Here is a 72,089-nt window from a genome sequence, read left to right as displayed (position 1 = left end):
TGATGGGCTTTGAGAAATCTTTGATCTAAATGACTCATTGGACTTTAAAACCACAAAACGGCCGACTGAATGCACGACTGTGACTCATTACCTGACACTCAGCACCAATGTCTCAAACGTAAAAAATATATGAAAACAACAGGAGTATAACCCTGTACTTGTAAAATGCACTGTGGTAGGGTTCACAGTTGCAAAATAAAGGCTGTTTGTAATGACTTTGACATGCCTGATAAATGCTTTGATTGCCGTTACTTTCTTAAATATAAACTGTACATAAAGGCACTATATAGGCGCCTGTCCCGGCACAGATTTCACACAGGAGGCAGGTATAAACCAAAAGACTTTTATTTTTCTTCAGCTGGAGGGCACGTCTTCCCCACAATCCCTCCAGCCACAACACAGTCCCAAGCACCAATAAGTCACAACACCACTATCCCCTCTCTCCGAGCATCACTCCTCCACAAGCTTAGTCCTCCTCCTCCCGACTCTGGCCGTCAAGCAGTGGTTTCTGGCTCCCTTTTATCAAGCACCCGGAAGTGCTCCAGGTGGTTGATTGCTGGCCTCCAGCTGCAATTCCAGATGCGGCGAAACCAGTGCCCAAAAAGGGCCAGTCGCTCCTGTTGCAGCACCCCCTGGCGGCGCCTGCGGAACCCCACAGAGCTGCAAAGAACTCCAACCCCCATGAAGCCCTGATGGAGTCCGAGGCACCACTGCAACCCAAGGTTGCTGCCACCTAGTGTCTAGGGGGAGATACTGGGCTTCCCATCCTTGTTACCCTGGCAGATGTGGTGAAAGGGCGTCCCGGCCAGGCATGGGCTCTGGCCATCTGTCACAAAACTGACAGACACTCCCAACAAAAAATAAAGGAAATTAAATTATTGTGAAAGAATGTAATTCCTTGGCTGGTTAGCTGGAGATATATGAGGCTGAATGACAACAAAAGTAGCCAACATGGAAGCAGTCATTTGATCATATACGGAACCATGAACATGATAGGTGGTTTTTGACAAATGACAAATAACTTTTGTTTAATAATATGTGGATGAAATTAGTTTTTATAGTTGAAATGGAGCAGTAGTCTTTTTCTTCTTTCAGCTGTTTCAGTTAGGGGTTGCCACAGCGGATCATCTTTTTCAATATCTTCCTGTCCTCTGCATCTTGTTCTGTTACACCCATCACCTGCATGTCCTCTCTCAACACATCCATAAAGCTTCTCTTAGGCCTTCCTCTTTTTCTCTTGCCTGGCAGCTCTATCTTTAGCATCCTTCTCCCAATATACTGTACTCAGCATCTCTCCTCTGCACATGTCCAAACCAATGCAATCTCGCCTCTCTGACTGTGTCTCCCAACTGTCCAACCTGAGCTGACCCTCTAATGTACTCATTTCTAATCCTGCCCATCCTTGTCACACTCAATCTTTAGCATCAGCATCTTTAACTGCCACCTCCAGCTCCGTGTCCTGCTTTCTGGTCAGTGCCACCGTTTCCAACCCATATAACATAGCTGTACCACAATACAATACCATAACTCCTCTCGAGGCACCCTGTCATATGCTTTCTTCAGGTCCACAAAGACGCAATGCAACTCCTTTTGGCCTTCTGTATACTTCAGCATCTGAGATGCTCTTTCTTGGCATGAAACCATGCTGCTGCTCACTAATCATCACCTCAATTGTTAACCGAGTTTCCACTACTCTTTCCCATAACTTCATGCTGTGGCTCATCAATTTTATTCCCCTGTAGTTACTACAGTCCTGCACATCCCCCTTATACTTAACTATTGGCACCAGAACACTTCTCCACTCCTCAGGCATTCTCTCACTATCCAAGATTCCATTAAACAATCTGGTTAAAAACTCCACTGCCATCTCTCCTAGACACCTCCATGCTTCCACAGGTATGTCATCTGGACCAATGGCTTTTCCATTCTTCATCTTCTTCACAGCTGTCCTTACTTCCTCCTTGCTAATCCGTTGCACTTCCTGATTCACTATCTCCACATCATTCAACCTCTTCTTTCTCTCGTTCTCTTCATTCACAAGACTCTCAAAGTACTCTTTCCATCTATTCAACACACTCTCCTCACTTGTAAGTACGTTTCCATCTTTATCCTTTATTACTCTAACCTGCTGCACATCTTTCCCAGCTCGGCCCCTCTGTCTAGCCAATCTGTACAGGTCTTTTTCTCCCTCCTTAGTGTCCAACCTCTCATACAACTCATCATATGTTTTTTCTGTAGCCTTCACCATCTCTCTCTTCACCTTGCGCCTTAACTTCTTGTACTCTTGTCTACTTTCTATATCTCTTTGACTATCCCACTTCTACTTTGCCATTCTCTTCCTCTGTATACTCTCCTGTACTTCCCTATTCAACCACCAGGTTTCCTTTTCCTCTTTCCTCTGTCCAAAAGTCACACCAAGCACCCTCCCTCCGGTCACCCTTATTACATTTGCCCAACTGTCTGGTAACTCTTCACTACTACCCAGTGCCTGTCTCACCTTTTCCCTAAACTTAACCTTGCAGTCTTCCTTTTTCAACTTCCACCATTTGATCCTTGTCTCTGCCCTCACTCTCTTCTTCTTCTTGATCTGCAACGTCATCCTACAGACCATCATCCTATGCTGCTTAACTACACTTTCCCCTACCAACACTTTGCAGTCTTCAATCTCCTTCAGATTGACTCTTCTGCCTAGGATGTAATCTACCTGTGTGCATCTTCCTCCACTCTTGAAAGTCACCCTATGTTCCTCCCTCTTCTTAAAATATGTATTTACCACAGCCATGTCCATCCTTTTGTCAAAATCCACTATCCTCTGACCTTCTTCATTCCTCTCAACACCATACCTACACATAGCCTCCTCGTCTACTCTGTTCCCTTCACCAACATGTCCATTGAAATCCACTCCAATCACCACTTTCTGTTCCTTGGGTGCATTGTTCATCACTTCATCCAACTCACTCCAAAAATCTTCTTTCTCATCCATTGCACAGCCAAGTTGTGGGGCATATGCACTAACAACATTCATCATCACACCTCCAATTTCCATCTTCATAATCATTACTCTGTCTGACACTCTTTTCAACTCCAGAACACCCTTGACATATTGTTCCTTCAGAATAACCCCTACTCCATTTCACCTCCTATCCACACCATGACAGAACAATTTGAATCCACCTCCGATCCACCTGGCCTTACTCCCCTTTCATTTAGTCTCTTGCACACACAATATACGCGTATAAACCTTCCTTCTCTCCTTTATATCGGCTAACTCTCTCCCCTTACCAGTCATACTACCAACATTCAAAGTTCCTACTCTCAGTTCCACTCTCTTTACCTTCTTCCTCTCCTCCTGTCTCTGGACACATCTCCCCCCTGATCTTCTCCTTCTTCTTCTTCTTCGGCCAACAGTAGCCCAGTTTCTGGCAGCACCCTGTTGACTAACAGTACTGGTGGTGGTCGTTGTTAACCCTGGGCTCGACCGATCCAGTATGGAAAATTGTATTGTTGTCCACATATTGATTTGGCAAAATTTTACACCGCATGTCCTTCCTGACATAACCCTCCCCATTTATCCAGGCTTGGGACCGGCATGAAGAAACACACTGGTTTGTGCATCCCCTGTGGTTGGGTTTGAAATGGAGCAGTAGTACATAATTTTAATGAATACTGTTGAATCTGCAAATGGCTGAGCTAAGGGATTTGATAGGAATTTGTGGAAAATACTCTTTGTTAATTAAAATAAAGAAAAAAAAAAACTTCCCCAAATGAGATCTTCATGGTGAGACTCAGTTTATTCATTGCACTGGTCTACAAAAAATATTTTTTGTTTGCTACTGGGAACTTCAGAGAAGCTCTTTATGTTTTTTACACTGATTTCATATATGAAATCGGAATTAAGCTAGTACATCAGGTTTTAGAAATACACATTACTGACGTTTTGACACTTTTGACTATGTTTGGACTATGTCCCACCAAAATTGTTTTAATGTGTTTATTCTGAAAACAAACCAGAAGACGATGCTAGAGGCATGTTAAAGCATATTTATGTCAATTTACCTCAATATAAAAGTGAGGTCAGTGTGCCCAAAAATGTTGGAGGCACTCTCTTTTGTACTTGTACTGCGTCTCTCTTTGAAAGAACCAACAGTGGTCACCCATTATGTTCGGAGTGAATTTTCCTCGATATCAGTTTTCCATCACCTTTATATCTTGATGAAATCTTTCCCCATGCTCATCGCTGACATCACTCAGATTTGGTGGAAAAAACTCGAAAAGAGAATATAAAAAATGCATCTTCAGTTACATTCTGGCCTCCATAAGCTGATACACTTTCAGCAGGTTCTCCACAAGCTCAGCATTATTCTCTGCTCTGTGCCTGCTAAGAAAATTCTGGACATCCCGCTTGAATGCTTCCATGCTGCTGATTCAGTTGACTTCAGTTTCCTTTTGAACTCATTGTCAAGCATCAATTCACGGATTTCAGGAACAACAAAAACACCTTCCTTAATTTTGGCTTTACTTTTCTCGAGACCAAACTTATTTCTTAAATGCTGAAAAGCATCACCGTTTCTGTCCACTGCCTTGGCAAAGTTTTCAAATTAATGGTGAATCTAACAAACAAAATGTCCTGAAATGCAATGTTATGTTTAACAGTAAAACCACTACCTCTTGTATTGTCATGTCTGAGTTGTGTCATTATGCTTTAGAGTCATATAAGATATGGTAATCAGCAACAACGGTTTTTTTCTTCTATTTAAAAATTAATAATTTTTAAATAAAATTAATAATGACAAGGTAAACAGCTCACAGCTGTTAGTAACATGTGGCGAATTCTTTTATCTCAATCACATCCCTAGTGGAATTACCGGTATTTATCAAAATGGTTATCCTCCTTTACCGTCCACTCACCCTAGTTGTCCAAGACCTGGAACTTCATAACTAAAAATGGGACGTTCTGGATGAGAACGGTTTTCAGAATTGGAGTCAGCAAGTGAAACCTGTTAAAGTAAAGATGAAAGTTTCCCAGTAGCAAAATGCTTGTTGACCAGTGTTATAGATGTAACAAAGCGTGAAAATTGGAAAGTGAGTGTATTGTCTTTAGAATGAAAACAGTCTTAAAACTTTAAGTGGTTCTCTAGATTCTTGGTGCAAAATGGACAAAAAACTGTTATATTGTTGCTTCATATTTAAGTTTTTCTGATCGTTCCACATAGTGTTTCCTGGATTTTTGTCACACTATTTAGGTTTGTGATTTAAGGATTCCATTCATTAGGGTGTTTTTATTGTTTTGTTGTCATTTTGTTTATCTATGGCATTTGTTTACAGATTTCCTTGGTTATTGGCACAGCCAATGACGTCATTGAGATGGTGATAGAAAAGACTGTCAATAGGGTCTGAGATTGCAGAGAACAACCTTTGATCCTTGCAATGTATTTCGATTTGGTTTTGTTTGAGAATCACATCAGCCCCTGCTTGAATAGGCAAGTGAAAAATTTTTAGTAAGGACAACATAATGGTGTCACAAATGGGTAAGATTTGGAATGGATGGTTTAAGTGATGCTTCCAGTATGTAGTAGTGGCAAATTGGTTTATGAATATTCATGCCTTAACTTGCTTTAAATATATTTCTATATACTTCTATTTATATGAGTTAAACTTACAGAAAATTAACAAATCTGTTAACAGAAAACTAGCACAGCAGATAAGAAAAATCCCCTATCCTATTCTTTATTAACATTTACCTATTTAAACTTAACTACAAGATTTTACTATTTTATAGGGGATAAATCTAGTATAATAATAAAAGGCAAAGCCCTCACTGACTCACTGACTCACTCACTCACTCACTCACTGACTCATCACTAATTCTCCAACTTCCCATGTAGGTAGAAAGCTGGAATTTGGCAGGCTTATTCCTTACAGCTTACTTACAAAAGTTAAGCAGGTTTCATTTCGAAATTCTACACGTAACGGTCATAACGGTTGATAACGGTCGACAACGTCCGCCATGTTGAACTTTCTTTTTTATGGCCCCATCTTCATGAAATTTGGTAGGCGGCTTCCCTGCGCTAACCGAAACCGATGTACTTACTTATTTCGATGGTATGACGCCACTGTCAGCCGCCATATTGAACTTTCCAACGTCACCAATTTTCAAACTTTCCGTGTAGGTAGAAGGCTGACCCCATCTTCACGAAATTTGGTAGGTGGCTTCCCTGAGCTACCAAAAACCGATGTACGTACTATTTTTTGTTGGTATGATGCCACTGTCGGCCGCCATATTGAACTTTTCTACAGTCTTTGTTACTTATGGGCCCATCTTCAAGAAATTTGGTAAACGGGTTCCCAACGCTAACTGAATCCTACTTACGTACATATATACGTCCATAGCCTGCAGCTCGGTCACCGTGTGAGGCGGTGTTGGGTCCCCCATCCCAACGCCTCCCACGTTGTTGGCTGCCTGCCTATATAAGGCCATCCGTCACTCCAGTCTCTACATTCCCTTCCTTGCTTCGCCACGGGATTCACGTCTCCCTACTGATAACTACAGCCTTTTTGTTTAATCCACGGCTTCTCCGCTGTTTTATTGTTTGTTTATTATGATTATAGTTATTGTATAGGTATTTTACACTTACTTTACATTGCTCAGGTACCCATTTCCTTTATCATTCCAACCCCCATTACCATGTCTATTGAGATGATCACTATCGATCAAAGAACTATCACTTACCGAGTGGTTTCCATGCCCGGAGATACCACCTACCTTTTCCATTCTCTTTGTTACATATTGCACGGCCATATCAGGCTCACTCTTGATATCTGGAGAAACATTGTGTCTTATGTATTGAATGACTGGGATAGGTTCAAGGTGTGGACTGATGACAGTACAGAAGATAATTATACTACACAGGAGCACTAGAAGAGTGAAATGCTTAAGCCCTTCACCTATGGTTCTGCATGTGAGTTGATAGCTGCCGCTAATTGTTTGGTTGTCGCTTTCAAGTGTACCGAAATGGCCAAATATTTTACACCTTTCGACAACCGCCAATGCCTCTTAAACATCTTAGATTCACAGGTGACAATTTCAGTAGTGGACACTTTGATGTTTATGAATGTTTAAACTCTCAAAAGCTGGATGTGATTTTATCGCTGAAACCGGTTGTGTGCTTACAACGCTTGACAGATGCCGAATGTCACTTCAATACAACAAATCCTGCAAATACTGTCGTAATTGAAACAAACCATGAAACTCAAACCGATTATGACAGCAGCAATCCAAGCTGTGAGATTTGAGACAAGATTACTGTTCACATGGCCAACTGTAAGTTGCATGCTCAAGAGTAAACTCAGCGCACAGCTTCGTCATATTACAACCAGAGAGCCGAACTGACAACGTGGTATACAAAGAGATCCTTAACAAATAATTATTGGCATATTTTCCCTCAGTTTAAAAAGGTTAAATTTTCTTCTTAATAAAAATTTTAATGCAGTACTTCGCCGCTGCGAAGCGCGGGTATTTTACTAGTTTATAATATAATGTTCATGACATTATATGAATAATTGCACTATATTAAGTGAAATTATGGCACAAGAAAAACATATGTTGTTTGCTATAATGTAATGATAACAAAGCACGACACACATATTGGTATTTCTAATTCTAAAATATGTTAACATGTTCAATTTTTTAAAATTACAAAAATACTTATTTAATTATTTCCATAATAATCATGATCTGATATGCCTTTCACCTACTTTTGCATTTATTATTTATTTTAAATAGATTTCTTAGAAGAGTATAAAGAAGTAACCAGATTAATTATCTGTACCATGCTTGAACGCTGTACAAAAGTTCACAGTTAGTTGTGAAAGCTGCAGCATGGTGAAGCCATATTGGCAATCAGTGCTAATTAGTGCGCCCAAATGAGCTTTTTTCCTCTTTAAACTGCGCATATAGGAGATACAAATGGATCAGTAATAGACAATAAGCTAATAAGAAATGGTAGCTGTTTTCACACCGAAAGGTACCAGAAATGGCAAGACATTCAAAGGACTTCTATTAATTACAGTGGAATATCAGAAGGAGTTCCCAAAAACAGTTTACCTAGTAATGTAGTTTTTCAAATAAGTCAAGAGCATTGCAATATCAACACTGAAGAAAGACACAAGACAAGTTGCTTCTTCAAACTCCAAATTCCCACCAATCCCATGAATTCCCACCTGGAAGTGACCCTCCCAGTATTAAACTCCCATTTCCAAAAACATTCAATTACATACAAAATGTGGTCACATAGTTCTGAGAATGGGCAGGTCAAGTTCACACTCAGACAGGCTGACTCACAGCCGCAGCAGTCCCTTGTGAATGCAGTGTTATATTAGTGAGCTCCAGGACAAACCTCCAAACATGAATGTGAAGAAGTAAAGGGAAATGAATCAAGAAGGTCGAAGCTCTAAGGCTTTATTTATCTCCATTCCTATTATTGAAAACTTCTGAACAGATGACTCAATTGCATTCCGAAACATTGACTCAGGAGGCTAGAAAACTTCCCTGAGGCAGCTAGCATGCCATCTTGAAAAATTCTACAGTAAGAAAGTTGTTGAAACTTGGTGTAGAATAACACAGAGTGGTGCAATCTAAAAAAGGGACAACATACTACATCATTTCTTGGTTGTCTTCTTTTACCAACCAATCATATAGCTTTATCTGTGGTCACTAAACCTAGCAAGTTCTGTCTTTCATCTTGGCCTGTTTCCTTTTAAATGAGTAATGTAGTGCTGAATTAACTTTAGTCATGCAAGAAGACTGCAGAGTGTTCAGATGAAAATACAACTCCCATATAAGCATCTGAGAAGGCGGGTAAATTCCTCTAACGGAGTGTCAGGTCACTCAGTTGCAGAGATTAGTATCAAGAATTAATAAATGTGTGAGAAACCCTTGGGTTAAAAAAGCAAGAGTATCATTCTTTAATGTCTACTCCCCCATTTTACAGTGGGTGGAAGAACTTAGTGTGAAAGTATTTTTATCCTTTCTTAAAATTAAATTACTGGAATTAATACGAAAGAAACCATGGCATATTGTCTGTATGACCACCAAATCAACACGATAATTAAAAAGGCAATCTCAGTTATAGGATGTGCTCTGAATCACTTGAAGGTAGTAGCAAAGGGATGAAATAAAACCAAATTGAGTGCCATTATAAATAATGCCGCACATCCTCTCTCAATATGACTGCATAATGCCTCACTGGGACTGACAACCAAGTCATAAGTTTTCTTTCTTTTAAATTTTCTTGCTTTATAGTTAATCCAGTGTGTGTTCACACCAAATTGTGTGTATGTTTATTTATTTATTTACTTACTTACCTTTCTGTAAAAAGCCAAATTTCCCCCTTGGAACAAATATCTATCTATCTATCTATCTATCTATCTATCTATCTATCTATCTATCTATGAATGGCACACATCAGTCCTTAAGGAGTGATTGCAATGAATTCATAAATAAATTCATGAACATATATAAATAAATAAATTAAAAAACACTACACTTACTTTATACAAGTTTGAAAAAAAAAGATTTAAAAGTGACCAAAGCTGGTGCTGACTCATTATAAAAGGTTAGATTATTCCAAAGCTTAGGGGCAGATACTGCAAAGGCACTCTAAGCTTAAATCTAGATCTCAGCATGACCAGTAACCTCTGGTCAGAGAACATAAGTGATCGCGAGGGCCTGTAGATAGATAGATAGATAGATAGATAGATAGATAGATAGATAGATAGATAGATAGATAGATAGATAGATAGATAGATAGATACTTTATTAATCCCAAGGGGAAATTCACATACTCCAGCAGCAGCATACTAATAAAAACAATATTAAATTAAAGAGTGATAAAAATGCAGGTAAAACAGACAATAACTTTGTATAATGTTAACGTTTACCCCCCCAGGTGGAATTGAAGAGTCGCATAGTGTGGGGGACGAACAATCTCCTCAGTCTGTCGCTGAAGCTGCTCCGCTGTCTGGAGATGATACCGTCCAGCTTCATGCCTGCAATAGAGCCTGCCTTCCTCACTAGTTTGTCCAGGTGTGAAGTGTCCTTCTTTATGCTGCCTCCCTAGCACACCACTGTGTAGAAGAGGGCGCTCACCACAACCATCTGATAGAACATCTGCAGCATCTTATTGCAGATGTTAAAAGACACCAGACTTCTAAGGAAGTATAGTCGTTTCTGTCGTCTCTTGCAGTAAGAGTAAGTATAGTAAGAGTGTAAGAGAGGCTAAACGATTCAGAGACTTGAAAACAAACCACCCCTCCTCGAAACAACACCTTATTGTGGTGGAGGGGTTTGCGTGTCCCAATGATCCTAGGAGCTCTGCTGTCCGGGGCTTTATGCCCCTGGTAGGGTCACCCAAGGCAAACTGGTCCTAGGTGAGGGATGAGACAAAGAGAAGTTCAATAGACCTCCTATGACGAAGAAAAAATTTGGATGCCGTTTTTCCTCGCCTGGACACGGGTCACCAGGGCCCCCCTCTGGAACCAGACCTGGAGGTGGGGCTCGATGGCGAGCGCCTGGTGGCTGGGCCTGCACCAATGGGGTTCGGCTGGGCACAGCCCGAAGAGGCAACGTGGGTCCCCCTTCTCATGGGCTCACCACCTATGGGAGGGGCCAAGGAGGTCGGGTGCAGTGTGAGTTGGGTGGTGGCCGAAGGTGGTAGGACTTTGGCAGTCCGATCCTCGGCTACAGAAGCTGGCTCTAGGGACGTGGAATGTCACCTCTCTGAAGGGGAAGAAGCCTGAGCTAGTGCATGAGGTCGAGAGGTACCGGCTAGATATAGTTGGGCTCATCTCAACGCACAACTTGGACTCTGGAACCAATCTCCTTGAGAGGAGCTGGACTCTCTACCACTCTGGAGTTGCCACCAGTGAGAGGCGCCGAGCGGGTGTGGGCATACTTATTGCCCCCCAACTTGTAGCCTGTACATTGGGGTTTACCCCGGTGGACGAGAGGGTAGCCTCCCTCCGGGTGGGGGGATGGGTCCTGACTGTTGTTTGTGCATATGCGCCGAACAGCAGTTTGGAGTACCCACCCTTTTTGGAGTCCCTGGAGGAGGTGCTAGAGGGCATACCTTCTCGGGACTCCCTCGTACTGCTGGGAGACTTCAATGCTCATGTGGGCAATGGCAGTGAGACCTGGAAGGGAGTGATTGGGAAGAATGGCCCCCCCCAATCTGAACATGAGCGGTGTTTTGTTATTGGACTTCTGTGCTTGTCACGGATTGTCCATAACGAACACCATGTTCAACCAATGGGTGTTCATATGTGCACTTGGCACCAGGACACCCTAGGCGTCAGTTCGATGATCGACTTTTTGGTCGTGTCGTCGGACTTGCGGCCACATGTCTTGGACGCTCAGGTGAAGAGAGGGGCGGAGCTGTCAACTGATCACCACCTGGTGGTGAGTTGGCTTCTGTGGTGGGGGAGGATGCCGGTTAGGCCTGGTAGACCCAAACGCATTGTGAGGGTCTGCTGGGAACGTCTGGTAGCTTCAACTCCCACCTCCAGCAGAACTTCGACCATGTCCTGAGGGAGGTGGGGGACATTGAGTCCGAACGGGCCATGTTCCATGTCTCTATTGTTGAGGCGGCTGACCAGAGCTGTGGCCATAAGGTGGTCGGTGCCTGTCGTGGCGGCAATCCCCGAACCTGTTGGTGGACACTGGCGGTGAAGGATACCGTCAAGCTGAAGAAGGAGTCCTATCGGACCCTTTTATCCTGTGGGTCTCTGGAGGCAGCTAATAGGTACCGACAGGCCAAGCGGAATGCGGCTTCGGTGGTTGCTGAGGCAAAAACTCGGGCATGGGAGGAATTTGGGGAGGCCATGGAGAATGACTTTCGGACGGCTTTGAGGAGATTCTGGTCCACCATCCGGCATCTCAGCAGGGGGAAGCAGTGCAGTGTCAACACTGTATATAGTGGGGATGGTGCGCTGCTAACCTCCATTTGGGACGTTGTGGGTCGGTGGGGGGAGTACTTCGAAGACCTCTTCAATTCCATTAACATGCCTTCCAATGAGGAAGCAGAGCCTAGGGACTCGGAGGTGGGCTCCCACATCTCTGGGGCTGAGGTCACCAAGGTGGTCGAAAAACTCTTTGGTAGCAGTGCCCCGGGGATGGATGAGATACGCCCAGAGTTCCTCAAAGCTCTGGATGTTGTAGGACTGTCTTGGTTGACACGTCACTGCAACATCGCATGGACATCGGGGACAGTGCCTCTGGATTGGCAGACCGGGGTGGTGGTCCCTCTTTAAAAAGGGGACCGGAGGGTGTGTTCCAACTACAGAGGGATCACACTCCTCAGCCTCCCTGGAAAAGTCTATTCGGGGGTCCTGGAGAGGAGGGTCTGTCGGATAGTCGAACCTCGGATTCAGGAAGAACAGTGTGGTTTTCGTCCTGGTCGCGGAACAGTGGACCAGCTGTACACTCTTGACAGGGTCCTGGAGGGTGCATGGGAGTTTGCCCAACCAGTCTACATGTGTTTTGTGGACTTGGAAAAGGCGTTCGACCGTTTCCCTCGGGGAATCTTGTGGGGGTGCTCCAGGAGTATGGGGTACCGGACTTCCTGATAAGAGCTGCTCGGTCCTTGTACAACTGGTATCAGAGCTTGGTCTGCATTGCCGGCAGTAAGTCGAGCCCGTTTCCAGGGAGAGTTGGACTCTGCCAGGGCTGCCCTATGTCACCGATTCTGTTCATAACTTTTATGGATAGAATTTCTAGGCGCAGCCAGGGTGTTGAGGGAGTCCGGTTTGGTGGACTCAGGATTGGGTCACTGCTTTTTGCAGATGATGTTGTCCTGTTTGCTTCATCAGGCTGTGATCTTCAGCTCTGTCTGAATCGGTTCGCAGCTGAGTGTGAAGCGGATGGGATGAGAATCAGCACCTCTAAATCCGAGACCATGGTCCTCAGCTGGAAAAGGATGGATTGCCCTCTCAGGTTTGGGGGAGAGATCCTGCCCCAAGTGGAGGAGTTTAAGTATTTCGGGGTCTTGTTCACAAGTGAGGGAAGAATGGAGCGTGAGGTCGACAGGCGGATCGGTGCGGCATCCGTAGTGATGCGAGCTCTGCTTCGGTCTGTCGTGGTGAAAAAGGAGCTGAGTCGTAAGGCAAAGCTCTCAATTTACCAGTCGATCTACGTTCCTACCCTCACCTATGGTCATGAGCTATGGGTAGTGACCGAAAGAACAAGATCGTAAATACAAGCAGCTAAAATGAGTTTCCTCCACAGGGTGTCCGGGCTTTCCCTTAAAGATAGGGTGAGAAGCTCGGTCATCCGGGAGGGGCTCAGAGTAGAGCTGCTGCTCCTCCGCATCGAGAGGAGTCAGATGAGGTGGCTCGGGCATCTGATCAGAATGCCTCCTTGATGTCTCCCTAGTGAGACCCTGGGGAAGACCCAGAACACACTGGAGGGACTATGTCTCCCGGCTGGCCTGGGAACGCCTTGGGATTCTCCGGAAAGAGCTAGAAGAAGTGAGAGGGAGAGGGAAGTCTGGGCCTCTCTGCTCAAGCTGCTGCCCCCGCAACTCGACCTCAGATAAGCGGAAGAGGATGGATGAATGGAAAACAAACCATTAAATTTTAGACTAAATCATGTACCGAACAGGAAGCCAGTGAAGATAGGCTAAAATTGGTGTAATGTGATTATGCTTTCTTGTACCTTGTAGAAGCTTTCTGGACTAGCTGAAAACAATCAAATGACGACTGATGATCTCCAGTGTATAGTGAGTTGCAATATTCAAGCTGAGAAGAGCCAAAAGCATTAATTAGTTTTTGAAAATCATCTGCAAAAATAAAAGCCCTGACTTTAGCTAATACCCTGAGCTAATAGAAGCAGGCTTTAACAATGGAGTTAATTTGCTTGTCAGATATTAGGGTTATATCAAAAATCATGGCAACATTTTTTGTGAATGGCTTACAGTATGTTGTCAGAGGGCCAAGGTTACTTGCAGGAGCACAGGTAAGATCAGAAGGTCAGAAACACACAATTTTTTTTTTGTCATTTACTCTAAGACAGTTTAGTGACATCTATATTTTAATGTCTTTCAGGCATTCCAATAAGGGTTTAAAATAATTTGTCTTGGTTTGTTTCAGTGGAAGATATATTTGTGTATTTTCTACATAGCAATGAAAAGATCTTTTTTTAAAAAATGGATCCTAAGTGCATTTACAGTGAAAACAAAATAGGTCCAAGGGCACATCCTTGATAGACCTTATAAGTGTGAGGAGCCAAAGAAAAGGAGAAATTACCCAGTCAGACTGAAAAACATCTGTGTGTTAGGTATGACCTGAGCCATTCCAAAGCAATACATTGGGTGCCCACATAGTGCTCAGGACGAGCAGATGATTAATTGTCAGATACTGCAGTTAGATCTAAAAGTGACAAGACAGTAGTGTCCCCAGAGTCACTTATTAATCAGAGATTGTTTAGAACCATTAAAAGTGCTGCCTCTGTACTGTGGTGTGCCTTAAAACCAGACTGGATTACTTCAAAAATGCCATTTTTATTCAAAATGATTAGTGTCACCATAATCATTACCTGAAAAATCTAAAGAGGATATTGGCCATTGCCTGTTGTGATGAATGAATGTTAAAGGGTAGTTGGTCAGTACAGAGTGTGAAAGAAATAGTAGTAGTATTATTATCATGTATACAGAGCAAATTGAAATTCTTTCTTGCATGTCCAACCATCAGGCATCATGTGTGAAGTTTGCCGCTAATATTGACATGTGCCCCATTTGTGATGTGTTTCTGGTTCACTGAACAAGCTGTATTTGACAACAAGGTGACCAATTCCAAGGTTTATCTAAGCAACCTTTACAGTGGTGCAGTCACGGCAGAGCAATTAGGCAGAGAGAGGAGGTAATATGCTGTCATTGCAAGGAAACTAATATAATACCCAAAATTTAAGCACAGCGTTTGACACTATTGACAATTTTATTTTATTACACAGGCTGGAAAATGACAGTGGGCTCACAGGCACTGTGCTTGCCTAATTTAGTTCTTATTAATCAAATTGTTACCAGTACATACACAAATGTGCTGACAGTACCCCATCATTATACTCAGAAGTTAAATATGGTGCCCTGCAGCGCTTTACTGTTTTCACTTTACATGCTTCCATTGGGAACTATCATTAGAAAACAGAACAGTAATATTCACTCATGTGCAGACAGTCAATTATATCTTTCTTTTAGGCCAAATGACATTTCTCTGATGCTGTCCTTAAATAATTGTGTCAAGGAGTTAAAGGAATGGATGGATGAGAACTATTTGTCTCTGAATACAGAAAAAAACATTATTGTTAGTCACTGGGGGGAATGATGCTGACTACAGCAACATTCTGTCACTCTTTAACTCAGCTTTAATCACCATTAGTTTAACTACATCAGCACAAGGTGTAGACGTTATCTTTGACACTAGCATGTCATTTTAAACACACATTACATTACCCAGAACGTGCTTTGTTTCCATTTTAAATGTTGGAAGAATAAGATGTTTTCTAAATATATAAGATACCAAGAAATTAGTTCATAAATTTATTTCTATTGGGATCGACTACTGCAATTTGGTATTCACTGGCTGTTCAAATTATTCTTTATGCAGCTTTCCATTAGATTTAAAATGCTACTGCAAAAACTGTTACAAGAGCTAGAAAATATGAACACATAATTCCAGTACTCAAATACTTGCACTGGTTTCCAGTTTGGCTTAGGGCTTATTTTAAAATCCTCCTTTTAACTTACAAAGCCTTAAATGACCAAGGTCTGGCTTACTTATCTGAACTTATTATTACTTACAAACCAGAGCAGATCTCAAGGTGCTGGTCTGCTTATGATTCCAAGGATTAATAAAATAACAGTGGGAGGTCGAGCTTTTAGTTACAGGGCCCAAAACTGTGGAATGGTCTGCCTGCTAATATGAGAGATACCTTTTCAGTCCCAGTTTTTAAATAAAGGCTGAAGACTTTAATGATTAATGTAATAATAAAAGCGCAAGGTAAATTTTTAAAGTATTTTTGTAAAGAAAAAATATATAGTCATTACATAAATTGAAATCTTGATCTGGGGTCTACAAAGAGATTTCCTTTTAAATTTCACAGATCAGCTCTTAAATGAAAGTAACATACAAACTGGGATTTATGAAATTAATGTGAAAAATATCTTTATATATATATATATACACCTATATATATATATATATATAGTAAAAGGCACTATATAGCGCCTGACACGACACAGATTGGACCCGGGAGGCACGTGTAAAATAAAAGGCTCTTTATTCTTCTTCAGCTGGAGGGCACTCTTCCCCGTACTCCCCCCAGCCACAACACAGTCCCAAACACCAGTATAGCACAAGCACAAACACTCTTCTCTGGCACCACCACTCCTCCCTCGCAACCTTGTCCTCCTCCACCCGACTCTGGCCGATGAGTGGTAGTTGCTGGCTCCCTTTTATAGGTCACCCGGAAGTGTTCCAGGTGTTTGATCACCAAGATCCGGCGGCACTTCCAGGTGTGATGAAGCTGTTGCCCACACGGGCTCAGTAGTCCCAAACACAGCACCCCCTGGCGGTACCTGCGGGACCCAACAGGGCTGCTCCCAACTCCAATTCCCAGGGGGCCCTGTGGGAAACTGAGGCACTACACCAGCCCAGGGGGGCGGCCATCTAGCGTCCAGGGGGAGGTATAGCACTGTCCAGGGCTGCTCCCCCGAATACAGTGTGCAGGGGCGTCCTGGCTGGGCATGGACGCCAGACGCCTGTCACAATATACATACCGTATGTCGATTGAAAAGCATGCATTCAAATTTTTCTTTGTGCGCATGCACTGGTAGTCTACTTCTACTGTTCACTTTTTTCCCTTGGGAGACTTTGCTAAGGATAGCATGAGACTTATATGAAATAAAAAATAACAAAGGAACAAAGAGAAAAAAACGTTACATTTAGCGAAGATAGTTTCACCTCGAGGATTAATGCAGTGTGCAAAATACCAAAAACTTAAAGCATGGGAACTTTATAACCTAAATACAAAATGGGCAGCCAAAATGGCGATGCCTTAACATACTAATAATATAGGTCAGCAGAAGGCGATGTGAGTGCAAGTATTAGTTTACATAGAAGTAATGACATTCATGGAAAACAAATACACTATATGGCAAGTAGCTTATGTAACTGTAATAACAATAAAAATAGGCAAACAAATATAAAATGTAAAAAGCATTATAACAATGAACAAATGCTAGTAACAATCTATCCTGACACTGCTTATGTCCTCTCCTAGTCTCACCTTACTCCTGCTTTACTTCCTCCTTGACAGCTTTAGTCTTTGCTTAATTGTAACTCCCAACTCTAGAATGGAAACGTTATACAGTAATCCGTCCTCGATCGCGGGGGTTGCGTTCCAGAACCCCTCGCGATAGGTGAAAATCCGTGAAGTAGAAATCATATGTTTGTATGGTTATTTTTATATATTGTAAGCCCTTATAAACTCTCCCACACTGTTTAGAAATATTCCCTGCACAGTTATACAGCATAAACCCTTTATATTATCTTAGTTATTAGGTAAGATTCATTGAAATTATGTATGTAAACCCACTGTTTATATACTACTCACAAACATATGTATCGTATATCATTGAGGAGTTTTATTTACTACATAATACAGTTTTAAACATATTGTTATTGATTGGGTAATATAAAAATAAGTGAAAAATCTATAACATGTGTCACAAGAATGAGACATGGACAGATAAAGGTTTGGGGCAGCCACCCGTATAATGTGGTATCCTGGCTGCAAAAGATCGTTTTTATCAAATAATCAGCACCGAAGTGCATTCAACTGAGTCCAGAACAAGACTGAGGAAACAAAGGAAAAGGGGCAGGTTTTAAAGGGGGAGACAGGAAGTGAGGTCATATGGATCCGGCACGTGGTCTTCCACCATGGGTTCATAGCTGGACGTGACATCAGAGGGACTGGAGCTGGTGTGGCCTTCCATTGGCTCAGTCCCGGAAGTGATGTCAGGAGATCCAGGTGAGATCCCCCGGGGATGGTCTACAGGCAAAGGAGAAAAAGAGTCAGTGCACTCTGCCACACCCCGGCATGCCTCCGAACTGCCTTCACTCAAGCCCTTTAGCTGCCTCCCATGCGCACGTGTGTGACACATGTAAATGCTGTACATAAAACCAAAATGTTATTTTAAAGATACTGTAGAGCGTCTCCGATATCACATATGTTACAGCCATTAAGATAGATAGGCCACTGGCAATAAATACCTACAATGCAAGAAAAATTATATAAAATGTGTGTACAGTTACAATAATTGTACGTACATGTACTAAGTATGTAGAAAATTAGTTATGGGTACTCACCAACAATGACACGACGACTTGTTCTATAACAATGAGTTTAATTTTACTGCACAACAAAGGAGAGCGTTACAGCTCTTCTAAAGGAGCCTCTTCAGGCGATTGTGTAGCACCGCCGTTGTTCTTCTTCCGGCAGTCTTTAATCCAAATCCCCAAGGCAGATTCTATCCAAACTACCGCCTTATTACATCCACTTACAACTCGTTTTGCACCCTGGTTAAAGGACACTGTGACCATAGATCTTATATTCTTTTCCTCCTTTTTAAATAAGAAGAATCGTGGACTCATTGATGCCGTATTGGCGTCTTGCAGCGGTGTAGCTGTTCCCTTACTTTAACATATCCAAAACTTTTACCTTTTCTGCAATCGTTAGCATCTTCCATTGGCGCCTGGGCACAGCCCCTGAAGCAGTAGCAGGAGCAGATCGTTTTGGAGCCATAACGAAGGGCTTGACTATGCACAAAGATAATCAACAGTAAACTCTTTACACAGCGAAACACGTTAATGCAGAATGAGACAAGACTTTCTGGTTAACGCAGCAGAATTTAATTCAGCGCTCTGTCGCTGAGCCAATCAGCACACAGGAACATAACTGCGTTCTCTGATTGGGTAACTTCTCAGCCATCCGCCAATAGCGTCCCTTGTATGAAATCAACTGGGCAAACCAACTGTGGAAGCATGTACCAGAAGTAAATTGTCCGGAGAAACCCGCAAAGCAGCAAAAAATCTGCGTTATATATTTAGATATGCTTACATATAAAATCTGTGATATAGTGAAGCCGCGAAAGTCGAAGAGCGATATAGCGAGGGATTACTGTACACTATTCTAGGGTAAGAAAATACAATGTGAAATTGTTTTTCATGGGCACCACAAGTTTCTGAATCTTGTTGCTATGATGGTGCATGGCATGCAATGCAAGTGTCATATCATCAGTGACATTATGATGGCCATGATATTATAAGATATCCGTGCACATCAAGCAAGCATCCAAATTTTAAGACCACTAAAGGAAAAATACTATTGCCTGGGCAACTAAAATAATTATTTAAGAAACTAGGGGGCTCTCCTCACTGTTCACTTCACTCGCCACTCACTGGGTGCCCGCTATCTCTCGGCTGAGCTGCTCTAAAGGCATTGGGATGCTCCTCCTAAAGGAGAAAGTGATTGTATTTAAAGAGATAGTATATGAAAGAGTATGTGAAGTGCAGGAGGAAGATGGTTTGGTCCTTAGTTATTATAGCTAGAAAGTCAGTTACTTGAGTATTTCACTACAACTGTCTATTTTAAATACCAATGAATAATAAAAGTAATAAAAATTAAAAGTAAATTATATTAGTGCCTCATCAAAAACAATACAGTATTATGATTTACTTTATTCTTTAACTTACATTCTATAAATGTTGTTTTTTTCATTTCTGTTCACATATTATTTGGGATATATTTCTCTTTTTCATGTACTGAACAATTCTCTTGTTCTTGACTTTTATTATATGCAGCTCCTTTTTGTTCATTTGTTCATTATAAGCTCTTGTCGCTCTTTATTGCAAGGTAAAATTCAACATTCTTGAATAGATCATTTGCTTTTCTGCCTTTCCATTATAGCAAACTGCGCTGAAGAGTGTCACAGGGTGGTATGGAGAGAGGATGTGTACAGTAGGAGTAATTATTGGGCGAGTGGTGTGGATGGGAGTGGTCAAAGCAGAATAATGTGGGCATGACGGAAAACTTTCTGAATATAATAGAGAGACAAAGTCTGATTTTGCATTTTATTTACAGTATGCAGATTGCTAGGTCCGACACTCTGAGACCATGAACTAGATAAAATGGCTATAGAAAACAGATTGATTGATGCGCAGCCACCACCTAATCAAAGCACAGTGATGTCCCTACATTGATGGATTAAACGCCAGAAGTCCACATGACTGTCATCATCAAATTCTTCCATGAGAACCCTGAATACAATGAGGACTGATTGAGGTCATTTATGTTAGGTAGAATGCCTAGAGGGGGCTGGGTAGTCTCATGGCCTCGGAACCCCTGCAGATTTTATTTTTGTCTCCAGCCATCTGAATTTTTTTTTTTGTTTTTTCTGTCCACCCTGGCCATCGGACCTTACTTTTATTCTTTGTTAATTAGTGTTCCCTAATTTTAATTCTTATTTATTTTGTCTTTTTTCTCTTTCTTCATCATGTAAAACACTTTGAGCTGCATTGTTTGTATGTGCTATATAAATAAATGTTGTTGATATTGATAATATTTTTAGGCTGTCTTTTTTATTGTAAATGCATCATACCATTTTAATCTGACTTAATCTAATTAAGGGTCATAGGGGGAAGGACACTATCCTATTAGCATCATACAAAAGGCAGGAAAACAACCCTGGATAGAATGCCTGTCCATCACAGGGGCCAATCATGCACGTCTTTGAGTATATGGTGGGAAAACTGGAAAAAACTATAATAAACAATGAGCAGAAATTTTGTTTGGAACCCAGGACGTTGTATCAATGAGGTGGCCAGGCTAACCACTGTTTCTTCCCACACCCCATTTATTTTATCAGAATCACAGCAAAAAAATGAAATCTAAGCAAGTGAAAACTTTTTACATAAAGCTATTAAATCTTGTTTTTATTAATTGACTTGTCAAAAAAAGTGTATTTCTTTTTATTTATTTTATTTTAAGAAATCTTGTCAAGTAAATTTTGCTTATCCCATTGGCAGAATTTTCTCGCTCAATAATAGCATCTTTTGCTGCTTAACTGTTAGAGCTATACTGGATTGAATGCAATTTTAAATGACTTATAACTTCCTCTGTGTGTACATGAACATACAGTATGTGGCATTTTTTACCTATTTAATACCAAACCAATCATTTCTAAAAATGAAATTCCTCACCTTGCTTATTTTATTCTAGCAGATGAAGGAGTGGCATTCCAATTTTGGAATAATTTCAACAACAATTACATCATTTCATATTTGATACAAAAATAACCATTTCCTGAATTTGCACCCATTTACTTAACTACATGCATACTGTAGATGCAACTCAGAGGGAGTAAAATGAAAAGTTGAAGAGACAATATACTTTGTGGATTAGTTTGTGATTGTTGACAGCCATGCCACCTTTGGCCATGAAATGCTGATGTCAGGACTATGACACCTTGTCAAGGTAGGTTGGTGTGGCTATGGAAAATACCTGTTTTTCCAACATCCCCATACCTGCTCAATAAATGAATTGATGAATTAATTACAAATGTCTCAGACATAAATGCAGAAAAAGAAAATGCATAAGGTGTATTGAAAATTTCCTCCTCCCTTTCCTGACAAAAGGTGAGCAAAATAAGTCCATGGAGAAACAGCTCATTTCATCTTCTAGGGAATAAAATTTGACTTCCTCAAGGACAGCAGCTGGAATTGGAGCCATTAATCTTCTGAAGACATTTTCAACCCTGCACAACTCAAAACATTCAGGTAGGTGTAAATGAAATGATAAATCTCTTCAAGTAGATCTTGCTTTTGTAATATGCTTCATTAGGATTCACTAAATCTTATCTGAAGTTCATAGAGAAATCATTTTTTATTCTATTTTGGATCCCCCTTTTAGTTTGGTCCTATTATTATGCCTGCTACCTTAAGTTATAATTTTGAAATTCTATTGGATTATTACAGAGATGCAACATTTTAGATCTTGAATTTCTGCAAATTCGCCACAAACAACACATGTGCTTTCCTAGTAAAAGAAAAATTAAAACACATGTGCCAGAATTAATTAGGCTTAAATTCAAAAGGAAATACCTAACCTTCAAAGAGTCTTTTATGGAAATAGCTGAACAAAATAAATACATGCACAATATTCGGACAAATATAGGAGTAAACATAACTCACACACTTCATTTAGTACCAATTTTCTGTACCATTAAGACATTTGGACACACTTCAAAAGACAAATGTTTAATTACAATATAACTGCATTGTTCTACCCAAGGATACACATTACAAGTACCACCTGCTGGAAGTCAATGCATTAACTTCTTAAAATGAATACAGTTAAGTTTCAATGGTGGATCAAGTTCTATATAAATGACAATATAAAAAGGTTTTGTTTGACGTACAGCATGTTTAATGTAATAACAATGAAATCATGTGTTGCCTTAAAGCGATGATGTGTAAAAGGGAGTGTTGAAGTAAACTGATATTTGAGCACAATAGGAATTCTGAGGTGCTATTTTATTATTATTCAAGTTTAGATTGTTAGATTGAATAAAGACTGGGAACTAACTGCCTGTTTTAATTGGGGAAATTTGCCTAATGTGCACCATAAGCCATCAATTGCTCATAATAGCAATGAAAAATACAAATAATTAAATTGTAATGGAAAATATTGTAAATGTATTTCCCAGAAAAGCTTCTTGCCTTTGTCACATTGAGGAATGGAGTATTAAAGTTGCACACCAACTTTGACTGATGAGTTGGTTTAATAACTTTACAGTGGTGGTTTTAGATAAGAAATGAAACATGTAGGTAATTCACAATCTTTTAAAAGCCTTAAGATTTGAAATTTGTTCTGGTCTTATTATGGTCTTAAGTATAGTCTATACTGATTTTTCTGCATGAATCCGAGAGAGCGGATGTGGGCCGTTTTGGTGCCTCCTCACTCACGTGCCAGCCTCCATTCGAAACGATCTACCTCTGGTCACATTTTGGAGCATACCTCGCCTTTGCTTAGCTAGCAATACCTGTTTGTTTATTGATTTTTAAAGTTTGTCCTGTTTCACTGCTACACGGGCGGAGCCATGGGGGAGATCTAGTAAATTAAATATACAATTTCAAGCAGGTACACTTTACCAAAGAAATTAATTAAATTAGCAAACATATGTATGTTGAAATGTTTAGTTTCTGTGGATTCCTTTAAACCTGAAATCCAGATCTTAATATCACTATGTCAATCATTGATGTTCCCTTATCTATACTAATAAAAGGCAAAGTCCTCACTCACTCACTCACTCACTCACTCACTCACTCACTCACTCACTCACTCACTCACTCATCACTAATTCTCCAACTTCCCGTGTAGGTAGAAGGCTGAAATTTGGCAGGTTCATTCCTTATAGCTTCCTTACAAAAGTTGGGCAGGTTTTATATCGAAATTCTACGCGTAATGGTCATAACTGGAAGCAGTTTTTCTCCATTTACTGTAATGGAGATGAGCTTGAACGCCGTGGGGGCGGAGTTTCGTGTGACATCATCACGCCTCCCACGTAATCACGCAGTACATAGAAAACCAGGAAGACCTCAAAAGCTGAAGAAAACATGCATTATATAATTGAGAAGGCAGCGAAACAATAAGAAGCGGAAAGTGACATATACTACCATATTCATGAGTTCTGCTACTGAAACAAAGCACGCATGTAAACCTACACTTTAAATTAAGTTCATAGACAGGCTGCTGCTGGCGTTTGTAATTTAGTGCCTGCCCATATAAGGCCGTCCGTCAGCGGCAATCCAATAGCAAACTGCCACTAAATATTCACGGGTGAAGGACTGTGTTTATGGAGAGGAAGATGAGATGGTCAGGGTGGTGTTTGACACAAACTCAGCGAAACTGCGAGAGAAAGTTTTAAGTGCCAGGACTAAGGTAACATTAAATACAGCCATGGACATAGCATCGAGATGGCACCAGCACAGCTGGGAACCTTCGATGCATGTACACCGAAAGTGGCTCACGTGAACTGGCGCGAGTGCACAGATAAAAAGCAACAGTTCCAAAGAGCGCTGAACCAAAACCGAATTACACAATTGAAAAGGCAGCAAAAAATATGAGGCGTCTGATAAGCATATTCATAAATCCAGCTACTGCGGAAACAAAGCACACGGTGGAAAAAGTCAATGTCCCGATAAAGGAAGACAGTGTAAAAAAACCCGTGCATGCAGTGTGTCAGGTCTCAGATAAAGAAGAAGACGAGCTGTTTATTGATGCAGTAAGAAACGAATCGATGAATGAAACCTGTCATCTTTACAACGATTGACAAACACGGAATGTAATTTGAACACAACACATCCTACAAATACGAACCTGATTGAAAGAAATAATGATAATCAAATCCTTGATGACAGCAACACTCAGTAACACTCACAAAACAAATACTGTATATTGACAGTCATGTTACGTTATTTTTAAAATGTTCCCTTTTCTTTTCTAGCTTTTTTAACACACTACTTCTCCGCTGCATGGGGAGGATGCAGGCTGTAGTCTTGGCGTCAACTCTATTTGAATTGCGATCACATTTGAAAAATATATCTTTTCAAGTTCTATTTAGTCCATATGTGTCAAACTCAAGGGCCTGGGCCACATCCGCCCGGCGTGTAATTATATCCGCCCGAGATCATTTTATATACTGTATTATTGTTATTAAAGCCCGGGTATATGAAGCGCTGGTAACACAATAAACTACAGATCCCATAATGCAGCGCTTCAGCCGCCTTGCCGAACAAGTTATTGCGAAGCTAGCTCACAAGATGCTGAAGAGAAAAGTTGATTCTGAAAATAGAGCCTTTAAAAACCGATGGGAGGCTGAGTATATGTTTACTGAACCCGTGTGTCTCATTTGTGGAGCTAATGTGGCTGTAATTACAGAATTTAATTTAAGACGGCACTATGAGACAAAACATCAGGGTAACCTGAATGCAATGCAGAAGATACAGAAAGCAGCATAATTAAATAAGAATCTGACACTTCAGCGGACGTTTTAACCCGTGCACAATCACAAAGTGATTTCAAGTGAAGCTGCTTTTATGGGAGACACAAATGCACCAGTTCACCTTGCCCCACTTTCCCTGTTGCCAAGTAATGTTGAACCAAGTCGTCACTACGGTGTTCCCAAATACGCACTTTGCTGATAAACTGAGCGCACTGCACACTGAGTTTGCACGGCACTTTGGTGACTTTGAAGAACAAAAAAAGTCCGTCTACATGCGGCTCGAACCTTGTGCATGTTTGGTAGCACATATCTGTGTGAGAAGCTCTTCTCAGTGATAAAGACTAACAAAACAGCACACAGGACTCGCCTCACTGATGAGCACCTGCAGTCCATCCTGAGAATCTCCACAACACAGAACCTCACACCAAACATAAACGAACCTGTTGCCAAAAAAAGATGCCAGGCGTCCAGCTCTAAAATGACATATGAGCAAAGACAACTGAATGATTTGATTTGTTATTGCTGAAAGGAACACATTTTATTTATATTTCCAGGTTTTGTTATGCAGCATGTTCATATTTGAATTTGTATAATTTTGACAGGATATATTTTTATGGAGAGCAAAATCTTTTGGGATATTTAAAATCTAAGTTTATTTTTTATATAAAATTACATAAGAGTAAAGAAATTTGAATGTTTGTTCTTTTAACGTTTACTTTATTTCTAACTTGTATAATTTAGACAGGATATATTTTTATGGAGAGCAAAATATTATAAGTTGTTTAAGGTTTGAGTTGATTTATTCACGAATAATATTCCTGTCTGTTTTTACCATTCCTACCAAAGATATTTCTGTCGACTAAATAAAAATTCCTTCTATTTAAAATTTAAATAGAACTTGAACAAATACGATAGTTCATAATATCCACACAGACTTGCACGTAAGAGCGGGAGCCATCCGTTTTAACAAATGCAGCGTATTGCACTGATACGAAATAGCTGTGTGTGTATATATGTAGATATGTATGTATATGTATATATGTTTATATATGTGTGTGTGTATGTATGTATATATGTATTTGTGTGTATATATGTATGTGTGTATGGATTTATGTGTGTGTGTATATGTATGTGTATATATGTAGATATATATGTATGTATATATGTGTATATGTATAGATATGTATATATATATATGTTTATGTGTGTGTGTGTAAATATATATATATATATATATATGACAACACTCATCACTCACAACAGTGACAAAACAATTACATTGACAATCATGTTACGTTATTTTCAAAATGTTTCCTTTTCTTTTTCATTGCTTCTTTAACACACTACTTCTCCGCTGCGAAGCGCGGGTATTTTGCTAGTTAACAATAAATTGGATTGGCTAATGCTCATCACAAAACACAAGAACATACAGAGAATAGTTAATAACTAAAACGCTCCATGGTCTGCATTGAGAGTATGACTTTGGAGTCCATCTTCTGCTACTACTGGACACTGGACTGTAACTACACACATGTACTCTCTATTCTGGGGCTGGATCAAAAATCCAGAAAATCCAAATAGAGAACATAATACTCTCTAGGTTCCACAAAGGTTCAACGCACCCCAACTCTACTCTTTCAGCTCTCACCTAAATCGTCAGAGGGAGGCTCAGGAGAGGTGATGTGAGGGTGACACCGCCTCCTGGGATACCACCCACAGAATACAAAGGACTTAAGAGAACATACTTTTACTTATAGAACCATAAAATTTATAGATGAAATAATTAAAGAAAGCAGAGTCTAAGTAAAATTATGTTATATGAAAGGGGAGAAAGAAACACAAAAATGTAATAAAAAACAACAAAAACATATCTTCCAACCCAAGTTGATTTTATGGAGTGTTCCTGAGCCTTGGCTGTATTACTGACCTTAAAAGGTGATGGCTACATATAAATTCCAAGAAGTATTATTTTGGTTTGTCACAAAATCAAAGAAGCCACAGAAAGGTTTGAAGCAGCCACCTGTATATTATTCCCAGGCTGCAAAATGGTTTAAGTCCAGAACAGAACTGGGGGGATGAAGGAAAGGTGGAGGTTTTAAAGGCCAGAACCATGAATCACATCATCAGGACCAGGTGAAATATTCTGTGAACGGTCTATGGAAAAATGAGTGAAAGAATCAGTGTACTCCGCCAGCTCTCATTCAAGCCTTTTAGCTGCCTTCCATGAGCATGTGTGTGACAAGGCCCCCCACTCAGCCCAGACTCATCAAGTCAGGCATTCCTGACCGAGAGGCTGTGAACCTGAGAAAAAGCATTGACATTGGCATGAAGAGCACCTTGACGATGAACAAGCGAAAACTTGTACGGCTGTAGGTCAAGAAACCACCAGGTGACCTGCATATTTGACTCCTTGTTCAGGGCCATCCGCTGTAAAGGTGTATGGTCTGTGACAAGGATGAATTCCCGGCCCAACAGGTAGTACCTCTTCTGTGTAATCGCCCATTTGATCACCAAAGCCTCCCTCTCCACCACTGCTTACCTGGTCTCTCGCTCCAACAGTTTCCAACTCAGGAACATGATGGGGTGTTCAACATCCTCAACGCTCTGGCTCAGCACAGCATCCAGGCCTCTGTTCAAAGCGTCCATCTGAACGATGAAAGGCAGAGAAAAGTTGGTGCGGATGTAAGGGCCTGCTTCAAGTCACTAAATGCAGCGCCTGTCTTATCAGTCCATACTACATCGTTTGGGGCCCTCTTCCTTGTCAAATCAGTCAAGGGCGCCACTCTCTCTGAGAATCGTGGCACAAACCGGCGGTAGTACCCTGCTAACCTGAGAAAGGCTTGGACCTGCTGCTTGGTTCGTGGACGGGGCCATTTCAAAATGGCATCTTCCTTGGAGCACTGTGGCTTCACGGTACCCCAATGAAGTCTCACCAAGTGTCCGTAATTCCGCTCACACATGCTTTAGGTGTTCCTTCTATGTGCTGGAATAGATGATAACGTCATCCAGGTAGGCAGCACTACATGCTTTATGGGGCCGGAGCACACTATCCACCAGACGCTGGAAAGTGGCAGGAGCCCCTTGTAACCCAAATGGAAGGACATGATACTGCCAGTGTTCACTGGGGGTACTAAACACAGTCTTGACCTTTGCAGAGTCCGTTAAAGTAACCTGCCAGTACCCTTTTGTCATGCCAAGCGTGGTCAAATATTTAGCCTGTTCTAGCCTCTCGAGGAGGTTGTCTACTTGTGGCATTGGATAGACGTCAAACTTCATTAAGTCGACGGAAGTCATTGCAAAACCTCCAACTCCAGTTAGTCTCACTGACCAAGATGATGGGACTGGACCAGGGACTATGACTTTCCTCTATTACTCCTAGTTCCAGCATGCGCTTGATCTCAAGTTCCACTTCAGCTCTTTTTGCCTCGGGATAATGACATGGGCGTTCCCGAACTATAACCGCAGGTTCTGTCACGATGTCATGCACAATCAGAGAGGTCCTTCCAGGTCTTTCACTCACTATCTCCAGGACAGACAGTATGACTGTTTCCAGCTCCCATTGCTGTCTGGCGCTTAAATCCGCACCAAAGTTAAGTTTGATCATGTGAGCAAAGAGTGAGCGGGGCTGACCAGAGGAGGGATCGGAGTCCCTGTCCTTCCACAGTTTGAGCAAATTTACATTAAAGACCCGCTTGCTCGGCCGACGATTGGGTTGTTTCACCAAATAATTGATGAGTCCTTTCCTCTTCTTAACTTCATATAGACCTTGCCAATGGGCTAGTGATTTAGAATGGGAGGTGGGGACAAGGACCAAGACTCAATCTCAGGGTGGAATTTCCGGGGAGACGTGCCTTGATCATAATATTGAACCTGTACTGCTTGCGCCTTTTCCATAGTGACTTTTAAGGAGGGGCCAAATTTTCCCAAATCTAACGTGTAATTGTGCGATATACTCTAATATGTTTGAAGAGGCAAGAGCCTCTTCTTTCTACCCTTCTTTTAAAATATCCTATATGCCCCGGGGTTGTCATCCATACAACAGTTCAAAAGGCGAGAACCCAGTGGAGGCTTGTGGGACTTCCCAATAAGCAAAAAGCACGAGGGAGAGGAGCTGATCCCAGTTCCTTCCATCCTCGTTGACCACCTTAGAAAGCATTTGTTTGAGAGTCTGATTAAATCTCCCTACTAGACCATCTGTTTGAGGATGATACACTGTGGTCTTTAAATGCTTTATCTTGAGTAATTTGTCTGTTTCCTTGAGCGTCTTTGTGGTAAAAGGCAGCCCTGGTCCGTCAGGACTTTCTTAGGGATGCCATCTCACGCAAAGACCCCTACCAATTCTCGTACGATGGCTTTAGAGGTAGCTGAGTGCAACGAAACATGTTCGGGATATTTGGTAACAGAATCCACGAGGACTAAAATATATTTGTGTCTTCGGGCTGAGGGTTCTAGGGGTTGGACCAAGTCGACCCCAATTCTTTGAAATGGGACATCAATAATGGGAATGGAAATGAGAGGAGCGAAGTCCCTCCTTTGAATTTGTCGAAATTGACACTCCGTGCAGGAAGTCAAAAGCGGCGAACCTCCTCATTGATTCCCGGCCAATAAAAGCAAAGTTTAATCCACTTCAGAGTTTTTTCGGTGCCCAAATGACCTCCTAGGAGGTAGGCATGTACCAACTCATAGACCTGCTGCTGGAAGGTTTGCGGGATTAGCAACAGCTTCTGCACCTCTCCCTCATGCTCTGCTACCCGATACAAAAGGTCGTTCCCTAGGACAAAGTGAGGACCCTGTGGCATGGACCAATGACTAGGACAACTGCATTTTTTGCATATTTAAAGGAATCGTCATTTCATTGTTCATACCACCCGTGTATGCGTAATAATCAAAGGATTTGTCAGAGCACACCAACCCTTCCTTCCACTCCACCTACATTCCTCCTCGTCCCCAAGCGGTTTGTACACCAATAAATACAGGGACATCGGCACAGGCTCCGGGTTGTAGCGGGGGAGGGTTAATTTTTGGAACGTACTCTGTTTGGGTTCGACTAAGAGTACGGTTCTGCTCCCTCAGATTGGGAGGCCGTCCTACACATTTCAGTGAGCACTATGAGCTCATTCATATTATGAAACTCTTTACCCCAGACCAGCTGGGTGAAACCGTGGGGTAAATTTTTTAGGAGTAGGTAGCAGGCCACCTGCTCCACTATTTGGAGGACACTGTTTTCATGTGGCCGTAATCACTGCCCTACCTTTGCCCATAATGAAAATTCTTGCTTGTGGGTTGGCCAGTCTGGGTTAATTCTCCACTTTCTTATTTTTCTTACCTGCCAGTCTGGGGCACCCCTAGGTGTATATACGGGCTCTTCTTTAGTGGGGAGGCGGACACTCTCTTCTGAGAGAGCATAATAAGCACCTTTCGCCTCCCCCCTCTGGAGCAGCCCAATCCTGTGCCCTCCCGCACAGTCCCTGTCTTGCTAAGTTTACCCAGTTAAGTGTAATGAGCGTGGAGCCTACACCGGGTCTCTCCGAAAAAAACGGGATGCCCTCCCCATTCAGAAACTCAGCCACAGTACTTTCCCACCATGGTATGTTTATGGTCCGGACTCCTGTTTCTTCAGGAAATCCATCATTCTGCCAACTATGCTACTGTCACAAAATCAAAGAAGCCACAGAAAGGTTTGAGGCAGCAACCCAAATATTACTCCCTCGCTGCAAAAATGGTCTAAAGGTTTGTACTGATGTGTACTGATTAGAGTCCAGAATAGAACTGACAGGATGGAGGAAAGGTGGCGGTTTTAAAGGTCAGTACAGGAAGTGACATCAGAGGGGCAGGAACCAGGAATGATGCCATCAGGGCACGGTGGAATTTCCTGTGAATGGTTTGCAGAAAAACAAGAGAAAGAGTCAGTGTACTCCGCTACCTCCCGGTCTGTCTCAGAATTACTCTCATTCAGGCCCTTTAGCTGCCTCCCATGCACATGTGTGTAACAGGTTTCACAGAAGCAAAATACCTTTAATATGCCATAGTTCAGGGTAAGGTTAAGCCACAGACATCTAGTTGATAACATTATAAATGTCATTTCTCAGTTTAGCCACATATTATCAGAGGTTCATATTCTGCTTTTTTGAGAAAGTTGAGCCATTAACAAATTTAACAAGCAAAAGAGTACCTGTTAATCTGGAATTATTGGCAGAAGCAGGAGAAATCATTACGACTTAAAATCAGCCCTGACAACTGTATTAGTCATGTCTAATTTCATCCCTCCCCTTTGACCCCAGACAGATCCTTGAGACACAGGCCTAGAGCCAGTGATGTTTCAGGTTGTCATTGGACAGGAACTACTGGTTATGTAAGTGAACTGGAAACTACTGGATCAGGAGACAAGGTACATAGCCGTGGCTATCAAATGGGAAGGAACTCAGCTAAGGTAATACTGTACTTTCTTGGACGAGAGAGCATTTTGATTACTAACTCATTTAATGAAAAAAGTAAACACTCATGTTAAAAGATTTTTTTAACCTATAGTATGAAACAGACACAGTATATTGTGACAAATGCAGAGGGCATAGCAGCCACTCAACTCAACATAGACAGACACAGGTGTCACACTGAAAAAAACAAATGTTTTTTATTTTCTTTCTTCACCTGTGGGTAATGTCTTCCCTGTTCCTAAAAGGCACAACACAGTCCCAAAGCAGAAGCTCAACACCTAAACATGATAATCTTTTCTTTTCTCTCTCTTCTTTCTCCTCCACTCTTCCTCGGCAAAATTTGTCTCCCTCCTCAGGACTCTGGCTCACAAGTACTGTCCGCTGGCCCCTTATAAAAGGCACCCGGAAGTGTTTCAGGTGCTTCTTGCCCCACTTACGGCAGCACCTCTTGGTGTGGTAGAAGAAATGCCTACATGGGCTCAGGAATAGCTGCAGCACTCCCTGGCGGTGCATCGGATCCCAAGAGGGCTGTGTCCAACTCCATCTCCCATGAAACCCTATTAGAGTCCGAGGCATTGCTGCCACCCAGTGTTCCGGGGGAGGTAATGCTCTGTCCACACTTGCTCCCCCGGTCCTTTCAAGGAAGAGGCATCCCAACTGGGCAAGGGCCCGGGCCATCCACAACAATATATATACTCTATATACAGTATAGTGTATATATATATATATTTATATATATAGTGGGGAACAGCCCTGACACAGACATCATTTTATCACCCAACACACGTTTATTTACAATCACTATATACAAAGATGATATACAGATGAAGGTCTTCTTTTCCCCAGCACCTCCAGGTGTGACGGAAGTGCTGAGAGCCAGAGGTCTTAAGCCATTCGGGCGCCCCCTGGTGGTGACCATGGGCCCCTATAGGGTTGAGCTTCCAAGCCCTGTTCCCGTGGTCCCCATATCATCCAGGGCGGCTGCCTCTCGTGGTCCGGAGGAGGCGTAGTCCCTCTTCCGGTCCTCCTGGTCATCCCGGCTGGGTACCGCCCCCAGCCACTTGCCACAATATATACAGTTAAGTCCATAAATATTTGGACAGAGACAACTTTTTTCTAATTTTGGTTCTGTACATTACCACAATGAATATTAAATGAAACAACTCAGATGCAGTTGAAGTGCAGACTTTCAGCTTTAATTCAGTGGGTTGAACAAAAAGATTGCATAAAAATGTGAGGCAACTAAAGCATTTGTTTACTGCAATCACTTCATTTCAGAGGCTCAAAAGTATTTGGACAATTAACTCAAAGGCTATTTCATGGGCAGGTGTGGGCAAGTCCGTCATTATGTCATTATCAGTTAAGCAGATAAAAGGCCTGGAGTTGATTTGAGGTGTGGTGCTTGCATGTGGAAGATTTTGCTGTGAACAGACAACATGCGCTCAAAGGAGCTCTCCATGCTGGTGAAAGAAGCCATCCTTAAACTGCGAAAACAGAAAAAACCCATCTGAGAAATTGCTACAATTTTAAGAGTGGCAAAATCTACAGTTTGGTACATCCTGAGAAAGAAAGCAAGCACTGGTGAACTCAGCAACGCAAAAAAACCTGGACATCCACGGAAGACAACAGTGGTGGATGATCGCAGAATCGTTTCCATGGTGATGAGAAACCCCTTCACAACAGCCAACCAAGTGAACAACACTCTCCAGTGGGTAGGCATATCGATATCCAAGTCTACCATAAAGAGAAGACTGCATGAAAGTAAATACAGAGGGTGCACTGCAAGGTGTAAGCCACTCATAAGCCTCAAGAATAGAAAGGCTAGACTGGACTTTGCTAAAGAAAATCTAAAAAAGCCAGCACAGTTCTGGAAAAACATTCTTTGGACAGATGAAACCAAGATCAACCTCTACCAGAATGATGGCAAGAAAAACGTATGGAGAAGGCGTGGAACAGCTCATAATCCAAAGCATACCACATCATCTGTAATACACGATGGAGGCAGTGTGATGGCTTGGGTGTGCATGGCTGCCAGTGGCACTGGGACACTAGTGTTTATTGATGATGTGACACAGGACAGAAGCAGCTGAATTAATTCTGAGGTGTTCAGAGACATACTGTCTGCTCAAATCCAGCTAAATGCAGTCAAATTAATTGGCCGGCGTTTCATGATACAGATGGACAATGACCCAAAACATACAGCCAAAGCAACCCAGGAGTTTATTAAAGCAAAGAAGTGTAAAATTCTTGAATGGCCAAGTCAGTCACCTTATCTTAACCCAATTGAGCATGCATTTCACTTGTTGAAGACTAAACTTCAGACAGAAATGCCCACAAACAAACAGCAACTGAAAGCTGCTGCAGTAAAAGCCTGGCAAAGCATTAAAAAGGAGGAAACCCAGCATCTGGTGATGTCCATGAGTTCAAGACTTCAGGCTGTCATTGCCAGCAAAGGGTTTTCAACCAAGTATTAGAAATGAACATTTTATTTCCAGTTATTTAATTTGTCCAATTACTTTTGAGCCCCTGAAATAAAGGGATTGTGTTAAAAAATGCTTTAGTTGCCTCACATTTTTATGCAATCTTTTTGTTCAACCCACTGAATTAAAGCTGAAAGTCTGCACTTCAACTGCATCTGAGTTGTTTCATTTAAAATTCATTGTGGTAATGTACAGAACCAAAATTAGAAAAAGTTGTCTCTGTGCAAATATTTATGGTCCTAACTGTATATCTATACTAATAAAAGGCAAAGCCCTCACTGACTGACTGACTGACTGACTGACTGACTGACTGACTGACTGACTCACTCACTCACTCACTCACTGACTCATCACTAATTCTCCAACTTCCCGTGTAGGTCGAAGGCTGAAATTTGGCAGGCTTATTCCTTACAGCTTACTTACAAAAGTTAAGCACATTTTATTTCGAAATTCTACGCGCAATGGTCATAACGGTCGATAACGGTCGACAACGTCCGCCATGTTGAACTTTCTTATTTATGGCCCCATCTTCACGAAATTTGGTAGGCGGCTTCCCTGCACTAACCGAAACCGATGTACGTACTTATTTCGATGGTATGACGCCACTGTCGGCCGCCATATTGAACTTTCCAACGTCACTAATTTTCCAACTTCCCGTGTAGGTAGAAAGCTGACCCCATCTTCACGAAATTTGGTAGGTGGCTTCCCTGCGCTAACCAAAACGGATGTACGTACTTATTTCGGTGGTATGACGCCACTGTTGGCCGCCATGTTGAATTTTCCAAACGTCACTAATTCTCCAACTTCCCATGTAGGTAGAAGGCTGAAATTTCGCAGGCTCATTCCTTACAGCTTACATACAAAAGTTAAGCAGGTTTCATTTCGAAATTCTACGCATAACGGTCAACAATGTCCACCATGTTGAACTTTCTTATTCATGGCACCATCTTCACGAAATTTGGTAGGCGGCTTCCCTGTGCTAACCAAAACCAATGTTCATACTTATTTCGGTGGTATGACGCCACTGTCAGCCGCCATATTGAACTTTCCAACGTCACTAATTCTCCAACTTCCCGTGTAGGTAGAAGGCTGAAATTTGGTACTTATTTCGTTGATATGATGCCACTGTCGGCCGACATATTGAACTTTTCAACGGTCTTTGTTACTTTTGGGCCCATCTTCAAGAAATTTGGTACGCGGGTTCCCAACGCTAACTGAATCCTACTTACGTACATATATATGTCCATAGCCTGCAGCTCAGTCACTGTGTGAGGTGGCGTTGGTTCCCCCATCCCAACGCCTCCCACATTGTTGGCTGCCTGCCTATATAAGGCCGTACGTCGCTCCAGTCTCTTCATTCCCTTCCTTGCCTCGCCACGGGATTCACGTCTCCTTGCTGATAACTACAGCCTTTTTATTCAATCCACGGCTTCTCCGCTGTTTTTTGTTCATTTATTACGATTATAGTTATTGTATAGGTATTTTAGACTTACTTTACATTGTTCAGGTACCCATTTCCTTTATCATTCCAGCCGTACCTGCATTAACATGTCTATCGAGGTGATCACCATCGATCAAAGAACTGTCACTTACTGAGTGGTTTCCATGCCTGGAGATGGCACCTATTTTTTCCATTCTCTGTGTTACATATTGCACGGCCATATCAGGCTCACTCTTATATATCTGGAGGAACATTGTGTCTTATGTATATAATGATTGGGACAGGTTCAAGGTGTGGACTGATGACGGTACAGGAGATAATTATACTACACAGGAGCACTATAAGAGTGAAATGCTTAAGCCCTTCACCTATGGTTCTGCATGTGAGTTGATGGCTGCCGCTGAATTGTTCGGTTGTCATTTTCAAGTGTACCGAAATGGCCAAATATTTTACACCTTTGGACAACCGCCAATGCCTCTTAAACATCTTAGATTCACAGGTGACGATTTCAGTAGTGGACACTTTGATGTTTATGAATGTTTAAACTCTCAAAAGCTGGATGTGAATTTATTGATGAAACTGGTTGTATACTTACAACGCTTGACAGATGCCGAATGTCACTTCAAACGAAAGTCCTACAAATACTGTCGTAATTGAAACAAACCATGAAACTTAAACCGATTATGACAGCAGCAATCCAAGCTGTGAGATTTGAAACAAGATTACTGTTCACGTGGCCAACTGTACGTTGCATGCTTAAGAGTAAGCTCCGCGCACAGCTTGGTCATATTACAACTGGAGGGCCGAACTCACAATGTAGTATACAAAGAGATCCTTAACAAATAATTAATGGTATATTTTCCCTCAGTTTAAAAAGGTTTAATTTTCTTAATAAAACTTGTAAGGCAGTACTTCACCGCTGCGAAGCACAGGTATTTTGCTATATATATATATATAGATATAGATATAATGTGTGTGTGTGTATGTATATATATATATATATATATATATATAGATATATAGTAAGATATGGCGGCTATGTACCCGCCAATACCTCCAGGTCGCCAGATGGAGCCCTCCTTGCAGCGTGAGGTGTCCTACTGGATACCATGGGGCCGCCAGGAGTCGCTGCAGGAGGCCCAGGGACTATTTTCCCTACACTGAAGTACGTCCCACTCACATGGACAGAAGAAATGACGTGCTTCGGGATGAAGAAAAGAGAGTTTTACCTGACGGAAGTGATAGAAAGTCACATGGACTGAGGGACAAACACTTCCGGGTCAAGGAGTATAAAGGACTATGGGAAATCCCAGACGGACGAGCTGAGTTGGGAGGCAGGGTGGCTAAGCGTCTGGGAGTGGAGGATTGTGATTAATTATTGTATTGTTTATTGTGCTTTGTGCACATTATTATTATAATAAATATCATTATTGGACTTTTACTTGGTGTCTGACGTATAGTCTGAGGGTACAAGGGTGCGAGCAAACCCTAATCTATTACAATATATATATAGATAGATATATAGATATAATGTGTGTGTGTGTATATATATAAATATATATATATATAGATAGATATAGATATATATATATATATAATGTACAGTATGTATGTGTATATATATATATATACTAGCAGAATACCAGCTTATGGAGAAGTAGTGTGTTAAAGAAGTTATGAAAAGAAAAGCAAACATTTTAATAATAACGTAACATGATTGACAATGTAATTGTTTTGTCATTGTCATGAGTGTTGCTGGCATATATATATATATATATATATACATACATATATACACATATATATACAGTTATATATATACATATACACACATACATATATATACATATACATATATATACACACACACATATATACATACTGTATATACAACATATACATATCTACATATATACTGTATATACACATATATATACAAATCTACATATATATATCTACATATATATATATTAGGGTGGGACTCGATTAAAAAATTAATCCAATTAATTAGAGGCTGTGTAAGAATTAATCTTGATTAATCGTATGGAATCAACACGTAAATTTGCCCCAAATCGCAAATGTTTTTTTTTTAATTTAAAACGGTTTTAGTGGGGCGACAGAATCAAATAATAGACATGGACATGAATATTGTAAACTGAAGCTGTTTTAATTTCTGAAAAAAGCTTTTAAACTGCATTTGAATTCAAAACAGAAACAAAAATATCATCCCTGGTTAAAATTGGGCAGACTTAAAAATAAAGTGGTAGTTTAAGTACTTTAAGTACATTTTCAGAATAGTATTGTCTTTAAATAATAATAACCAAAATTTCAACATAAAGTGCAGTTTTCTTCTTAAAAAATAAGTCAGAAACATAAAAGGTAATTTGACCAGCTTACTCTTTAAACTCTGAGTAACATTAGCCAAAATTATTTTGTACATTAGGCTAAAACAGTGTGATCATTGAACATTTTGTAATTAGATGTATTTAGAATTACTAACGGTCACGGAAGTCCAATGATCCCCAGTAAGAGCCACAAAGTCCGCTTTCTGTAATGCATCTAATTTTGCTTGCTTTTCAGTGTGCACAAAACCATGCTTTTATCAAGGCTTCGCTCGGTAGTCGAAATGATCAGTCGTAGGAACGCGCTTTATTCCGACTCTAACATTTTTGTAGCTGTGATGTGTGCATCAGTGTAATGGATGTACCAGGAAATCATGCATTGACAAAAGTTCCCGTTTGCTTGGAATTGAAAGTGTGATTAAATGCGTTATTTTTTAACGCGTTATGGAGTACATGCATCGAAGCTTCTCAGCTGTGCTTGTGCTAAGAAAGGGAAAATTTTAAAAATAACGTAACATGATTCTGCGTTAACCTAATATTTTTCATACGTCCCAAACCAAGGAGATGAAGGTAAAATGAATCAGGTAGCGCGTACATAGTCAGTACACCCCCTCTCGGGAATCGAACCTCGAATGTCGGCGTTAGAGGCGAAGACTCTACAATTGCGCCACAGCATGTGGCTTGTCTATGCTAAAGTATGTATTGTAGATCGGGGTATATATATACATTTATATATATATATATATACCCGTACCGCAGTGGAGAAGTAGAAGTTATGAAAAGAAAAGGGAACATTTTAAAAATAACATAACATGATTGTCAATATACAGTAATTGTTTTGTGAGTGTTATTGAATGTTGCTGTCATCAAGGATTTGATTATCATTATTTCTTTCAATCAGGCTCGTATTTGTAGGATGTGTTCAAGTTACATTCCGTGTTTGTCAATCGTTGTAAAGATAAGAGGTTTCATTCATCGATTAGTTCCTTACTGCATCAATAAACAGCTTGTCTTCCTTTTTATCTGTGATGTGACAAACTGCATGCACGGGTTTTTTTTACACTGTCTTCCTTTAGCAGGACATTCACTTTTTCCACCGTGTGCTTTGTTTCGCAGTAGCTGCACTTATGAATATGATTGTATGTATAAGGCGCTTCATATTTTTTGCTGCCTTCTCAATTGTGTAATTGGTTTTGTTCAGCACTCTTTGGAACTGTTGCTTTTTGTCTGCGCACTGCGTCAGTTCACGTGAGCCGCTTGGTGTTCTTGCATCGAAGGTTCCCAGCTGTACTGGTGCCATCTCGTGTAATGTCAGCTAAGACCCGGCACTTAAAAGTTTCTCTCGCAGTTTCAATGAGTTTGTGCCAAACACCACCCTGACCATCTCATCTTCCTCTGCATAAGCACAGTCCTTCACCCGTGAACATTTACCGGCAGTGTTTGTATTGGATTGCCGCTGATGGACGGCCTTATATGGGCAGGCACTAAATTACAACCGCTAGTGGCAGCCTGTCTATGAACTTAATTTAATATAAACTTACGGTTCACGCCGTGCTTTGTTTCCGCATATGCATCATTTGCTTCATAATGTTTTTCTGCCTTCTCAATTGTGAAATGGCGTTTTGTGCTTGGAGTTCTTCCTTGTTCTCTACGTACTTACGTAGGAGGCGTGATGATGTCACACGAAACTCCGCCCCCCACGGCCATCTCCAACTCAAGACTCCATTACATTATATGGGGAAAAATAGCTTCCAGTTATGACCCTTATGCATAGAATTTCAAATGAAACCTGCCCAACTTTTGTAAGTAAGCTGTAAGGAATAAGCCTGCCAAATTTCAGCCTTCTACCTACACGGCAAGTTGGAGAATTAGTGATGAGTCAGTGAGTGAGTCAGTGAGTGAGTGAGTGAGGGCTTTGCCTTTTATTAGTATAGATAGATAGAGATATAGATATAGATATATATAGATATATATAGATATTAGATATATATATATAGATATATATACTATATATATAATGCTTGTGTATGTATGTATGTGTATATATATATATATATATATATATATATATATATGACAGCAACACTCATAACAGTGAAAAAACAATTACATTGACAATCATGTTATGTTATTTTCAAAATGTTTTCTTTAATTTTTCATTACTTCTTTAACACACTACTTCTCCGCTGCTAGTCCATATATATATTGTGACTGGTGTTACAAGCTGCTAACTGGCGGTGACCATCGCTCATGTGCAGTTCAGTAGTTCCCCTACTCCATTTTTCCTTTCACATAGCACCACCAGCTGCATGCTTTTATGCTCTTTTAACTGCAAGCTCTCTCTCTGTTGAACAGTAAACCTATGGCAAAGAAATACAGCTGTCCTCTTAAAAACTCCCTTCTAAACAGTTTTTCAATGAGAAACTAACATACTCTTACCCGTTCCCTGTGTGGTATCGGCTGCCAGCATGTACAACAACAACATTTATTTATATAGCACATTTTCATACAAATAATGTAGCTCAAAGTGCTTTACATGATGAAGAAAAGAGAAATAAAAGACAAAGTAAGAATTAGAATAAGAGAACACTAATTAACACAGAATAAGAGTAAGGTCCTATGGCCAGGGAGGACAGAAAAAACAAAAAAAAAACTCCGGCTGGAGAGAAAAAATAAAATCTGCAGGGGTTCCAGGCCACGGGACCGCCCAGTCCCCTCTGGGCATTCTACCTAGCATAAATGAAACAGTCCTCTTTGTATTTAGGGTTCTCTTAGAAGGACTTGATGATGGTGGTCATGTAGACTTCTGGCTTTTAATCCATCAATGTAGGACATCACGGTGCTTTGATTAGGTGGTGATGGCACAGATCGCCACCACTGAAAACCGGGAATAGAAACAGAAGACAGAGTAGGGGTCAGTACGGATTTTAAAGCCACCATTAATAGTTATTATAATGAATTGAATATACAGAGTATCAGGATTAAATGAAGGTGAAGTTATCAGAAAGCCATGTTAAAGTAATTTAGGCTTACCACGCAACATGCTTCTCGCACGAGTTGTACAACATTTAAAAGACTGAGTCTAACGGCTTACTCTCCTGTCCTCTCTCCCTCAGACTGCATCGGCCCCAGTTGCTGCTTTCGAGCCACTGAACCCGCTTGATGAAAAACACTTTGTGTTCTTTTGACCTGGGGGAGACCGCAACATTTGACAGTTAAAACCTGTGTGCTGATCTGCTGATGATAATCTCCTTCTGAATAAAGTCTTGTGTCTGTACTTGCCAGAAAAGTGAATCTGTTTTCCAGTCTCCTGTGTAACTCTGTGACCCAAGTTTGATAATATCGGGTGTCGCACGAAACTCCAACTCCAATGTCGACGTACGTTTCTTAGCCCGTACACGAAAGATATGCAATACAAAAATCCAATTGCAATTGTTTGAAGGAGCCATGTGCAATAAAATACACGTTTTTCCTTGTTGTCGTCCTTCAGTTCTTGGACACAAGTCATTCTGTGCAACACACGTTGACAAGACCTACGAGAAACATTCGCTTGTTGTGCCAATTTACATGTCGATTTCCTATGGCTTCTGGCCATCCATTCCTGAATATCTGCTATGACCGCAGGTGTATGAACGGACGGGGCCCGATTCTTTTTGCAGTTTGCAACTGACCCAGTCTTACGCCACTTCTTCACCAACTCGTGAATACTGCTCTTTGCTGGTAGGTTTACGCCAGGAAACTTCTGTGCAAAAATGTCCCACGTTTCCTTAAAAGAATGTGGACACATACGCCTACACTATTCCAGTCCTCTGTTGCAGAGATGTGGTGTTATGGGTCCACAGCTCGTTCAGCAAAGGCCATTTTTTAAATAAATAATCACCGCACTCGTGGTGGCTTAGTTAGGAGAAAAAAGATCAGAAAGAAAAAAACGAGGAAAAGGAAAGAATGAAAGAAAAAAGGAAAAGAGGATGGAGGTTAGAGGGAGCAAGTAAGTTGGTGCAAGAGAGACAGTGACAAGGAGCGAGCGAGCGCTCGCGGGCAGCTGCAAGGAAGCCTGGGTGTTAGGCCTACACTCAGGATTTGGAGTTGAAAGTCGCTCCTGCTGAGCGATCAGATAGACCAGGGAAAGGCGACTGGCCGCGGAAGGCCAGAAAGGCAGCGGGAGTCGTGAGGTTTGGTGGTGGATTCCCCAACGTTTGCGTCCTGGCCGTTGGTGTGAACCAAGTCTCGGGACTGGGATGAGTGCCATCCCGAAGCCAGGGATCGGGAGGTCTCCAGTCTCGTGTGGATGGATGTAGGAGAAAAGGGCAGCTGCAGAGAGCATCTTGCCTGTTGAAGGGCCCGTATGGGAGAAGCAGGTGAGACGCTAATCCTAACAGAAAAGAAGCACCAGGCTTGTCATTGTTGTGATTTCTTAAAGACTGCTTCCTGTATGAACATTTTAATGTCGTTTTAAAAGGATTTTTGTGTAATTTTTTAACCTCCACGTTTTTCTTTTAATGGATTATTTATTTAATGACTCTTTTTTGAATCACTGCACTTTATTTGAACACTGTTTTTTTGATTGTCTTTTAATCATCTTTATTTAATCATCTAGGTAGGCAGCACTATATGAATTGTGGGGCCTTAGCAATGTGTCTACCAGACGTTGGAAGGTAGCTGGTGCCCCGTGCAAGCCAAAAGGAAGGACGCTGTATTGTCCACTGGGTGTACTAAAAGCGTTTTTTTCTTTGGCGGAGTCCGCTAAGGGAATTTGCCAATACCCTTTCTTCATGTCAAGAGTCAAGTAAATCATCCACCCGCGGCATGGGATACGCATCAAATTTTAGAGACCTGATTAAGTCGTCGAAAGTCATTACAAAATCTCCACGACCCATCAGGTTTAGAAACTAAGACAATTGGACTAGACCAAGGGCTATGACTCTCCTCAATAACCCCTAATTCTAGCATTCGTCTAATTTCTAACTCTACTTCCGTTTTCTTTGCCTCCGGGAGCCTATAAGGTCTCTCTCTGACAATCACTCCAGGGTTAGTAATAATATCATGAACAATCAACGCAGTACGTTCCAGTATCTCGTCCACAACTTTAGGGACAGACAAGATAGCCGTCTCGAGATCTTGTCGTTGTTTGAATGTCAAATCGGGGCCAAAATTAAGGTGGGCACATAACATAAAAAGAGAACGAGGCTGATTGGATGAGGGATCAGGTTCCCTGTCCTTCCATGGTTTCAGCAAATTAATATGATATACTCGTTCAGTAGGTCGCCGATTAGGTTGTTTAACCAAATAATCACCAAGACCTTTTCTTTCTTTAATTTCATAAGGGCCTTGCCAATGTGCTAACAATTTTGAATGAGAAGTTGGGACGAGTACCATCACACGATCACCTGGGACAAATTCCCGAATGGTGGTGTTTTGGTTATAATAACGGGACTGCGCTGCTTGTGCCTTTTCCTAATTTTCTTTTAGAATAGGTCTGATTTTCTCTAGTCTATCGCGTAATTGCGTGATATATTCAAGAATATTTGAAGTTGGGAGGACCTCCTCTTCCCATCCTTCTTTTAACATATCCAAAAGCCCTCTGGGTTGTCTTCCATATAATAATTCAAAGGGAGAGAAACCAGTAGAGGTCTGAGGGACTTCCCGATAAGCAAACAAAACGAGAGGAAGCAACTGATCCCAGTTTCTTCCAGCCTCGTTAACTACCTTGCGTAACATCTGTTTCAAAGTTTGATTGAAACGCTCCACCAACCCGTCAGTTTGGGGATGATAGACAGACGTTTTCAGATGTTTTATTCGGAGTAATTTGGCTACTTCCCTGAACATCTCCGAAGTGAAAGGAGTCTCTTGGTCCGTTAAAACCTCTTTGGGAATCCCAACACGAGCGAATATCCCTACTAATTCCCGTGCGATGTTTTTTGTATTAGCTGAGCGCAATGGAACAGCTTCCTGAAAGCGAGTGGCATAATCTACTAGCACCAAAATATATTTGAAGCCTTTTAACGAGGGTTCCAATGGTCCTACGAGATCGATACCGACTCGTTCAAAAGGGATATCAATAAGGGGAAGGGGAACGAGAAGAGCTTGCGTCCTTCTAGGAATCTGGCGAAGTTGACACTCAGGACAGGAAGCGCAAAATCGCCGGACCTCCTCGTTAATTCCTGGCCAATAGAATCGGAGCTTTATTCTCTCTAACGTTTTTTCGGAGCCTAAGTGGGCTCCTAGAAGGTGAGCGTGTGCTAATTCACGCACCTTTCGCCGAAAAGTGCGTGGAATTAACAACAACGTTCTCACTTCTCCCTCGTGTTCTGCCACTCTATATAATAATTCGTTTTTAAGTACAAAGAACGGCATCGGTGGCATGGGATCCAGGGTTGTATAACCCTCGGTAGATACTACTGCATTCCTAATATTTTTTAAGGAATCATCGTTCCATTGTTCCCTTTTAAAAGACAATGGTGTTAATAGAAATTGGGCAGTTAAATCTTGTATTGTGTCTTGTGCGACCTTAAGGGGTGTGGTTTCTGTCTCCACATCTTCTGCGTTAACTGCACTAGTTCCCGCAGAGGTCGATGGGACATCAATTTCTTCACATTGGGTACCCGTATGGGTCCGTGCTACTGTGGGACATGGCATGGAGGCAGTCGGAGCAGTATTCTCCATTACTAAGCCTAAATGTTTCTTAGGTACAGTTACATTATTACCGCTGGTAATTTTATTCCAGTCTCTACCCAATATAACTAGAAAAGGGGGATCCGGTAATACAGCCATGGCCATGCTCGTTAGGTGATGATTCACCGATATCATACATCTGGCCGTTTTATAATACCGGATATCCCCATGAATACATTTTAGACTAGTTTTTATCCTAGTCCACTGTTGCGGTAAAATGAAATGGGTGGCAACAATGGAAATGTTACTCCCGGAAGGCAACAATGGAAATGTTACTCCCGGAATCAAACATTGCTCTTACCTTCCTGCCATTTATAATAACTGCACCTGTATATGGAAGAGATAAAGGATTAGTCACAGTGGCACAATACCTTTCTCCCCTAACTAATGAGCAATCCATGGGCTCGATGGTACAGTTGGGGGACAGATGTCCAATCTCCCCACACTTGAAACAGCGGGGAAGACTAGCACCTCTGTCCCGTTTACGGACGGCAGGCTCGGGAGCTTATCAGGTGGGCTCAGGAGCTGCCCCACGTGCCTGTTGGGTTCGGAGTGAGAACCGTTCTGATTTCCCTGATTTGCAAGCCGCCCAGTGGCGCTCTGTGATTTGGATTAAGGAGTTCATGTCCTCAAAATTATCCTTCCGTAGTTTCACACGCTAGCAGCTCGGCCATTTTGTGCGAATTATTAATGTCGGGCCGTAGCCAGCGACATACTTTTCCCCAGGCTTCAAAGCCCTGGGTTCTTATCGGTCTCTCGGGATCGAACTGCCACTCCCTCCATTCTCTCGCCTGCTGTTCCGGAGATACGCCGTAGCGCTTGAACACCTCCTTTTTTAGAGTGTCATAATCAGCTGCCTGCTCCTCAGTTAGATCATAATAGGCTCTTTCGCGTTCCCTTCAGGTAGGGAGCCAGTATGTACGCCCATTCCGACCTTGGCCATGCATTACGCTTAGCGGTACGCTCGAAGATCAAAAAGTCTCGATGTCGTCCGACTCTGTTCATGTAGCGATAGCAATAAGTGGTGGCCGAGCGACCTCCGTCCGTACACCTGCAGCAGCAGCAGCACGAGCGTTGGCTTCTGCTACTTGGGTCCTTGTCTCACCCATCTGTATTTTCAGGGTTTGCAGATCGCCCATGATGGTGCTCAGAACGGTGTTAAGGTCCTGTTCCTCCGACATCTTTAAACAGACGAAAAACAATCCTGCCGGCTATGCCAATTGTGATGATTATTCTTCTTCAAAAGAATGTTACACAACACAAAACAAAGTTTTGGGGACTGTCCCCATATATTGTCGTCCAGACAATTAAAGAAAGAATGATTTAAAGTCTCAAAAACAAAACAATGAACAGTTTTCTTGAGTCAAAATGGCGACTTTATACAGGAAAGGATTATGGGACAGGAAATGGTTGGCAAGAAGTGACGTTGAAAACAGGAACCGGAAACAATGTCATCATGATGGGGCGGAAGTGAGGTGGATTGATGGAGCTGGAAGTGACGTTGTCGCGGCCATTTTGGAATCCGGAAGTGGAGGAATTAGTTTTCTTCAAGTTTTCTGTTGACCAAAAGAGATTCAGGTAAGTACCACGTGACAACCCTCTATCTCGCGATGTTTCACTCACTCTTTGACTGCCTCCTAATTGCACATGTGTGACAATATATATATATATATATAGTGGCAAAGGCACTATATAGGCGTCGACCCGACACAGACTGACAACTGAGGCACGTGTAAAATAAACAAAAAGTGCTTTTATTTTTCTTCGGCCGTGGGTCCCATAGGCCCAACATAGTCTCAAATCACCCCAAACCACACTCTTCCTCCACTACTCCTCCCAGACAGCTTCGTCCTTCTCCTCCCAACTTTGGCGCCTAGAGTATTGGCTGCAGGTTCCTTTTATAGCACCCCCGGAAGTGCTCCAGGTGCTCGTTGACCTACTTTAGGCTGCACTTCTGGGTGTGGCTGCAGTCCAGCCCACATGGGCTTGTTAAGCCATGCAGCTACCCCTGGTGGTGGCCATGGAGCCCAACAGGGATAAGCTCCAGTGTTTCACCATTGTGGCTCCGATGCAACCCAGGGGGGCTACCACCCAATGTTCTGGGGGATGTAGTGTGCATCCCATGGCTGGTCCCCCAGATCCATTTTCAAAGGGGAGTCCCAGCCAATCGTGGGTCCTGGCCGTCTGGCCATCTGCCACAATACATGGACATGGAGACACGCGTATAAAACCAATAAACTTTTATTTTTCTTCAGCTGGTGGGCACGTCTTCCCTGCATTCCTCAGCCACAACACAGTCCCAAAAGATCAACACACAAATTAACCGCACTGCTCCTCTGTACCACCACTCCTCCTAGGCAACCTTGTCCTCCTCCACCCGCTGAGTGGTGGTTGCTGGCTCCTTTTATCGGGCATCCGGAATAGGCTCAGGAGTCCCAGCTGAAGCACCCCCTGGCAGCGCTTGCGGGACCCAACAGGGCTGCACCCAACTCCAATTCCCATGGAGCCCTGCGGGAAACTGTGGCACCGCTCCAACCCAGGGGAGGTGGCCATCCAGCGTCCATTGGGAAGTATTGCACTGTCCAGGGCTGCTCCCCCTGAATATACAGTGAAGGGGCATCCCAGACAGGCATGGACCACAGCCATCTGCCAGAATATATAAAGATTATTATAATAAAAGGCACTATATCATAGATAGATAAATGGATGGATAGATGGATATTGCATGTTGTCAATTACCATGAGTGATTCACAAGATATCTTAGGGTTTAAGAGTGCACTGAAGAATTGGAAAAAGGGTTACACCTACTATAAATGCAGTCTCTGTTTCCATTCCCAAGACAGAGGAAGACTTGTCTGAAGACTGTCACGTCTGAATTCTCTCAACCCCACCTCTTCTGCACTAGTCATATTAAAACCACAAGGAAATAGGAAAAAACTGTCATTTAAACCACAGCAACCCTGAGATAAGCGTCTTTATGGAGGAAGCTAACAGGAAGATGATGTGTCTTCATCTATTCACACTACTTTACACAACAACAGCATTGAATGGGGTTTTCATACTTGGGACCCCAACTCTTTTTGTGGTTGATGACTTGTTATTTTGTACTATATCCTTCTTTTTTCCTCCTTCAAGAGTTACTACATCCTATTAGTGAGAAACTGGTGCAAAAGTTCATTTTGGGGATACAGTTCCAGTCCCTTTGAAAAGGAGAATATTATAATGGTCCGATGTTTAGTGCTGCTGCCACACAGAATCAGAGGCCCGACGTTTGTTGTGCTGTACCCCTGATTCTATACCCAGGTTCTTCCTCCTACATCTTACAGATATGCAAGCTTTAATTTTCTCATGATTTAATTAGTGATTTGAAATTGTCCTGTGTTGCCCAGTGATGCACAGTTCTGGTTCCTATCTTGCTAATGCCCCATTGCCCTGTCATTATTTAATAAAAGAGCAGGTTATCAATTTTTTTGCAAGGATAGCCAAATATGAAAATAAACGTACAACACAGGCCTATTAGTTTAAATTAGAATTGTTAAAGGAAGCACAAAATATTACTATTAAGTAATTTGTAATGAGCAAGCCATTCATAACATATACTTTTACACATGTTATAAGATCTGGACAACAATTTGCGCAAGTTCAATATAAACCAAGAAACAAAAAAGGATAAAGCAAACCATTTCATATTCAGTAAGAAAGGCACTGTGTAAAAAGCATGAATGAAACATCTTAGTGAAAAGAGCATTTGTTCTCTCAGCTTCAGCATCCTGTACAGATGCAGACTCCTATTTTGTCTTAGGCACTGATGACATACTCATATTTTAGTTAAATAATTATTCATAAAATCGGCAGAGATCAATTTCTTGTGAAGCAGAAGAAAGTGACAATATTTTACTTTGTTTTTCACCTCCTCCAGTTTTTTAGAACTGCATCACTTTAAAGAATGCAAATTTTTAAGTAAAAATACCAATACCTGCAATAACTGGGCACAAGTTGGCACATTCATTTCCTCATTATTATAGTATTCTTCAAATGATTATTTTTATTGTTAAAAATAATCTCTGAAAGAACATTTTTTCCTATGGCAATATTTAAGCATCTTGAATCCAATTTTAATAATGATAACGTAGATGATGATTAACAGTGATTTAGGATGGATATCAAAGGGAACACTTTGTTGCTTTGGTCTATCAATTTAAAGTATGTTAAATATCCAGGTTTTAAAATAAAGTATGTGTATATTGCACGGGGCACAAGCAAGTTCTTTTATCTCTCTAACTCTTTTGCAGGACACACCCAGAACCCACCATGGGAAACAGAAGGAAAAAATGCTGGAACATTAGTGAAATATTACATTTAGGCTGACATTTGATGCTGATGTAACTTCTTGAAAGGAACAGCTGCTAAAGCAAAGAACAGGAGTCTCTGGCAAATTATTTTCCTGTTTCTGAGATCTTGGCACTTCAATCCAGTCAAGTTGGCTTAGTCCACAGTCAAGGTCCAAAGGATAGATGACTCAAATTTCAATATGACTGCACTCAGATTCTTTCTGGAATCAATGAAACATTGAGGTAAACAGCCAGTTAGGAACAGGGAGTGTAATGTGTTTTTTTTATCATCACATTCAAAGACACAATAAAATACAACACAATACCCTAAATACTTCTTGCCAATGCATCTGTCCTTATTCATTTAAATGGTCCACCCCTGCTTTAAGGGAAAGTCAGATGGAAGGGGTGGGTCCAATGAATCAAGACCTGGAAGTGACATCACTGTTGCTGCCAGTTGTCTGATCTGCAAGAGAGTTGGGTGGAAAAGCATTAGGCAACAGAGCCATCCCTCAACTCAGGGTGGATTTACCAATAAATAAACCCTCAAGTTGTCTCCCAACCACATGTGTTTTACAGCCTAGACATACAATCTAAATCTACATGTCAACATGAAAATACTGAATAAATATCACAAATGATCTTGGCATGTCCATTTAGATATAAAACACAGTAATGCAAGGTTTACTGATTATGTTGGGTGTGCGCATCGGTATTGTAACGCAACCATTTACCTACTCTACATTTACAAATAATTACAAACTATGAAGAGTTTTATTCAACCATTCTCTTATAAACACTATATTATGTTACTTCCTTCTCATTTGAAATTATAAATCTATTTTGTTGTTCACTCGTCAATATAATGCCGTTGCATTTTAGATTTCAGATTTTTATTGCTAACATTAGCTAGTAACACCATTACAATTTCATGGTGAACTTTAATTTGTTGTATTTCACAGAGCTATTCTGTGATTTTTTTATACTATATCTAAAGTTATAGTTAAGTCAAGTCAAGTTGGGGAGCATGCACTGGTATAGCACGTTGCCGCACCCACTACACAACATAACAACTCGGGATCCCGGTTGGCAACCCCCCAGTCCAGTCCCACCCTCTGGAAATGACCCTCTATCTGCTGCAGCCAGGTGTCACGTGGGCAACCCCTTGGCCTGGTCCAGTCACTCGAGTCCCCAACAATGTGGATCTTACAAGCCGGATCACCCTCGGGGAAACGCGCTACATGGCCATAGTGCCATAACTGACGCTCCCTCACAATGCAGGTAATGTGCCTCTTTTTGAACTCCATGAGCAACCATTCATTCAACACAAAGTCAAACCAGCAATGCCCAAGGATTTTCTGGAGAGACACAGCACCAAAGGAGTCCAGTCTTTGTCTCAGGTCACTGGATAGCGTCCATCTCTCGTAACCATATAGCAAGACAGGAAGCACCAGGACTCTAAAGACTTGGACCTTCGTCCTTTTGCATAGATATCGGGAGCGCCACACATCCCTTTCCAGCAACCTCATAACTCCCCATGCTCTCCCAATCCATCTACACACTTCATAGGAAGAGTCACCAGGGACATGAATGTCACTGCCAAGGTAAATAAACGTCTCGTATTTATAGTTAAACCACACAGAAAATGAAAGATAAGAAAAAAAACAATTTAAGTTTAAAAAAAAAATCTTGAAAGGTTAATAATGGAATAAAAACACTTCTCATCTAAGCTAGATATAGGCCATAAAATTATTCTATTATTAAGAACTTCACAACTTACACACAATATGTCTGAGAAACAAATATGAGTTATTTTGAGCCCACCATATGAAGAAAATATGTTACACCTTTAAATTGGAGTTTTTGTTATTCCTATTATTTCATACTGTTTGAACCTTACAGTATAGCTCTCTTTGTTCATCTTCTTTCGTCAGCTTAGTTTACTTAACCTCCACTGGTAATTTAGCATATCAGGCATATCACATGCATTTCTGTTTTCTGGACCATTTCAAGGACATTAGGGTCTTATAGTTGAAGTATTGCAACCAGTCCTTTAAGTGAGAACTACTGATCAATAGAATTTAGTGAATAAATTAAATATCTGGAGGTTAATCAATGATGGCTTGAGGCTATGAAGCATGGTTCAGTTTAAATAAATGTTTTACATTTAATTTACAATGACTAGAATTGGAAAATGGTTGCAGTCTGTATTCAGTTGATTCATATACATGTCACTTACTTACAAATTAAATAGTCAAATCAAATGATGTAAATACAGTAAATGAGATAAAATTCATGAGGCATCACATTCTCATTGTTTATACAGTTTGTAAAGGAGCAAACAGTTATGTATTGTAGTGAGCGGGATGAAGGTTTAGCCCTACAGATTCTGTTTTGCATTTAGGAGAAATTTGTTCTTGGCCTGAAAGGCAAACTGGGCAAAGTGAAGATGTCTCCTTGCCCTTCATTCTACCACCTCACCAATCCAGATGACAGAGATTTGTGCAGAAGCAGGAGGCAACTGTAAGCCATAAATTTAAAAGCAACTCAGCAGGTTTAAATGATTTAAATACTTCAGTGTGAGCAATGTGGTGTTTGTGTTGTCTCTGTTAATTATATCTTATCCAGCTTAATAAAAGTCTAAGTGTCCGTGTGTCTGTCTGGTTGCAATGTCCCTGTTATTCCAAAAGATAGCACATCACAAACATTTTTAATAGTACAGTGCATTTCAGTTGTCATACCAACAGATGGTGCATCACCAGCATTATCACTGCTTTTACGAATTCCATACCAAATGGTATATAACAGAGACGTATGCCTTGTATGGTGCACTACAAACATTAACACTAAGGTCTATTGTGATTATTTAGATTTCAACCCATCTCAGATGGGTAGCACAGTTAGTAAATACATACACACTTGTATAATTAATTTAACCTTTGATATTTTTCATAAGACAGTAAGAAAAACTTTTTTAAAATGAGTAATATATTTAAAAGTAATGCTTAACATAAATGCTTACCAGTTGGTTGTTGCAGTAATGTAAATGCTATTTTGTGCCTTGTTGGAACTGTTGTTCATACACTACAGTAAGTGGCAACTTTATTACATATACAGTAACTGCCCAATAGGAAGATGGACTCCCATTTGCCAGTAGATTAGCTTTGAATTTGCTAGACACATGGAGCTTTCATTCAAGAATGTGTTGAAGGTACAGCACAGAGCTGCTGGCCCGTGTAGGCCCCAGTGTTTCCAACAGTTTTCATAAGCTACCCAGAAGAAGGTCTTGAATCCAAATTGCTTTCTTCATATACTTTCATCAGTGCTTGAGCAGATTGAGATCTGGCAGCTGGTGAAACCACAGGATTAAGGTAAATTCACCATCACTGTTACAGGAAGCTTTTCATTTATGACACAAAAATCCAGAAAAGGACATGACCAGATTAACCATATTGGCAATCAGGTATGCACATAACAACTGAGTTGCTAGTGGGATTTCACAGGCAGTGACTAAAACTGCGTGCACTTGCATATAGTTTTAAGTTAATTTAAGATTTACACAGAAACTTAGAGTGCCACATGGTGTATATCAGATTTTAAAAATCTGTTTTTGTTTTGTTTTTTTTGTACATATATGTTTTTTGCCTGGTGATTGTAAGCAAAATTTTAGAGTTGAATCCGAGCAAGATTTTATACATGATGTACCAAAAGATGACATAATTACAGTCAGAACAGGCAAGAGATCAGGACAGAGAAAACAAGAACAACCAGGCCAACGCAAATTAGGAGGGTGTAACAAAAAAAGACTTTTCTTGCCGTTGTTTATACACCAACAGATAATTTACACTGTAACTGTTGTGATTAAACGCGATGACCAGTCATATGATGCATTCCAAAATGCGTCATGTAAACAATGAAAAATAAGACACAACTAAAATGGAATGCAGACAACAAAAAAAAACAAAAAACAAAAATAGACTAATTTACTCATATAAAATACATTACATATCACAAATGCTACCTAGGCTAAAGCATCGAACTGTGGAAAGACATGCAGCTATTAGAAATGGACAAACTCAAAAGAAATAGGTGATAATGGCCTAAACAAAAGGGAAAAGGGCCCACATGTTAATACTTCTTGCTACCTATTCCTTACGCTATATTTTGCCCTATTGCTTTGGTTAAAGAAAGAACTGGTATTGACTAAGACTGCTTGGCTACAAATTTAGTTACAGAAATAAAACAAGAAAAAAAATAAAATAAACAGAATACATTTATTTAGAGGAATTCTAGGCCTTTTACATTGCCTAAAACATAAAAACAATACAATGAGAGTGGACTCTCACATTCATTTCTGGAGTGATTCACTAAAGTGACATCTCAGTTAATCATCTGTTGATTACCTTTACATTCTTTGATTTTCTTACCCATTTTAATATGCCACACGTGTTTTCACATCACAGTGGCTTGTGCCAAGGTTGTCCAGAGAATTTAATTTAATTTCTGCTCACAGTGCCAATCACTGTGACAAGATAATCTCATCCATCTATATTAATGGCACTCCCTATGTTGTTTTATTTTGTGCTGACATTGTTTTCTTATTTCATAATGATTATCATTCTTCTTGTTTGTTATTTTCAGAAGATCAATTTAACTACTTAACAAGATTTTATTTTAAAAGAGATTTTATCCAAACTAAAATTGTTTCATTTCATTTGTTAATTCTGTATTTTCTGAAAAATGTACACATTTTTTTCTGAGAATACAGGATCTGATTTATCTCCAATAGTACAAATATTTTTTACTTACATTGTATCTCACAAAGACGAAATGATCCTAAAATCCATTTTATGAGCTTAATAGTCTTTCTTGTACTTCCATTTGAAATATTACCTAGTTTTAAGACAGAAAATCAAAATCTGTTTGGAATGGCAGAAGCTTTGTTAAAAACATTTTAGGACTTTTTTTGTAAAATGATCTGTATTATAGATAGCATTTTCACAAAGTGTTTAACAGAGTAATTAATAAGATTACAATACATTTTACATTTTTAGAACACATTGAAAAATTGATGGTTATCTTAAATCCAGTCAAGCAGTATAAGAGCAAAAGCCCTTTAATTGTTCAATTTTCCTAACCTGTTTCTTTTAGGGGCGGCACGGTGGCGCAGTGGGTAGCGTTGCTGCCTCGCAGTTAGGAGACCTGGGTTTGCTTCCTGGGTCCTCCCTGTGTGGAGTTTGCATGTTCTCCCAGGGTCTGCGTGCATTTCCTCTGGGTGCTCTGGTTTCCTCCCACAGTCCAAAGACATGCAGGTTAGGTGCATTGGCGATTCTAAATTGTGCTTGGTGTGTGTGTGGGCTGGCACCCTGCCCGAGGTTTGTTTCCTGCCTTGCACCCTATGTTGGCTGGGATTGGCTGGATGGATGGATATTTTAGTTCAGGGATGTGAAAAAAATCAGTAAAAAATGTAAATGTAGCATCAAAAATCATAGTATGTAAAACAGGACAGATAAACCTTCAATCTTGGTCTGAATGCAACATTAGAGGAGATTTTAGAGTGAGGATAAATTATTATACAACATTCTTAAACCAGATCAATCATTTCTTACAACAGGTAAAGTGAGGCATTCTCAGTTAAAGACCACAAGAAATACATAACATTCCACAAAAAAAGAGTTGTTTATGGAATAAAACATTAAAATGACACTTAGACCCACTGGTATAGTGCAAACTTCAGGGCCCCCCCACGTTAGTGGAGGATGGAGCCCCAACTCCAAAAATACATTTATTTCAAACCCAGCTGAAATCTCTGCTGAAGTCAGAAATAATTCAAGTACACATTTCTTCAGAGAACAAATTAAATTAAACCTGTGATGCGCATGGCCAATTTTTTGCAATTTATGGAAAAATTGCTGTGGCGCTAACACAGTGTACCAGCCAGCAGATTACTTTGAAGATTGAGGGGGCTGATTGACAGCAAGCTCCACAGAAGCACATAGAGCACTCCATTGCACAAGTTTTGAGTAAGGTTCTTGTTACATTCTGCAAGCCTGGAAAGATCCAAAAATGCACACGGAAATTAACAGGAGGTCCATGTAAATGACAGTAGCTGATCTTTGGTGGATCACAGAGAGGCAGCATGACGATGAAGGATGAATGGACATCCTGACTGTGCTATGTGACAGGGGCACAGTGCCAGTGTAGCTGTGTTACATGTGTGTTTATTATTTTATGACTGGCATTTACTTTAGTTCATAACAGCAGGAAAGTATAACTAGGATACATTAACCTTCATGAGATATGGAGGGATCGTCTATTAGTGTTAAATAAAGGTGACAATTGTGGGGTTTAATTGCTGTTTGATGTTTACATCAGTTTTCCACCTCGGTGTTTGTTACAATAATAACAACAACAATATTTATTTATATTTTCATACAAACAATGTAGCTCAAAATGCTTTACAAGACATAAAAAATAATTAAGATTAGTCAATACTATTAAAGAATAAGTAACAAAAACTAAAGGTAAGGTCAAATGGCATTGGAAGACAGAAAAACAACATACAACTCTTGTTAAGTTGGAGAAAAAACAAAATCTGCAGGGGTTCCAGGGCCAGAAAGACCTCACAGGTTCTCTTTGTTTTTAGGCTTCACATGATAAGATTTGAAGAAGTTGGTGTCGTGGACAGCTGGGATACCTGCCTTCATTCTGGTAATGCAGGGGGCTGCATGGTGCCTTGATCAGGTGGGGGGTGCTGCAAAACGCCATCACAGAAGAACTGGAAAAGATAGCAGAGAATAGTAGAGATTACTGATCCCTGAAGAATATGATAAATCTGTGCCCATACAGTCTATTAGGAAGGTCAACTAAAATGTAGGTATGAAGAGGACAAATTAAAAGAATAGGTTTTTAGCAGTTTTTTTTAAATCTTTCACTGTATTAACCTGGTACATTTTTAAAGTTAATAGTATTCCAGATTTTGGGTATATAACAACAAAAGGCCACCTCACCACTTCTTTTAAGCAGACCTGCATTTGAAGATCTAAGGTTATGACTTGGAGTGTAGGGGGACAGGCATTCCAAAATATAGGACAGAGCAAGATTATTTAAGGCTTTATAAAACATTAGTAGTATTTTTAAAATCAATTCTGAATGGCACTGGTAACCAATGTAATGATGCTAAAACTAATGGATTGCTCTCAAATTTTCTCATTCTAGTTAAGATTCCAACTGCTGCATTCCGCAGTAGTTGCAGCCAACTGATGTCTTTCTTCGGTAGTCCTGTTAGGAGTGCATTACAGTAATCTAGTCAACTAAAAACAAAAGCATGAACTAATTTTTCAGTGTTTTATGAAGTTATGAGTGGTCAAACATTTGCTATATTCCTTAAATGATAAAATGCAGATCTACTAATCTATTTAATATGCAGTTTAAAGTTTATGTCAGAGTCAATGATTACCCATAAATTCTTTACCTCAGCCGTGATTTTTACTCTTAAGGGATCAAATTTATTTCTAATACCCTCGCTATTTCCATATTTTCTGATTACTTAACTTTATATTTTTCTTATTTAGTTTGAGAATGTTTCTACTGCTAAGACATTGGATCAGAGAGCCATGAGCATCATGGCCATCAGATGCTATTGCCAAATGCAGTAGTGTGTCTTCTCACCTTGTGCTTTGAGATAATGTGACCTAATGGAAGCATGTAGATTGAAAAAAGCAGCGGACCCAGAAAAGATCCTTGTGGTTTCAGTAATGAAACATTTTCAGACTTCAGTGTTATTATTTATTTATTTCTGCTTAAAAGCTGCATATTGTAATTTCTATCTGGGGCCAAGGCTGGCAGGCCACTTGACAAATCCTTATTGAAATGGTTGTGGTTGTGTGCAGTAGTAGTTAGGTAACTGATAATGTTGTGCCAGTTCCTGGCTAGCGCATTTCTGAGCATGGTTGAGATCTTTGATGGAACTCTTTACTGTATACTAGCTAACTTATGCAGATTGTAAGTATTATACTGTCTGTTGCCTGGGATTTCACAAATGTTGGCACACCAGTTTCTTACTGTTTTTTTAGCCTAAAAATGTACAAATGCTAATTTCTCTGACAGCTTTGTGGAGGTCTCATGAGGGTGCCCTTGTGTGTGTTCAGGCCCCTCAGCCTTGCAAGAGTAGTGAGGGTGTCCCCTGTGCCACTGATACCCACAACACGGATACTGCAGCCAATTTCTGAAACCAGGCCTAGGAATTTTGTATCGGTGAACACCTGTTGGCCAAAGTGGCTCTTGTAGCCCAGTCAAGATGAAAATATTTAGTCTACGTTTATCCCTATGGATGAGAGGACTACCTCAGTGTAACCTCAAATTATAATTTGAGAGGATAAATGAGAGGAACAATTTGCCTGTCATTTGTGTGTAAGCACTAAACATCTATTCAGAGCATTCTGACTTTTTTAGAGACATAGATTTGGTGCTGAAAAAGGTATTACCTACATAATCTTTAATCATATTAGGAGTTATCATGTCAGAAAGGAAGGGTTTACCTGATAAAACTGTTGAGTTGTTACTTGATTGTACATAAAAACACCATACTTCATGTGACTACACATGTACCTTTGCATCTTCTTCAATGACTGACTTTATAGTTGTTTGTATGCTGAGAACATTTGGGAAAATGGTTACTCTCTTACCTTTTCAACCTTCCCTGTCATATCCATTTATATTAAACCCATCTCTTTGATTTAGCCAGGTTTCTGGTCCTGCTATAAATATTTACGAGTTACTATATATAATGTTTAGTTCTTCGATCAATAACACAAGTAATATTTATTCTAAAATTATTCTATATTTTTTCTTCTCTGTAGGCTATTAATTTATAATCATATTAGGCATTTCAAACAGTATTTCTTTCTGATACTTTATGTGAATATTACATTAAGTCCTAATCTATCTTATATTCCATCCAACCCAGTCACCTAGTTCAGACAGTCCTTGACTAAACTATGCATATATTTTTCCAGTGGATCAGTGCCTCTCCAGTTCATATCCATCCATCTCCTAAAAAGGTGCTCTTTTGCTTCATAGAATTATACCTCTAATTTACACCTAGATTGTTACCACAAATTAAACTTTCTCATACTGATATCCTTTGTTATACCTGGACTGGTGAAAAGTAAAAGCAATACTTTAGAAAAGTCCACCTTTTTATTTCTGTCTATAACATTACCATGTAGTACTCTGCATTTGTCTTTCGGATGCCAGCCTATCATTGCCTATACGAATTACCACTGATTTGGTCAGGGAGGTCCTCCACGTGTTGAAGCACCTTAAGGATGGGAAAGGTGATATATAAATAAAATGTATTGTAGTAGTACAGCAACATGCCACATAAGACCTGTTGCTGTAGCAAATTTGTGAGTCAGTCTCCCTAATAATTTATTGTCCATACCAACTTACTTCCCTCTCTCTGATAGCTGGTTTAGAAATGACCCGTTGGGGAAACTCGTTCCTGCTTAGCACATCAGATTATATGTTAATAGGTTTCAAAACTAAAAAAAAAACTCAATACTTTGAAAAGGGTTAGACCTGAAACACAAAAACAGAGGTATAGCCTGCATTCTTGAAAAAGCCAGAGTCCTATAAGTCCCAACTGGGACATGAAAGCTGGTTGAAAAACTCTGGCCCAAAATATATTAATTAGAAGACATCTGCAAAAGGAACAAACAATAGGCAAACTATAAAAATCAACCAAACCAAGCTTGTAATTCAGAAAAAAAATGTAAACACAAGCAATAATTCTAAAACCAATAAATTAAAGGAGAATTTACAAAATGATAAAAGTGAGATCAAAAAGAGAAGCTTAGCAAAACAAGCAGCAGTTAATATGTCAAAACTTACTTCAGGCATCACTGGCCTTTAAGAAGACGCACAGAAGTTGCCAACTCTGCTGAAGCACCAGGAGGCAATGTTCATGTGGGCTTAATATTCAAAAAATAGGATAAACAGCCAATAACATTGATATAATTAAAATTAAAAAAAGAAAAAGAAAATTCATAAATGGAAAAAGAAAAAAAAATGAATAAAAATAATGAAACAAAAAAAGAAAGAAACTAACAAAATAATCGACAAAAATCTAAATAAAGCAGAAACAATAGCAAAATGAAAAGAAGGATTAGAAAGCAAAAGGTAGGGAAGAAACCCAAGCTAAATCACAATATCCAAGTTATCAGAGTCTACATTCAGCTCCATAAGATCCTAAAAATGGTTGGATATCTCTAACTCTGGGGTTGATGGCCCTAAATAGCATGCGCCTCCTGGTTGTGACCCAATTGTGTCTGTTTCTCTGGATTAGAAACATCTGTTGTGACTTTAGTCTTCAGTGACTTCAAAGTACTTTCAACGCTCATTACACCTTCATGTTTCTTTCTGTGGTGGATTAAATATATAAGTTGCATTTGCTTTACAGTGTCAGAAACATGTTTGTAATGCCACACACATGCCCTTTGAAACAACTTCAGTGCTCGTCTAAAAGTAATTACAATCAGAGCAAGGGGTTGGCATTGTCATCTAATGCTTTTACTCTTTCTTCCCACCACAGAAACAGCAATTGACAGCGGAACCATCAATGATGTCACTTCTGTTTTCACCTCCTGAATTAGCACTTCCACAGTTAGGACAGCTACGATGATTGCTACGTACACCTATTTCGGCATTTTTGGGCGTAAATTCTGCCGGCTACACCACTGTAAATAATGACAAAGGATAGGATAAAGAGTTGGGGCACTGTGGTAGTTAATGGTAAGCTACAAAAAATAAATGCAGCAAGAATAAGTAGTAGTGTCTTTTCAGATGAGAGTCAGGAGTCGACTGCCTAGGGACGGTGATGGAGCTGGTTTGTGGCTGGCGAACAGGAAGAGGCAGGCTCAGCAGGTTGGGAAATGGAAGTGATATCATTGGTCTTTGACTGTCAATCACTGTTTCTGCAGAATGAGGAAGAGAAAAGGCATTAAGCATCAGCAGCTAATCAGAGTGTCAGTGTAACCACCTTTAGACGAGCCCTGAAGTTTTCTCCTATGTATACATGTGTGATAGAATTAGTTTTGAGATATTCTGTAGTTTCTGATATTTTATAATTCATTCATTTCTGTTTTTTTCTGTGGTTGGTGTATATGGTGTTACCAATCAATGTGGTGCAATAAGTGACATCAGCACTGAGGAGCTGTAAAAAATTAAACTTTAATCATTGCTTGGTTTTAACTCCAAATTTTGTTTTGTCCTTGCAATGTAGGTGTTCTTTTAAGGTAAAGGTTACTGACTTGAAATAGCATTTTGTTTTGACTGTAAGTTTGTTTTTTTTCCTTTTTAATGTTGTGAAATATAAAAAAATGTATTAAGTACAAAGATCCTTGTGATGAACTTGAGAACTCTTTTGCTTTGCCTTAAAAGGTAAACTGTTTAAAATGACTGCTACTCACTGCAGCATTTGTGCTACATAATATTTCAATCATCCTACTAATCACATTACACTATTCAGCTATCATCAGTGTGTGTGTTTCCTTCCTTTTTATAGTAGCTACATGACTCAAGCACCCTTAATAACGGAGACCCAATTACTACTGGGAATTAAGTACTGACATTCCATCCCTCTCATCTGTAAATAAACCAGTTTGACTTTGGGTTTTCACTGGTTTTCACTTCTTTTTTGCCTCTAACTCTCTTGTGTAAAGTGATTAGGAGTGAATTGATTTTATTCAACTAAAAACTCCTGATACCTTTCTTATTTGTTCCTAGGTGTAAATTTTCAAACTTCAGTGCTTTTAGTAAGGCAGATTTAACTCAAGCATGAATTTAATTAAACCTTTCAGAATTATATATCAATATCAATAATTTCTCTTAATTAAAAAAAAAGTGTCTGTCCCTTCTTTAATCCAAACCATGATCATAGACAAATCCTCAAAGGAAGACATAATCTGTAATTCCTATCCATACTATTACAACATCAATAAAAAACAGCATAAGTAGAGTAACAAAACAATGATGACTGGAAGTTCTTTCAAAAACTAACAAAAGAAAAAAATCAAATGGCCTTAAGTTTTCCCCAAAGTCTTCTTAAAGCTACTTTTAAATCTGTTCAATTTTTCATTTTTTTTTCCTGTCAAAGGCATTTCTTTATGTTTAGATTAATTGGTTTTTCACATTTTAAAGATGACAAGAGTTCTGCTGGGATAAACTCTGGCTCCCTATGCACTGAAAATAGAAGAATGGAAAATGGAGATGTGGGTAATTATCTGCTTCTCCACCAGGTTTGTGTCATCTTTGAATTTCAGCATTTTAAATCAATTTTAACACGAGAAACAGTACACAACATAATACAGAACTTATCTGTTGGGAATATCAACATATACATTTCTTTCCACTGTGTCCTGATCCTTGAGGCACTCTGTCAAAGTCTTTCTGAAATTCCAAGTCAATAATATAATATACTTTCCTCACGTAATCTGTGTTAGTTACTTCCTCAAACAAATCAATCAGGCTTGTTTGACAAGACTGACCTTTCCAACCAAAACCCTTGGTGGTTATCATAAAGATTATTATAGACCAAAATAAATGTATACAGTTCCCATCTCATTATCTTTTATATTGCCTTACCTTTCAATGTCCTATATATTTCTATACCTGTTAGAGGTTCTTCTTGCTTTAGGGAAGGAACACATTTTTATTTTCACTTGTCTCTTTTAACCAGCTAAGTGAGCTTCAGTAAAGAACTAGCACATTGAAATTGGACAAGTTAATAATAAGTGATTATTCTAGTCCTGCCCATTTTCCCAATTTTTATGAACTTCTGCTTATTAAACCCCCTACCCTGTATTTATCTCTGGTAAATTTTACAGCCTTAAATATTTGTTGGGCCCAGTACCCTAGCTGCATGATCAAGTGGCTCTGCCTCCTTAAGCGCCACATAAAGGAGACAGGGCAGACAACAAAATACACTAACTGTATACACGGCATCAAACAATTAAGCACTAAAAGTATTTTTGCGCACTTAAAGGTATCTGGTGCACACACAATGGTACTTGATGTGCATGTGAAAGCATCCTGTTCATGCTAGATTCATTCCCAGAAAAAAAATTATACTATGTCCTCTTAGGCGCTCCATAGGAATATTTGTGGCTCTCGTAAGCTAACAGCAATGAGTAGTTTGCTAACTAATATCACTACCTTTTGCTGCACAGTAGATTAATGGTTAGTGCTGCTGCTTTGTAGATCCAACAACCTGTGTCTGCATGTATACTTTTAGAAACTCCCCAATATCTATTTTTATAGAGATGTGACTGTATAATATCAAACTATTAAGCAGTTAACAGGAAATGATGAATAGTGATGTATCTGGTGTGCACATGAAAGTAACTGGTCCGCCTATGAATGTATCTGGAATCTTGTGTCCACCACGCAGTGCAGTGTAGGAAGCGTTATCCTGTCCTACTACAATTCTTCAACCAACCACTTTCATCACTGGCAAAATGGGACATCCCAGTAGCCCCTGCCTCCACTACAAGGGTGAGTCTGTCTCTACTGTAGTCCTGCTGATTCCTTCATGTTTCTCATGGGGATGTTGTTACTGCCAGAGACAGAGCATTTAGAACAGGATGGCTAGGAACCAGCACTGGGAAACATGAAGACGGTCTATTAAGGACTCCTGGTTGATGTTTAGCTCACCTTGGTTGCTGTTCCCGTTGATCAATCTGCTTGTTTTTCTTGGGTTTCACTATAATAAAATCTGCTGTGATGGGGCCCTAAATTCTATGTCAAACCCCACTACTAGGCCTATTCTGTATTTTTTCGAGTGCTATAATTGACCTACTGATTGGCCTCCATCCTCCTGCAAACACCCACTATCCTGGCTTGCCTGGCCATAGGTTGCCCCTTAGTATCCATGCCAGTGGCCCAATTCTCCAAAGGGATAAATTTCCTCATCATTGGGTTGCTTTGCTTAACAGGGCTCATCACTTGTAGGTATGTGAGACGCTGGAGCAGACTAAGTGATCTACTTGAAAGATCATGTGTTGTGCTCTGTATACTCTGGTATGTAATATTAAATACAGTATATCCCCAACAACCTTATTTCACTGCTCTGTGTGAGATACTATATACACAAAGAAAACAGACTACTCTCCAAACAGCACAATGGTTGTCATGGGTTTGAAAAGGGAAAACCTTAACTTGAAGACCCTTCTGTTCACCAACATTTGTTGGAGGCAATGAGAAGGAAATGCATATGTAGTGCCATTTGTTAAAAGGAGCATAGCATTTCTAATAAACCTCCACTTCTTACATGGAAATGGGCATCTAGACCAAAGGAAAGAATAAAATTAAATTTTTTGAGGACCATAGTCAGTTACAGTATTTATAGCTGTCATGAATGCTTGTGCTTGATGGCCAGAGAGTATTCACATACATTCCAGTAAATGAGCTAAAACCGGAGAAGTACTGAGAAATTGTTTACTTATTTATTCTACTGAAGAAAGTTGATAATACACTTCAGTCAACGTCATGAAAACCTGAGTCATTCTTAGAAGTGAGCTGAAGCGTGCATTCCTAGTGAACTTCATGCCACCCTGCCTCAAAGAGATGCATTTGTTAAAAATTAAATCTGTTGCATATATAGTAGGGAGTAGTAACAAGTATGCCTTTAGAGAACAACACTGCCAAATTTTTGTTTACTTAATGCAGAACTTTGCATATTAGTACCTGCAAGACAGCAGCTCCATTCTAAAGTGGCTTTACTTACTGTAATTAATTCCCAGACAATGCAAAATAAGAGTTTTAAGAGACAAAAACCTCAAAAGTTAGATGTTAAATAGACTCAAGTGGCATTAAAGTAAATTGTAGGATTGTTTTTAGATGGAAGCCCTCTTTTGCTCTAGAGATATTAAGTTACATAATTTCATGGTAGTCCTGGGTGTGCCCAAACTCTACATTAAAGGACCGGGTACATATTATGGACTGGCTAATGTAATTCAATAATACTGCCCCTCTCATCCCAGTAGGTGGCCGTGTGTGACCACCTAACAATATGAAAGGCAATGGCTGAATTTTTGCCAGTTTTCCTTTTTCCTCACCCTAAAAAGGCCAACATAGTGGCAAATATTCAGGCTAGCGAGCATGTACTGCTCTGTATCTACCAGATGGCATTCTGGTCTCTACTTATGACAGCTTCTCTCTTGCCATGAAGTAATTGTTTCCATGTCCCATGGCATTCCCTCGTTTTTCCAAATGACATGAACAGAGGTTGTTTGTTAATTTATTGAACGAATAAAAGGTTGCAAGTATGTTTGACTGTAGAGTCATGCAGTAAGAGAAAACTACATAATTCACTTAATATAGTCTGCTTGAACCTGCGTTGCTGAGACTGATTTAAAAAGCAGATATTTATTGCAAAAACTGCAATATGTGTTTTGTATTGCATTTTTTGACACACACTTTTTATTAATTTATAACCACTGTATAATGTACTTCTCTCCAGTAATCCTTAGGTCACCCATTGTTCAAATCCCTATAGTTCGCTCTTTTTGCAGGAGCTGATTGCTGGGTGTTTTCATTTCATAGTCTTTTTTCTTTTGTTAAACAAAGTACTATTGTGTATTGAATTGTAGCCTATATTTGTATGATTTCATAAAAATATTAATGTCAACTTGCTATGGTGATAGTGCGTAAACATTAGCAGGACCATTAAATAGTTTTGATCCAGAAAAGTTTTTATTAATGTTTGAAACAGTTTGACAGTATTACTAATAAACCCCCCTGCTCACTAATTGTGTAAAAGTTTAAGATGTTTTAATACATGTGTGATGTACTTTAATAGGAGATATTAGAAAGTATCATACAAAATTACTCATTGACATTGGATGATATATTTAACAGTAAAACAGAAGAAATCATTGAGTATTACTTGTGTTTCATATAAAGAATAACTTTGTAAGAAAGAATCAAAGTGTTCAACTAGAAGTACTGCACAACTTTGTATCTCTGATGTGCAACTCCTGTAGAGGAACAATCTTCTCTGTCATAGCTGGTTGCTCACACTTTGTAAAATATTCGGCCCAAAAATGTTTGGTTTTTCTGTTTCAGTGTCTTCTTTTGAAAGCTAACCCTTCCTCCAGACTGCTGTCAGACTACTGTCACTGTCCTGCTCCACTGACAGACTGAGGAGATCGTTCCTTCCCCCACACTATGCAACTCTTCAATTCCACCCGGGGGTAAACGTTAATATTACAGTAATCCCTCCTCGATCGCGGGGGTTGCGTTCCAGAACCCCCCGTGATAGATGAAAATCCGCGAAGTAGAAACCATATGTTTGTATGGTTATTTTTATATATTTTAAGCCCTTATAAACTCTCCCACACTGTTAACATTATTAGAGCCCTCCAGACATGAAATAACACCCTTTAGTCAAAAGTTTAAACTGTGCTCCATGACAAGACAGAGATGACAGTTCTTTCTCACAATTAAAAGAATGCAAACATATCTTCTCTTCAAAGAATGCGTGTCAGGAGCAGAGAATATCAGAGAGAGAGAGTGAGAGAAAAGCAAACAATCAAAAAATCAATATGTGCTTTTGGGCTTTTAAGTATCACGAAGCACCGTGATAAAGCGGCATTTTTAGAGGAGCGTCCATATTCTCTAGGCAAACAGCCTCTGTGCAAACAGCCCCTCTGCTCACACCCTCCGTCCAGGCGAGAGAATGTCAGAGAGAGTGAGAGAGACAGAGAAAAGCAAACAATCAAGCACCGCGTGGGAAGCATATCGTATATCATTGAGGAGTTTTATTTAATACGTAATGCGTGCTCTGATTGGGTAGCTTCTAAGCCATCCGCCAATAGTGTCCCTTGTATGAAATCAACTGGGCAAACAAACTGAGGGAGTATGTACCATAAATTAAAAGACCCATTGTCTGCAGAAATCCGCGAACCAGCGAAAAATCCATGATATATATTTAGATGTGCTTACATTTAAAATCCGCGATGGAGTGAAGCCGCGAAAGTCAAAGCGCGATATAGCGAGGGATCACTGTATACAAAATTATTGTCTGTCTGTTATACCTTCATTGTTATCACTCTTTAATTTAATATTGTTCTTTATCAGTATGCTGGAGTATGTGAATTTCCTTTTGGAAATTTATAAATCTATCTATCTATCTATCTATCTATCTATCTATCTACCTGCGCCGTCAGTGTTACACATTAATGTATTTTACCAGAACCTCCTCATAACCATCAAGTTGTAAATAGTGCTACTGTAACTAGAAAGAATGTTAACATCACTGAATAGTACTACCGTCAATCATTCGTTCACTCACAAGCAGAACCAAAAAGGATAACCTAATTTAAAACCAATTGAGTAGGGAAGAGGTATGCTTATTACTACCTGAACTTGTTTAGGTTTTGCATGCTTGTTGCTCTCTTTGAATCTGCTGTCCATTTGGACAGATGCAAGTGCTTAATTGTGCATGGTGAACACCGTTTTATTAAAAAGTGAACTTGTGTGTATTTGTGCTTCTGAAAATTGCTTAAAATTGTATCTCTGCATTGCAATTCAAGAGTTTATGATTTCCCTGTATATAATAAATAGCAACTGCAACAATGTGGAGAATTCAGACAGTGTCACAAATGCATGAAAGAAAAGCACTAGCTGCTTTTGCTACAGGCCTCAATGGTAAATTTTAAGTCACAATTAGGAAATTAATTTTTGTATTCTATAGTGTGATTTGCCTGATTTTGTATCATTTGTATAATTTTAATAGTCTAGCACTGGTTTCTTTTAACTAATCAGTTGGGTGGTACTGTAATTGGACATGTATCCTTTACAGTGTTAATTTTTAAAATGTTAAAAAAAAACCTTTGTAAAAATTGAGATGTTTCATATGGGCTAAGCAGCACACATAATAGACTTCTTAAATAAAACTAATTGATTTTTTGATTAATTTTTACAAACCACTTTTCTTCAGCTGCTTTGAGGAGACATACATTTCCTGACAGATGTTTATTCATTCTGTGTGCAAGAAACGGTTTGCATAAAAGTGACTTTTAACTGTCAGAAAGAGATGTGGTAGGCAACGTGTAAACCAAAAGCTTGGAATTTTTGGAATTCGGAACACATTTTGTTGAACATTTTCATGAATTGGCAAAGCATTAAAACAACCTTAAGATTTTCCCGGTAATGATACCTCTACCATTTCTAAACTGCCTTTGAAGCCTGGACTTCTTTTCCAAAACAGAATCCAAGATTAACAAATAATTTGTATTAGGCCTCCGCTTGCCAGTATATATTTTTGCTAGTCGCGTCTGACATTGTGAAATCGTGTCTACCTACTGTGCGGGCCAGCATCTCATTGTCAATAAACTGGTGGCAATGAAAGTGTGAAATTGCTTTTAACATGAAGTCTAATGCCCCTGCATACTCCCTATACAATTATGAGCTGAAAAGAATTAATAATTGATACGTAATTTATTGTGTTGATTCTGCTGCTTGATGCCAGGAGGTTTATTGGTTGATGTCCTGTTTGAAATTTTGAATTAAAACATGTTTTATTATAGAAAGACTAACACATCTATTATGAAATATTCTTTGATAAAATCATTAAGCTTTTTCATTTTTGTTTATGGAATACCTTTGTACAAAAGTGAAATAAATAATATGGCAATCGTGAAATAAATAGTCACTTGAAACCATACAGCAACACAAAAAAATCACCTAATCATTATGAAATTCAATGTCATTTTATTTTGGTTTGATAATATAGTTATCTTACATTTAATTATTGCAGTGTTTATTTTGTTTCTAAAGACTATTTTTTATTTAACAATAAGACTCTTCCAAATGGCATACAGTATTTCTAGATGACTCTTTTAATGTCATGATGGTCACATCACTTGTCAAGTAAGACAAAGACCAAAAGGCTAATAATATTTCTATTGTTTAATCCTTTGCTGTTGATTACTTTTCCCTGATTTTAGGCAGCAGGCTACCAAAAGATCTTTAATGTTACTTGCATTCCAACTGGCAAAGACTTGGAGGCACTTAAGAGTTGTGATAGTTAGTTCTGCAGATGAAACAGAAAAAGATTATGCTATTCCAAAACAAATTGACGATACATTACAATTTCTCTGATGGAGAAGTGGTTTTGAAAATGTTGATTTTGATAAAGAATGTATTAGTAGTTTAGATATCACAGGGGTATGCATTATGTCTATGGCTGGAAATTCTAAGTGACAGGGTTCCGGATGACCTTACACAATACAATACCATACGATACCATTTATTTTTGTATAGTGTAAAATCACACAAGGAGCACCACAATGGACTTTAACAGGCCCTGCCTTTTGACAGCCAAGGAAAAAATCCTAGTAGGGAAAAAAAATGGAAGAAACCTTGGGAAAGACAGTTCAAAGAGAGACCACTTTCCAAGTAGGTTAGGCGTACCGTGGGTGTCCAAAAAAGGGGGTAAATACAATACAATACACAGAACAAAATACAAATAATCCTCAATATAATATAATGCAATAGAAATATTACAAATTTAGAACAGAATTCAACAGTAGATGATATCGCATAATACAATTTGGATTTGTTCAGAGTCCTGGAGACCTCGGCCATCAAGCTGCCTCCCCCTATTGGCCATTCCACAGCTGAGTCACTACTGGGCCAGCCAATTGGATGAAAGGACAACTCTACCAGACAATTCCCGCGATCCTCCATCAGAGCTGACTTTACATTAGGCAGGCAAACTTCTTGGCAGTAGGGCAGTGGCACCAAGTGGCACATTTGAGTACCGAGAAGAGAAACAGAATAGGTGAGGGTTAGTATCCAATTACAACTATCATGTTACTTATGTTTTAGTGCTAATGACTAACAACAGAGATGAAGTATGTACACTTAATCAGCAGCTCTAGTCAGGGTATGCTAAACTGAAGTAGTGAATGTTCTGCCGGAATTTGAAAGTTGAGACTGAAGGGGCATCTCTTATTGTAGCAGGCAGACCATTCCACAGCTTAGGGGCTCTGTAACTAAAAGCTCGACCTCCCACAGTTAATTTATTAATTATTGGAATCATAAGCAGAATGGCATCTTGAGATCTTAATGAACGTTCGGGTTTGAAAGTCATGATAAGTTCAGACATTTGAAGGCTTTAAATGTTAAAAGGAGGATTTTGAAATCTGCTCTAAACTTAATGAGGAACCAGTGTAAGGATTTAAGAACTGGAGTTATGTGTTTGTATTTTCTTTTTCTTGTAATAATTCTTGCAGCAGTGTTTATGTGCAGATATGGTACTCAGTTGATTTCAATCTGTTAAGAACTCCGTCATCAACATGAATATTTTGAAGAGCATTAATCCTACTGAGCGTTGCCCCTATATCATAAATTCGACTCAAAATAGCAGCATATTGTGGCCGAAAGTCTGCTCTTCAGATTGGTGGGGCTAAGTTTGTAAGTTAGGCTGGATCAGGAAGCCCCTGCATTCTACAAGCCTCACGAACATTCAAGAAGACAGGTGAGGAATTTCAGAGGATAAATAGCTGCCCCATGCAAGAGTTGTGTGATGTTTTAGTAGATGACAGAAATAAAGAGAAAAATGTGACAGCAAGAAGGGGTGATTGGAGACTAGCAAAGTCTTGTACTCAATGTGTAGTTGATGTTTTATGAGAGTGTTTCCAATGGATCATAACAGCGTTATTAGGTCCTTGGGCATTTCAGGTACAGCTTATTATCATGTAATAAATGCACTTGTTTCTCATTAGAGTGACAGTATGTTAAATGATCTCTATAGTTCAGTTGGCGACTTTAATTTTCATATAGATAATCAGTGTGACCTAAAAGTAAAAGAATTTATGAACCTCCTGGATTCTTTTGATTTGAGACAGCTTGTTAATCAGCCTACACATAAAGCAGGTCATACGTTAGACTTAGTGATTACTAAAGGACTTAAAGTTGATATAAAGCAGATCATTGATATTGGTCTATCAGACCATTTTCTTCTACTTTTTAATATAGAAATAATGATAAAAAATACCCATGAGAAGCATATTGTTAAAAAACGCTTCTTTGACTCAGCAGCAGCTTTAAAACATACAAACATTCTAAGCAATCAGTTCGTTTATAGTGCCAACTATAATAGTGAGCATAATGTAAATAGTAAGGTAGTAAGATATAATACCAAAGTGAGAGCTGTTGTTGACATAGTTGCACCTGAAAAGACAGTTAAAAAATCTTCTAGCATTGTTATACCATGGAAGACCCAAAGAGTGTCTGATTTAAAGAGAACATGCCGTAGAGCTGAGCATAAATGGAGGAAGACTAAACTAACTATCCACTATGAAATATTAAAAGTTAAAATAACAGAATACAATAACACTGTCCGTCTTGAGAGGCGCTGCTATTTCTCCGATTATAAATAACAATGCTAGTAATCCCAGAGTCTTATTCTCTACGATTGATTATCTGCTAAACCCAGGTAACTCAAAGGAATGCCTCCTAAGTACTTCCAGTGAAACCTGTGAGGCTATTGCTGTATTTTTCAACCAAAAAAATGAATGATATTAGAATTAACATAGTATATCTCCCAACACTAAGGATCCTCCTAAACCCCAGCTTTCTGTTATAAACAAATTAAACTCCTTCACTACGATAGATTTATCTGATTTACAAAAAATAATATCTCAATTTAAACTATCCACCTGCGTCCATGACCCAATACCAACAAATTATTTTAAAGATGTATTGGGCGTGCTAATGTTCTTGACATAGTAAATTCGTCATTAGATGCGGGGGTCTTTCCAGACTGTCTTAAGACTGCTGTAGTTAAACCCCTACTTAAGAAACATAATCTCGACCCCTCTGCTCTTTTTTTTAGACCCAGCTGTAACCTGCCTTTCTTAAGTAAAGTTCTGGAGAAGGCAGTCATTATGCAGTTAAATGACCACCTAAATAAACATGCTATTCTTGATAAATTTCAGTCGGGTTTTAGAACAAATCACAGCACAGAAACTGCACTCGTTAAAGTAGTAAATGATTTGCGGGTGAATGCAGACAGAGGCCATTTATCTGTTCTTAGATCTGAGTGCTGCATTTGACATCATTGATCATAATATTCTTAGAAATCACCTTAGTCAATGGGTGGGCCTCTCTGGCAGTGTCTTAAATTGGTTTGAATCCTACCTGGCAGGGAGAAAATTCTTTGTTAGTTGTGGTAATTACAACTCAAAGACACATGATATCCTATATGGTGTTCCACAAGGCTCTATCCTGGGTCCGCTGCTCTTCTCAATCTACATGCTTCCGTTAGGTCAGATTATCTCAGGGCATAACAAGAGTTACCACAGCTATGCTGATGACACACAGCTGTACTTATCAATAGCACCTGATGACCCCGATTCTCTTGATTCACTAACACAATGTCTGACTTGTATCTCAAAATGGATGAATAGTAACTTTCTCAAGTTAAATAAAGAGAAAACTGAAATCTTAGTGATTGGCAATAATGGATACAATGAGGCTATTAGAAATAAACTGGATACATTAGGATTAAAAGTCAAGACGGAGGTAAAAAGCTTAGGGTAATTGTTGACTGTAATCTGAATTTTAAATCGCATATTAATCAGATCACTAGGACAGCATTTTTTCACTTAAGTTAGACCTCTTATATCACTGAAAGATGCTGAAAAATTAGTTCACGCATTTGTTTTCAGTCGACTAGATTACTGTAACGCACTCCTCTCAGGACTACCCAAAAAAGACATAAATCGTTTGCAACTAGTGCAGAATGCAGCTGCTAGAATCCTAACTAGGAAAAGAAAATCCGAACACATTTCTCCAGTTTTAATGTCACTACACTGGTTACCTGTGTCATTCAGAATTGACTTTAAAATTCTGCTTATGGTTTATAAAGCCTTAAATAATCTCGCCCCATCTTATATATCGGAATGTCTGACACCTTATATTCCAAATCGTAACCTCAGATCCTCAAATGAGTGTCTCCTTAGAATTCCAAGAGCTAAACTTAAAAGAAGTGGTGAGGCGGCCTTCTGCTGTTATGCACCTAAAATCTGGAATAGCCTGCCAATAGGAATTCGCCAGGCTGATACAGTAGAGCACTTTAAAACACTGCTGAAAACACATTATTTTAACATGGCCTTTCCATAAGTTCACTTTAACTTAATCCTGATACTCTGTATGTTCAATTCATCATAATAACTATTAATGGTGGCTCTAAAATCTGTACTGAC

This window comes from Polypterus senegalus, chromosome 2 (genome assembly GCF_016835505.1).
Source record: "Polypterus senegalus isolate Bchr_013 chromosome 2, ASM1683550v1, whole genome shotgun sequence".
Classification (NCBI taxonomy): domain Eukaryota; kingdom Metazoa; phylum Chordata; class Cladistia; order Polypteriformes; family Polypteridae; genus Polypterus; species Polypterus senegalus.
Note: the sequence above shows the minus strand (reverse complement) of the source record.